Consider the following 72,089-nt stretch of genomic DNA (forward strand, 5'->3'; position numbering starts at 1 on the left):
ATGATAAGCTGCACAAGTAGGTCTGTTGAAGGAAACCTCTATACAGAGAAAGAAAATAAGTAAACAAATCAGTAATCGATTGAAGTGAGTATTTGGTCGAGCAGTTTGAACATTTGCGATCGATGTTGTGTATGTGGCGCTTCAGTGCTTCCCACTGCACGAAAACTACAAGCTGTCGCGTGAGAATCGATTCAGTGATCTCAACATCAACGACGTGGAACGGTAAGCAACAGCAACAGCAATAGTAACGAAGTTAGTGTTTGTGATCATTTGTGGTTGTTGTTGTTGTGGTCTTCAGTCCAGATTCAGGTTTCTTGCAGCTCTCCATGCTACTCTATCCTGTGCAAGCTTCTTCATCTCCCATCTGCAACCTACATCTTTCTGAATCTGTTTAGTGTATTCATCCCTTGGTCACCCTCTACGATTTTTACCCTCCACACTGCCTTCAATACTAAACTGGTAATCCCTTGATGCCACAGGATATGTCCTACCAAGCGATCCCTTCTTCTAGTCAAGTTGTGCCACTAATTTTTCTTCTCCCCAATTCTATTAAATACCTCCTCATTAGTTATGTGATCTACCCATGAACTACATTTCGAAAGCTTCTATTCTCTTCTTGTCTAAACTGTTTATCGTCCAGGTTTCACTTCCATACATGGCTGCATTCCATACAAATACTTTCAGAACGACTTCCTGACACTTAAATCTATACTCAATATTAACAAATTTCTCTTCTTCAGAAACGCTTTCCTTGCCATTGCCAGTATATGTTTTATAGCCTGTTTACTTCGACCATTATGAGTCATTTTGCTCCCCAAATAGCAAAGCTCCTTTACTACTTTACGTGTCTCATTTCCTAATCTGATTCCATCAGGATCACCCGATTTAATTCGACTACATTCCATTATACTCGTTTTGCTTTTGTTGATGCTCATCTTACATCCTCCTTTCAAAACACTGTCCATTCCGTTCAGCTGCTCTTCCAGGTCCTTTGCTGTTTCTGACAGAATTACCATGTCATCGGCGAACCTCAAAGTTTTTATTTCTTCTCCATGGATTTTAATTCCTACTCCTAATTTTTCTTTTGCTTCCTTTACTGCTTGCTCTATATACAGATTAAATAACATCAGGGAGAGGCTACAACCCTGTCTCTCTCCCTTCCCAACCACTGCTTCCCTTTCATGTCGCTCGACTCTTATAACTGCCATCTGGTTTCTGTACAAATTGTAAATAGCCTTTCGCTTCCTGTATTTTACCCCTGCCATCTTCAGAATTTGAAAGAGAGTATTCCAGTCCACATTGTCAAAAGCTTTTCTAAGTCTACAAATGCTAGAAACGCAGCTTTGCTTTTCCTTAAACTATTTTCGAAGATAAGACGTAGGGTGAGTATTGCCTCACGTGTTCCAACATTTCTACGGAATCCAAACTGATCTGCCCCGAGGTCGGCTTCTACCAGTTTTTCCATTCGTCTGTAAAGAATTCGCGTTAGTATTTTGCAGCTGTGACTTATTAAACTGATAGTTCAGTAATTTTCACATCTGTCAACGCCATCTTTCTTTGGGATTGTAATTATTATATTCTTCTTGAAGTCTGAGGGAATTTCGCCTGTCTCATATATCTTGCTCAGCAGATGGTAGAGTTTTGTCAGGGCTGGCTCTCCCGCGGCTATTAGTAGTTGAATCGCGGCACAACACCGAAATAGCGTGAGCTACGGAATCAGACCATGGAGGAAAACAAGTCTACACGAGTGTCATGAATATAGAAATCGCCCTTTCCTTTAGATCGTACAAAAATGATAATTATGTTGTGTATTTTAATTTTGACAAGTACAGATTTTAACCTTGACATCTACAGATTTTAATTAAGTATTTTTAGGGATAAAAGTAAATTACAAAAATCTACTTAATACAGTTTGTGCATATGTAATGTAACAACTGTACCAGACGCCACCTTTCGGTAAGAGTTTTATAATTAATATAAATGACGTGCATTCTGCCAGCCAATTTTATGTGACGCAGCATGTGAAGGTTGCTGTGTGTGGACGGGTTACTCCTGTAACCGAAATTGCAGGTACGTTCTGGTACATTTGATGTTGATCGGTAGGATGAAAAAAGTTTTGCATTTGTACAATAATTAATAAGTAGCGTTATCGTTTCATATCTGACGGTAGTTCTAGAGGAACCGAAACCGGTCTTGTTAATAAACATTTTCGCAATGAAGACGGATGATAAGTAACATTGTTGCCGGCCGCGGTGGTCGTGCTGTTCTAGGCGCTGCAGTCCGGAACCGCGGGACTGCTACGGTCGCAGGTTCGAATCCTGCCTAGGGCATGGATGTGTGTGATGTCCTTAGGTTAGTTAGGTTTAAGTGGTTCTAAGTTCTAGGGGACTGATGACCTAAGATGTTAAGTCCCATAGTACTCAGAGCTATTTGAACCAAGTAACATTGTCTAACTAGTGACTGCGGTATCCCATAAGACATTGTGTCTGTTTTTCCAATGATTACTTTATTGTGTGTTCTGAAGTTATTGTTAGCCGTAGTTAGCAGTGGTTGTGGATACAGATTCGTCTGCCAAGAGCAGACGGGAAGCTGCTGGTCTTCTTCTCTGTTACAGGACGGCCAACTTCAGTCCCTCAGTCTCTCCGCTCTGGACAGATAGGTCTAACCCTTTCAAGCTTCGGGTGTTATCGTCATGTTGGTCTAGGGAGCTGTGCCTTTGACTAGTTCCGGCCTTGGATGGTGGTAGCGCCGGTTTTGTGCAGAACGGGAGCGTTGTCCGATGACGGTCTCCGTCCTGAGGCTCGTGAGTACCTACGTTTGATATTCGTACTTCGAGATGAATTATTTTAGAGCTACCCCACAGAACGAAACTTCACAGGTCCAGACAGAGAGGCGGAAAGCATTAGTTGGCGTTAGGCAGACTTGATGCATTAATAGTTACGTTGATTAGGCGCGAGAGTGTTGTGAATGAATTCTTGTACAGTACTATCTTCGATTGTACCGTTGAATGCTTTGTAGAAAATTCTGTGTCACTGAAACACATGTTTCCCCATGTGTTCTGTAGCGTATCAGAGTCTGATACCGTTCACTAAATTGTGATGCAATTGGATTTAACTAAACTGCTTTCCTCATGATTAACTGATTGCACCCAATTCTCATGTCCTTGTGGCACTTGACTGGGGCCGCTCGATCAAACAGTAGTCACTTGGTGCGCAGACTTACTGAGTCTAAGGAGATCCACCGTGACTTGCGTCCATGTCTATGGATTAAATTGTAGCAATGGTTATATTGTATGAATGTGTGTGAACGTGTCCTAATTTCATCTACATCTACGCCTACGTGATTACTCTGCTGTTCACAATAAAGTGCCTGGCACAGGATGCAATGAGCCACCTTCAAGCTGTCTCTGTATTGTTCCACTCTCGAACGGCACGTGGGGAAAACGAGCACTTAAATTTTTCTGTGTGAGTCCTGATTTCTCTTATTTTATCGTGATGATAGGTGGGTGGCAGCAGAATGTTTTCGCAATCGGAGGAGAAAACTAGTGATTGAAATTTCATGAGAAGATCCCGTCGCAGCGAAAAACGCCTTTGTTTTAATGATTGCCACTCCAATTCACGTATCAAGTCTGTGACACTATCCCCCCCCCCCCCCCCCCCCTATTTCACCTTAATACAAAACGAGCTGCCATTCTTTGTACTTTTCCTATGTCATCCGTCAGACCCACCTGATGCGAATTCCACACTGCACAGCAGTACTCCAGAATAGGTAGACCTGTTGCACCTTCTAAGTGCTCTGCAAATGAATCGCAGTCTTTGGTTTGCCCTACCCACAATATCATCTATGTAATCCTTCCACTTTAGGTTATTTGTAATTGTAATCCCTAAGTATTTAGCTGAATTTACAGCCTTCAGATTTGTGTGACTTACCGCGTAATCGAAATTTAGCTGATTTTTTTTTTATACTCATGTGAATAACTTCACACTTTTCTTTATTCAGGGTCAGTTGCCACTTTTCGCACCATACAGATATCTTATCTAAATCATTTTGAAAGTCGTTTTGATGATCTGATGACTTTACAGGACTGTAAATGAGAGCATCATCTGCAAACAATCTAAGACGGCTACTCAGATTGTATCCTATGTCGTTAATATAGATCAGGAACAATAGAGAGCCTATAACACTTCCTTGGGGAACGCCGGATATTACTTCTGTTTTACTCATGACTTTGCTTTATTCCAACTGGACTTCAATAAATGTTAGTTGTGCTTAACGCTAGTAGTGAGCAGGTATCAGCTCGTAAACCAAACATATACTCCTCATTTACGTCTGAACTTAAAAATAAATCACGTCAATTGTAGTCTTTCGTCGCCCAACTATTTATGCAGTCCCATTTATGCAGTATTTCATGTTTCTTAGGTTCAGTAATTGATCTTGCTTGGAGAAAGAAGAGTTATTAACCTCACTGTATTAAGAATACAACCAACAGCCAGATTAGCTGACAAATTCCAGTTCGCTCTAGAAAATCTAGGAAGAGCAATACTGCTGGCGACACTGTTGCTTCTCGTTGAGGTTTACAATCTGAGTTGGCTTAACCACGCTCAGAAAAGTTTCTGTGAGCCTGTATGGAGTTCGAGAAGTAACACTTACCAGTTCAGGGAGAAGTAAAGGTGCTTAGACGAACTGGGGCTTTACAATACTTGTGGTTGCTGATGCTTCAGATTTTCCGTATTTAACCTCAGAGAAGCCTGGAGATAGTAGAAGGTGTCTGATAGATTATATAAAGGTAAGAGAGAGATTTAGAACCAGAATTTAAATTGTAAGACATTTCCAGGGGCAGATGTGGACTCTGACCACAATCTAATGGTTATGAACTGTAGATTAAAAATGAAGAAACTGCAAAAAGGTGGCAATTTAAGAAGATGGGACCTGAATTAATTGAAAGAACCAGAGGTTGTAGAAAGTTTCAGGAAGAGCATAAGGGAACAATTGACAGGAATGGGGGAAAGAAACATAGTAGAAGAAGAATGGGTAGCTCTGAGGGATGAAGTAGTGAAGGCAGCAGAGGATCAAGTAGGTAAAAAGACGAGGGCTAGTAGAAATCCTTGTGTGACAAAAGAAATATTGAATTTAATTGATGAAAGGAGAAAATATAAAAATGCAATAAATGAAGCAGGCAAAAAGGAATACAAACGTCTCAAAAATGAGATCGACAGGAAGTGCAAAATGGCTAAGAAGGGATGGCTAGAGGACAAATGTAAGGATGTAGAGGCTTACCTCACTATGGGTAAGATAGATACTGCCTACAGGAAAATTAAAGAGACCTTTGGAGATAAGAGACCACTTGTATGAACATCAAGAGCTCAGATGGAAACCCAGTTCTAAGCAAAGAAGGGAAAGCAGAAGAGTGGAAGGAGTATATAGAAGGTCTATACAAGGGCGATGCTCTTGAGGACAATATTGTGGAAATGGAAGGCGAGGTAGATGAAGATGAAATGGGAGATATGACACTGCGTGAAGAGTATGACAGAGCACTGAAAGACCTGAGTCGAAACAAGGCCCCGGGAGTAGACAACATTTCAGCCAACCAATTTTATGTGACGCAACATGTGATGGTTGCAGTGTGTGGACGGGTTACTCCTGTAACCGATATTTCCGGTACGTTCGGGTACATTTGATGTTGATCGGTAGGATGAAAAAAGTTTTACATTTGTACAATAGTGAATTAGTATCATTATCGTTTCACATGTGAAGGTGGTTCTATAGGAACCGAAACCGGTCATGTGAATAAATATTTTTGCAATCAAGACGGATTAAAAGTAACAAACTAATGATTCATTCTCAAGCCATACATACGCACTAACACTCAGGGAATATGTATCTTCAGGATTTAATCATAACACGAAATTTCAACTTGATCATTGGGTAACATTCACAAACGGCAACCTACACTGGCGTCAAACATGTACAGTGTTATCTAATGCGTCTTGCTCAGCCTCCTTGAGCTCGTGGTCTAGGGGCTAGCGTTGCTGCCTCTTGATCGCGGGGTCCCGGTTTCGATTCCCTGCCAGGTTGGGGATTTTCTCTGCCCAGGAGTGGGTGTTTGTGTTGTTCTCATCATTTAATCATCGTCATCATTCGTGAGAGTGACTATATTGTATTGTGATACGAAAATGGTGTAAAAATTGGAACTTTGTACGGGCGCTGATGACCTTGCAGTTGAGCACCCCACTAACCAACAACCTCCTTCTCATCATCATCCCCGAAGGAGTGCAGGAAAAATTCAGTGAAATAAGACAGGGAAGGTGTCCGTGAAACACCGTCACTGGCAATAGGTTTATGGAGCGACCCCATTGAGTCGTTTCAGTATGGCTGAATGACTTCTTGGCGTCCTTGCAATGATAAAATTAAAAAAAAAATAATAGCGACTATTTCTTAAAGAAGAGCACGGGAGACTTGCCTCATGCGTGTCAAAGATGCGGTACTATTCCGTGGCAAAATAATCTCGCTCTTTCATAGCTGTTAAGCTGAAAAACAAACGCAGACGGCAGTTGATTTCTACTGTGGAGTAGGACAGATATTAGGGCTTGTGCAACAGTACTGGAACGCCCGTTGGACTCCACGTATATCTTGTGGACGGCAGTTTTCCTCTAAAGGGCATCATCTCCTCGGCCTTCGATGCCCTTTGACCCCGAGCCCTCGACGCCGACGCCGGGCGTCGCGACGCTTCAACGTGACCGCACATCACGTGCCGACGCTCGCTAGACGCCTGTGCTTTATTTCGAAACTTATCTCTGCTTAGCCGGTTAAAGTTGAGACGCCGGCTCACAGTTACCAAGCGGATGTATTATAACTTCAGGGTGCTTTAACGCCACGCTTGGTAATACAGATATGATGACACGCAGGTGCTGTCGAAGTATGGGGAAAATTAAGTAATTTGCGAAATACGAGTAACAAGAGCCGCAAGGTGTTACGGTAAACCTAAAAGTAAAGTAACAGCACTTAAATTACCCTGAATGTGTTGAGCGTATGATTATGAAGCTTACAGCATACTTCGACTGCAGGTATGCAGTTACTGCCTGGGTGCGAGACAGCGTGGCGCTTGTGTAGTGCTTCGCGGCCGACAGCTTATCTCTTGGATTAAGTGGAGTCTCGGCAGCCAGCCAGCTAGCGAAGTGGATGTCGTTGCTCTCTGGTCTCATACTCGTCCTGCCCCCGATCATTCCGACAAATTTCAGGATTAAATGTACTGATGTGTAAAACTGTGTACGTCACCAAGCTCATATAGTTACCTGGATGTAGTGGTATGTACGGATATGAAACGGAAATAACGGAAAAATTTACTTAGCAGATCACAGTATGGACACGAGAAGAGTTGCTCATGAGAGAATCCTATGTATACCTTCACTCATAAAATAGTACAACAACAACTACTACTACTACTACGTGATCTGACCCAGCGGGCCGGCCGCGGTGGTCTCGATGTTCTAGGCGCTCAGTCCGGAACCGCGCGACTGCTACGGTCGCAGGTTCGAATCCTGCCTCGGGCATGGATGTGTGTGATGTCCTTAGGTTAGTTAGGTTTAATTAGTTCTAGGTTCTAGACGACTGATGACCACAGATGTTAAGTCGCATAGTGCTCAGAGCCATTTTTGACCCAGTGGACCGCGCGCATCTACAAGTTTCCTCCTCCACTGTATTGTGTCCATTGCTGCTATCCGCCACCTGTCCACATCTATTGACAGTTGGTTTAAATCTTCATGGAGTCCATCCCTCCAAGGCTTCTTAGGTCTCCCTGGCGGTCTCTTTCCTGTAGGTGTGAAATCCAGGAGCTTCCGAGGCCATCTGTGATCCTCCAGCCGGGCCACATGACCGGCCAACTGCATTCGTTTGACTTTGACAGTTCCTGCTACGTTGGTCTGCTGGTATAGTTCGTCATGCTCTTGGTTGTATCTGATCCTCCATTCCTCTGTATCTGCATCCAGAAACGGACAGAAGATCTTCCGAATCACTTTTCTTTCAAAAACAAGGAGCTTATGGAAGTCCTGTTTCCGGATACTCCATGCACAAACCCTAAATAATAAATTCTCGCAAGCTGGTATTTTTTGGACTTTTCCAAGGCGTTTGATTGTGTAGATCATATTACTCTCTTAGAAAAAAATTAATTTTTGTGGAATTGATGGCTTTACACACACCTGGTTTGAATCACACTTAACAAGCAGAAACCACAAAGGGAATGCTACAGTGTTCAATTTTCTGTCCATTCCTATTCGTTATATAATACGTGAATGACTTCCACTTAACCTTCAACAGATGGTATTGGTACTTTATGCAGACGATACCACTGTTCTATAAAGCCCATTAGAGAGAAAGCAACAGAAGAGATGTAAATGATATTTTCCAAATAATTATAAAGTGGGTTCTCGGAAAAAGAACTCTTTCTAAAAGGTGAAAAAAAACCACACTACATTTAACTCCATGCAACAAATAGCGTCATACCAATAAATGATGTAGCACGTGAGCAGCAGTCAGTAAACAGAGTAAAACGTTCCAAATTCTTGTGTGTAAATTTTGATGAAAACTAGAACTCGAAGAAGGCTTTTACTGAGCATCACCAACAATTAACCTCAGGTACTTTTGCTCTTCGTGTGACTGGTAATCTCGGAAGCAAACGAATTAACTTTCTGAGATGTTTTGCATATTAGCACTCAATAGTGTCTTACGGAATAATTTTGTGGGGTGGCTCATCACTTACAATGTACTGATTGCACAAAATCGAGCATCCGGAGACGTCACGTAAGTGCCTTTTCAAGGAGCTACGCATTTTAACAGCACCGCCACAGTAATATATTCGCTAACAAATTCGTCATAAATAAGCCATCGCAATTTAAGAAGAACAGTGATGTCCATACCTACAACACTGGAGAGAAGAACGACCTCTGTTACCTATTATTAAAGCTGTCAGTGGCGCAGAAATGAGTTCAGTATGCAGTAAAAAAAATCCTTGATCATTTGCTTAATAACATAAAATGTGTGACAGGTATCGAAGCAAGTTTTAAATCTAACTTAAAATCATTTCACCTGGACAACTACTTCTATTCCACTGACGAATTTCTACTTAAAACCTGGTATCGAGTAAAAAAAATATCCTTGTTTTCAAGGATGCACGAGCAGGACTAAAATAATGATATGTTCATTAGTGTTAATACTAGTCATTTAGAATTGTTCTGTAAACTGACTCGTTCCGCACCATTTTGATAAAAAATCGTTGAAATGATCTATGGAACGTGTACCTAACTAACTAACTGTTGAACTAACTAACTGATCATAGAGACTCATACGTAGGTCAGGCAGTTGACAAACTTTGGTTCATTAGCAGGAAACAGGGTAATCTAGAGGGGAGATTGTTCACAAATGTGTGGGACACTTATCTGTGCCTGTGCCCCTTATCTGTACATCGTCGGCATGGTTAGTAACAGATTTGGCATGGTTAACCTATGGGGTGGCCGGAAGCCCTTACTATTGCCACCCCACCCACGAATGACAAAGTTGACAACAGTAAAATCATTGTGCAGTTAAGAGACAGCGTGGTACCATTAGATGCTACAATAAGTTACATACAGTGTAATAGCTAACACAGAACGCTAAAATTCTGTATAAGAGACTTCTAAAATATAATAATATTTGCAGGAAATCTGAAGGAAATAATGTCACAGATATAAAAAATATTTTAAATATTGAGATATTTTAAGCAATAAACAGCAGAGAAAATGGATCCCTTATTTACGTAGTACTCTGAAAGTGCACTTATCGGTGGCGTAGATTAATGGTTCAAATGGCTCTGAGCACTATGGTACTTAACATCTATGGTCATCAGTTCCCTAGAACTTAGAGCTACATTAACCTAACTAACCTATCACACAACACCCAATCATCACGAGGCAGAGAAAACCCCTGACCCCGCTGGGAATCGAACCCGGAAATCCGAGCGGGAAGCGAGAACGCGACCGCATTGACCACGAGCTACGGACCGTAGATTCATATTTATTTATTCGTAATCCGCGAAATGTCTGTAGGGCCAAATATCTTGTTAATTTATTGCCTTCTTTCAGCGTGCATAAAAAGATATGAGTAAGCAACTGTTGCTCTAATTGAAGTAAAAGAGAATAAAAATATATGAGCCAAATTTCAGTGAGGTATGTTTGTCAGTGAGGGCATGAAGTAAGTGTAATCTATGAAGGAAATTAAGGGTAAGGGATAGGCTTCTTAAAATTTGTTTAACCGGTGGAAAAAAAGTCGTAAATTATGGGCAGGCTCGATTTTATACAACGTGCATAATCAAAAGAATACACGTAAAACGTTATTCTGAATGATAAAAGTTTTTTGTCTTACAAGAAAAAATCGTTCAAAAGTAAAAAGAGCTAGGAGAGAAACATGTGGGAAGAAAAAAGGAAGTAAAATGTATGTAAAATATAAAGCAAATATACGCTTGCTTAAAACACGTAATAGGTAAAAAGACAAGTGATAAAATAGTCTCATATATGTAGTAAGAAACTAATTGACAACCAATAAACGAGAAGAACTGGGAGTTTTAGAGCAATTTTTTATAAAAAAAATGGAAGAAAAACGGTACTGTAAAATCTAATTGCTCATTAAGAAGACGCAGTACATGTATATAGAGTTCAGGTTCCTTTAAAGTATTATGTAAAATACCTTTGTGGACAGTGTGAAGAATTTTGAGGCTCTTAGCGGTATTTCCCTTGGAAGTGAATCCTGGCAAACTATAAGAGTAGAACGAAGTTAACACCGGGAATGGTTTCTTATAATGCTGTAGACACACTTTTTAAATTTTATGTTGTAAATAATCAGATAATTTACACAAGCAATACCTTTCGTCTGTATGTAGCATATTTTAAACCCTTGCAGTAAGTTACAGGAACGCATAACTAACTTCAAGACAACGAATTCGCTTTAAGATATCTTTACAAGTTGTATGACCGTCCCTTTCCTCTCTAAACGACAGTGCTAAGATGTAACTAACATTCTAGTTCAAACCATGACGCTACAATCATGATGTTGGAAGCATGACGGTTTATCATGTGCTCATTGTCTTCTGTTGCTGACGGCAATCAGTTTCACTGGCCTAGTTCATAAATCTGAAACCTCAAGTCCTAGTATACTGGCATAAATGTTCAATTGTGTGTACAGGTTTTCAAATCTTAAAAGTGAACAACATACGCGTCTCGGTTTGGAGCCTACTTCTACGTTGGATTCTGAGACTTAAAATTCGACGAAGGAGTGCCCTACGCCCACCGTGTTTTGGAACTACCGATAAGTGGACATTATGCCAGCCACAGTCCGTATTTCGTAAGACGTTGTAAACACATATTTCGTTGGTCGTAACAGATAAACACGCCACACCCACCGGCAATCAGTTTACTACTCGTATGAGCGTCATCCCTAGAAAGACGATGTTTTTCTTATATCTGACTGACGACATTTTCGACCTTCATGAGTACACTCACTAGTCAGTATTTTGTAGTCGAATCGTGCATAAGATTATAAAACGCAAGACTCTGGGCTTTTTAAAAATACTGTATTTATCTGCAGTACAACGGTTGCCATGACGAAACACAAAACCTTCCGAAACACTTAGGCATGTTACAGTTAGCTCTCTTTCATGCTACATAACAATCACACAAAGAAACACTACTGAACATGCCTTGATGGTCCAAGGTACCCACCGGCCATCGTGTCACACCCGACTGGTCGCTGTGCCGTACTCACCCCTTACGCATCACCGGATGCGGATATGGAGGGTCATGTGGTCAGCACACAATTCTCCCGGCCATTCTCAGTTTTCGGAACCGGGACCGCCACTTCTCAGTTAGGTAGCTCCTCAATTGCCCTTACAAGGGCTGAGAGCACCCCGTTTGCCAACAGCACCCAGCAGTCCCGGATGGTGGCCCATCCAAGTGTTAGCCAAGCCCGACAGCGCTTAACTTCTGTGATCTGACGGGAACCGATGTTACCACTGCATCAAAGCCGTTGGCCGTACTGCATAACACAAAAACTACATATCTTAACATTCTCCGTATTGGTTATAGGGCTGACGCGATATCTTGAGGGCAAGTCCAATAACGTGGCAGTGTTTCAGATCTCATGATAAGAAGCCAGGGATGGAACGAACTGCCACCTTGGCGTGATTTTAAACTTGAAAGAATGCAGGAAATTTCGACCTTCAGATTACATTTTTAAAAAGCTTTCTCCTTAACTTTGAGACTAGATCAAACAGCGCAACACACTCAGCTGTCCATCTGTCTTCGTTAGTAAGGCCTGCATAGTTCACCTCCCAGAAGAACTCACAACCTTCCAAGAGTAAGGAGTCCTGAAGACAATGGAGCAGGTGAGCGCCATCCCAGTGGAAACAAAGTCATCTGTTCAGACTTTCTTAGTGCACTGCAATCTTTAGAATAAATCTATCCTGTACAGAAAAAGTATTCAAACTGTCTAAGACGCATTACAGCAGATCTAAAAGCAAGGCAAAGAGAGACTGGAGACTGGGTATACATTTTTTTTTTTCTCATCAGCCTTCAGACTGGTCACCTCTCCAGTGCCGACCTCTGTATCGCACAGCAGCACTTCCATCCAGTCTCCCCAATTATTTCTTGGGTATACCTCAGTATCTGTCTTCCTCTAGAGTTTTTAGCATCTACAGCTCCCTCTAGTACCCCGCCAGTTGTCCCTATTGTAATACATGTCCAACCATTCTGTTCCTTCTTCACGTCAGTGTTGTCCACATGTTCCTCTCCTAGCCGATCACGGAGGTCTGTCCAGACACTCTGTGATAGTAGTAGGACTGAAACAGATACTGACACAGTTAAGGCCGAAGTACTAAACGTCTTTTTCGGAAGCTGTTTCACAGAGCAGTTTTTTCTCCAAACCGTCGCACGAACCACGGAATGACAGATACCGAAATGTGTGACCAAGGGATAGGAAAGGAACTAAAATCACTCAGCACCACAGGAAAGGCCAATGGAACTGATAGGGATACTATTACGAGTCTACACAGAGTATGGGAAACAACTTGTCCCTCTTCTAGCAGCAATGTACCGTAGTGCTCGAGAGGAGCGAAGTGTTGCTAAGGATTGTAAAAATGAACAGTTCATTGCCATTTCCAAGAAACATCTTAGAACAGACGCACTGTGTCTGACGTCGATCTGTTGTAGAACTTTGGAATATGTTTCAAGCTTGCGTTTTAAGATATTTCTGGGGACAGAAATTCTCGTTTGTAAGAACCAAAATGGGTTCTAAAAACAATGATCGCGTGAAACTCAGATCCTCCTGTTCGTCTGCAAGGCACAGAAAATAGTGGGTTCAGTGACCCTTTAAGATACCGTGTTCCTTGTGTCCGAGTAGCATTCGATGCAGTCCCGTGCTGCCGCCAAATGAATAAAATACGAGCGTATGGAATATTAGGCCAACTGCGTGACGGGACTGAAGAGCTTCTAGCAAACACAACACGACACGTCATTTTAATCGAAGAGACGTCTTCAGACGTGGAAGTAACTTTGCGACTTTGCGTGTACTCCAGGAGAATGTTAGAATATCATTATTTTCACGTTATATTAAATGAGCTATGTGATGTCGGGAGTTCCATTAGTCTCTTCGCGGATAGTGCTGTTGTGTACAGATATGTCGCGATGTTAGAAAACTGTAGCGAAATGCAGGAAGACCTGTAGAGGATCGACGCATGGTGCACATGGTGGAAACTGGTCCTCAGCATGAACAAAAGCAACGTATTACCAATACACAGACAGAAAGACTCATTACTGTATGGTTACAAAATTGCAGAACAATCATTCCGTACGCATACTTCCATAAAATACACTACTGGCCTTTAAAATCGCTACACCAAGAAAAAATGTAGATGATAAACGGGAATTCATTGGACAATTATATTATATTAGAATTGACATGTGATTAGATTTTCACGCAATTTGGGTGCACAGATCCTGAGAAATCAGTACCCAGAACAACCACCTCTGGCGGTAACAACAGTCTTGACACGCCTGGGCATTGAGTCAAACACAGCTTGGATGGCGTGTACATGCACAGCTGCCCTTGCAGCTTCAACACGATACCACAGTTCATGAAGAGTAGTGACTGGCATGACGAGCTAGTTGCTCGACCACCATTGACCAGAAGATTTCAATTGGTGAGACATCTGGAGAATGTGCTGACCAGGGCAGCAGTCGAACATTTTCTGTATCCAGAAAGGCCCGTACAGGACCTGCAACTTGCGGTTGTGCATTATCCTGCTGAGATGTAGGGTTTCGCAGGGATCGCATCAGGGTAGAGCCACGGATCGTAACACATCTGAAATGTAACGTCCACTGTTCAAAGTGCCGTCAATGCGAACAAGAGGTGATCGTGACATGTAACCAATGGCACCCCATACCATCACGCCGGGTGATACGCCAGTATGGCGATGACGAATACAAGCTTTCAATGTGCGTTCACTGCGATATCGCCAAACACGGGTGCGACCATCATGATTCTGTAAACAGAACCTGTATTTATCCGAAAAAATGACGTTTTGCCGTTCGTGTACCCAGGTTCGTCGTTGAGTACACCATTGCAGGCGCCCCTGTCTGTGATGCAGCATCAAGGGTAACCGCAGCCATGGTCTCCGAGCTGATAGCCCATGCTGCTGAAAATGTCGTCGAACTGTTCGTGCAGTTGGTTGTTCTCTTGCAAACGTCCCCATCTGTGGATCCAGGGATAGTGACGTGGCTGCACGAACCGTTACAGCCATGCGGGTAAGATGCCTGTCATCTCGACTGCTAGTGATACGAGGCCGTTGGGATCCAGCATGGCCTTCCACATCACCCTTCTGAATCCACCGATTCTATATTCTGCTAACAGTCATTGGATCTCGATCAACGCGAGCATCCATGTCGCGATACGATAAATCGCAATCGCGATAGGCTGCAATCCGACCTTTATCGAAGTCGGGAACGTGTTGGTACGCATTTCTCCTCCTTAAACGAGGTATCACAATAACGTTTCACCAGGCAACGCCGGTCAGCTGCCGTTTGTGTATGAGAAATCGGTTGGAAACTTTCCTCATGTCAGCACGTTGTAGGTGTCGCCACCTTGTGTGAATGCTCTGAAAAGCTAGTCATTTGCATATCACAGCATCTTCTTCCTGTCAGTTAAATTTCGCGTCTGTAGCACATATCTCCGTGGTGTAGCAATTTTAATGGCCAGTGGTGTTTAAATTGAATGTATACATGGCAAAGGACATATCTGTCCACACATTATGAATAAAAATAACATGTCTCCTTGGTGAATCGTTGGGCCTATTACGCTTGCAAGCGCAAAAATCGTTCAAACCACGAGATGCGAGTGTTGATATCGAGAAAGGGAGCGGATGGCCACGTTTTTAAACAGCATCGTCATCACCACTACCATCACTATCAATACAGTAAATGGCATTTGGGATCTTCGCATGTCTAAACGCTTACTGAGAAACATCTTCTAATCGAGATACTTTTATTGAATTTTTCAGTCCCGGCTTACACAGATGATATCATTACCTGTTTTGACTTCTTAGCAAGTCATCATCAGATGTAGTCATTAAAAAGCAAGAAAAATAGGGATAGTAAAATACTAGACGCGCAGAACAGAATAACGTGGCCATTGCCTTCAACTATTAGTTGACCCGGGTGCGATGTAACGCTTGCCTCTAAGCGCTGATCGGATTTTGAAATTTCATTGCTAGTGCAAATAGAATGCATCCAAAAGTACTGCGATTCTTGTATATGCGTTTCACTGGCATTTTTATAATAACCAGGGGTAACTTGGCTTGAAGCTGAGAGGAATTAAATGCAAGGTTATTTTGCTTGTTTATATCAAGTGTGACAGCTTAGATACGCCAATTGTTATGTTATACGAGAGCAGTGGAGAGACGCCACTGTGTTTTTAGGTTTTGTCCTGCTGTTGATGGTATTATTGATTCTATTTTTTGATAAGGTATGGAGCGGCGTAATTGATAAATGGATACCTACTAAGCAAAAGTGAAAGTGTCTCGAAAAACTTGGAATTTTTTGCTATGACATGTAGGAACATTCACACATTTTTTGGGTGGATATTCTTCGTAGTACTTTCTGGTGCCATGTGTTTAGCGTTTGTTCATCCTTAGCGAAACAAAAATATTAATCAGATATGCGCATTATCCATGTCGCACGTACAGTGTAGCAACACGGACTATATGACATACACTGACTTATATAATACGGAACCGCTACACCAACTTCGACGACAAACAAATTTCGTTATCAGAGCAATACAATAAGAACCAAAGAAACATATCAAGAACTATATGAAAACATGGTACAAATTAAGATGAACCTTTAACGGTAACACTATATTTAATCAAAAATCGTATTACGTTTTCGTAGCGTGCCTGCTTTAAATCAAACGTGATGGCTTGGGTGCGTGTATAATGTCGAGGTAATGATTCATGCTGACGTAAAGAAATCTCCTCTGTGGGCGAAAATTGCTCGAAATGTGTGTACATTACACAGTTTGACTGATAGCACACCACCACACTACAGTAATTGTCTAGTACTTGTCTGACAAATGTATGTCCACGCAGTCACACAGTTCTCCCTACGATATTAAGTCCTTACTGCACTTTGTCTATCAATTTTTACGTACGTAAAGCGCCCGTTATGATAACTGTAATTACACCTTTGTAGTACTTACTATGGAAAATAACGTGACCTACTTTAACGTATATTGGTTTGCGTCCGTACCAGGGAAAATGATTTGACATTACTGTCACGAATAAATAATTGTGTAAAACAGGGTAGTAAGTAAAACATTAAAGTTTAGTTCTTGGCGTAATACGTAAACTAACAGTGTCGACGGTCGCAGGTTCGAATCCTGCCTCGGGCATGGATGTGTGTGATGTCCTTAGGTTAGTTAGGTTTAAATAGTTCTAAGTTCTAGGGGACTGATGACCGGAGATGTTAAGCCCTACGCCGGCCGGAGTGGCTGTGCGGCTCTAGGCGCTACAGTATGGAACCGCGAGACCGCTACGGTCGCAGGTTCGAATCCTGCCTCGGGCATGGATGTGTGTGATGTCCTTAGGTTAGTTAGGTTTAAGTAGTTCTAAGTTCTAGAGGACTGATGACCTCAGCAGTTAAGTCCCATAGTGCTCAGAGCCATTTGAACAATCTTTTGTTAAGCCCTACAGTGCTCAGAGCCATTTGAACCATACTACGGTAGAATCGATGGCAGTGGCGAATCAAGAAGGGCGCAAATGACTTCCCGTCATGAGCTTCAGGGTCCGGGGCCGTCGGATGCCCATCAGCCTGAGTCATATGATACGGAGATGGCAGGAAACGGTCGTGAAGACTGATATGCAGAGCACTCCGGCGTGGGTTGCAGTAGCCCTGATAGTATTTCTTCATTTCGTAGACGTGTCTTTTCAGTATGCAACACAATAATCACGGTAACTCATTCTGAATGACTGAGCCGTCGAATAATGAAACATTTCCGGGAGTAAACACGGCAAGTCTGGACCTCTCCGCGCGTCGCTGCCACCAGACTTGTACGTCGCAGCGTTCATCGAGTCGCGTGTTCGTCTGGCCGGTGGTGACTAAACAATCGAGGCCCTCCAGAGCTACTTTGTGGCGTTCACATAGCCTCCTGTGTAGGAATTAGTCATTTTTTGTGGAGCAACGTGTTTTACCAAATTTAATTCAGCTGTACCGCAGTTTTACACTGTTTCTTGCGGAAAAAGTTACTTGCGATTGGATGAGATTCGGGTCGACCCCCTCCTCCCCCCTAAACACCTTATGTAGTAATGGACGTCCCCTTAGTAGTACACTGGAGTGTCCTAGTGGACCGTTCAAGGTCGTAGGAGAGGAAGAGCAACGTTAGCGAAACAAACATGAAAACAAGTTCTGCAATATTGTACAGTGGGATTCGTAACTGTGCCAGAGGTCGCAGCAATCGAGGGAGTGTGTCGAGCTCGCGCGAACGTCACGAGACGGGCTGACGACATCACGTGAGGACGCCGCAGTGCGATAGATAACGGCGTCCACTATATATTGGGCCGGCCCAGTGGCCAGGACACAGCGTCGCGACGTCTCGAGAGCTCGTGGCATCACATCGACCAGCACCATGGCGTCTGCCAAAGTCATGGTGAATATCTGCTGGCGCCACTGCTGCTACTGCTGCCGCTGTCCGCTGCCAGTTCATTAACGGAACTTGTTGTTGTTGTTGTTGTCTTCAGTCCTGAGACTGGTTTGATGCAGCTCTCCATGCTACTCTATCCTGTGCAAGCTGCTTCATCTCCCAGGACCTACTGCAACCTACATCCTTCTGAATCTGCTTAGTGTGCTCATCTCTCGGTCTCCCTCTACGATTTTTACCCTCCACGCTGCCCTCCAATGCTAAATTTGTGATCCCTTGATGCCTCAAACTATGTCCTACCAACCGATCCCTTCTTCTAGTCAAGTTGTGCCACAAACTTCTCTTCTCCCCAATCCTATTCAATACCTCCTCATTAGTTACGTGATCTATCCACCTTATCTTCAGTATTCTTCTGTAGCACCACATTTCGAAAGCTTCTATTCTCTTCTTGTCCAAACTAGTTATCGTCCATGTTTCACTTCCATACATGGCTACACTCCAAACAAATACTTTCAGAAACGACTTCCTGATACATAAATCTATATTCGATGTTAACAAATTTCTCTTCTTCAGAAACGCTTTCCTTGCCATTGCCAGTCTACATTTTATATCCTCTCTACTTCGACTATCATCAGTTATTTTACTTCCTAAATAGCAAAACTCCTTTACTACTTTAAGAGTCTCATTTCCTAATCTAATTCCCTCAGCATCACCCGATTTAATTTGACTACATTCCATTATCCTCGTTTTGCTTTTGTTAATGTTCATTTTATATCCTCCTTTCAAGACACTGTCCATTCCGTTCAACTGCTCTTCCAAGTCCTTTGCCGTCTCTGACAGAATTACAATGTCATCGGCGAACCTCAAAGTTTTTACTTCGTCTCCATGAATTTTAATACCTACTCCAAATTTTTCTTTTGTTTCCTTTACTGCTTGCTCAATATACACATTGAATAACATCGGCGAGAGGCTACAACCCTGTCTCACTCCTTTCCCAACCACTGCTTCCCTTTCATGCCCCTCGACTCTTATTACTGCCATCTGGTTTCTGTACAAATTATAAATAGCCTTTCGCTCCCTGTATTTTACCCCTGCCACCTTTAGAATTTGAAAAAGAGTATTCCAGTCAACATTGTCAAAAGCTTTCTCTAAGTCTGCAAATGCTAGAAACGTAGGTTTGCCTTTTCTTAATCTTTCTTCTAAGATAAGTCGTAAGATCAGTATTGCCTCATGTGTTCCAACATTTCGACGGAATCCAAACTGATCTTCCCCGAGGTCTACATCTACCAGTTTTTCAATTCGTCTGTAAAGAATTCGCGTTAGTATTTTGCAGCCGTGGCTTATTAAACTGATAGTTCGGTAATTTTCACATCTGTCAGCACCTGCTTTCTTTGGGATTGGAATTATTATATTCTTCTTGAAGTCTGAGGGTATTTCGCCTGTCTCATACATCTTGCTCACCAGCTGGTAGAGTTTTGTCATGACTGGCTCTCCCAAGGCCGTCAGTAGTTCTAATGGAATGTTGTCTACTCCGGGGGCCTTGTTTCGACTCAGGTCTTTCAGTGCTCTGTCAAACTCTTCACGCAGTATCGTATCTCCCATTTCGTCTTCATCTACATCCTCTTCTATTTCCATAATGTTGTCCTGAAGTACATCGCCCTTGTATAAATCTTCTATATACTCCTTCCACCTTTCTGCCTTCCGTTCTTTGCTTAGAACTGGGCTGCCATCTGAGCTCTTGATATTCATACACGTGGTTCTCTTCTCTCCAAAGGTCTCTTTAATTTTCCTGTAGGCAGTATCTATCTTACCCCTAGTGAGATAAGCTTCTACATCCTTACATTTGTTCTCTAGCCATCCCTGTTTAGCCATTTTGCACTTCCTGTCGATCTCATTTTTGAGACGTTTGTATTCCTTTTTGCCTGCTTCATTTACTGCATTTTTATATTTTCTCCTTTCATCAATTAAATTCAATATTTCTTCTGTTACCCAAGGATTTCTAGCAGCCCTCGTCTTTGTACCTACTTTATCCTCTGCTGCCTTCACTACTACATCCCTCAGAGCTACCCATTCTTCTTCTACTGTATTTCTTTCCCCTATTCCTGTCAATTGTTCCCTTATGCTCTCTCTGAAACTCTGTACAACCTCTGGTTCTTTCAGTTTATCCAGGTCCCATCTCCTTAATTTCCCACATTTTTGCAGTTTCTTCAGTTTTAATCTACAGGTCATAACCAATAGATTGTGGTCAGAGTCCACATCTGCCCCTGGAAATGTCTTACAACTTAAAACCTGGTTCCTAAATCTCTGTCTTATCATTATATAATCTATCTGATACCTTTTAGTATCTCCAGGGTTCTTCCACGTATACAACCTTCTTTCATGATTCTTAAACCAAGTGTTAGCTATGATTAAGTTGTGCTCTGTGCAAAATTCTACTAGGCGGCTTCCTCTTTCATTTCTTAGCCCCAATCCATATTCACCTACTATGTTTCCTTCTCTCCCTTTTCCTTATGACGGCTTCAAATATCTGCTGGCCGGGGATTCGAACCCAGACCCTTAGCAGGCAACTCTCTTACGGACCAAACTATCAAGTGTTGCTCCGTCAGAAAGAGCACTGCCTAAGAAAGTCGAGGGGCCGAGTTCGAACGCCCATCAGCACTCAGTTTTAATCTGTTAAGGAAGTTTCATAACACTGCGCTGCTGACTGACATATTCATTCCTCTTCTTTCTCAGCGTTATTTCTGCCATGTAGGGTGGTCGCCCAACATTCTTCATCTTGTCTTAGGCAACAGGGATGACAGCAGAGCGGAATAATTTAGACTTGAGATGGTCCGGGGTCTTATTATCACACGGGACACTAGTCCGTCGTTTAAGAAATACATTGCTGACACGGTTTATGATTTCGTCAACGAGGGAGACGTCGGTTGTGATTTTTGAACCAATATAGTTGGCGATATTTGTCTCTGACAGATCTTTACTGTCGATCTTGAAGGTATGGTTTGTAAAATATAATAAACCTTCGCGGTTGGAAATGTTACGCTTTTCAGAAGCGAGCCAAAGTGTGAATCAGATCTTTACAGAAGCTGAAACCACTTTCGATAATTTCCTCTGGAGGTAGAGAAGAATCGTTTAGTTTTTCAAATAAATCCATTCCCTCATGTCACAATGGCGCGGAATATGTGAAATAATTAGTGTGGTGTATCCAGTGGCGAAAATTTTCATTTAACGAATGAAGGATTGGTTACTTGGCACAAAAGCACACTTTATTGCCGGAATGAAAGTTTTTCTCTCATTTTTGTTATAGCTACCTGCCGTAAGGCCTCCTGTAAACCTTCACTATCGTCTAACCAAGCACTGTCTTTGTTTCGCGGTTTTTGAGTGCTTTTGTTACTTGAAAACGAGTGAACCATAGAGTTAGAACACACGAAAATTTACGTGTTAATCACCTTTCGTTGTTGCTGAGACACTTTTTCAGGATACAAGCCCTCAGGAGTGGTTGAGAAATGTAGAGAAGCGTTCAACGATGTGGATAGGGACGTCTGTCTGTAAGAATGCTTTTAGAACTTCGTGTCAGAAAACAAGTCTGGGCATAGCAAGTCTACGATTTCAGTAATGAGAATAGTTAAAAAGGGGTTAAGCGTAACGTGTTAGAGTGAACAGTTGACAAGATTTCATGTGAATAATCTACCTGGTCTTAAACGGTCACTAGGCAAGTAGACAGTGTAAAGGTGTGCTTGGCTACTGGATCATGAGATGCTAATAACATCGTTAAGAATTTTCCGGTGCAGTGGTTTGCACGCTCGACGTCCGGTTATCCTTTGTTTCCCAAATCGCTGTAGCCTCTTCTGCTTCTCTAACCCGAGAAGTTATCAGTGTCTAGGGATTCCATCATCAACAGGTAGCTGAATCGTAAATATTCCTTTCTTTGTTGATCGACGGATACTGGCGGTAGACAGAACAGCGAAGAGTGGAGGAATTATAGGTCTTGTCTTTTTCAAAGGCCATACACTCGCGTTCACTTTATATATGGATGGCATGTTCAAAATTCGAACTCACCTTCTACTGAATGCCACTACTTTAATAATCCTACACTGCGCTGAGCAGGTCTGTAAGTTGCAATGTAATAACTTTTTTCCAGAACCGTCCTCTGATCGACCCTTCGGAGATCCTGCGCCCGGAACCCATCCACGCGGGGAAACCGATCGCCCAGTTCAGGGACTACACCATCGACGACACGGACCCCATCAAGGAGCGAGTGCGCAAGCTCTACTACGACATGCACAAGTACCAGACCGTCGACTTCGTCAAGAGTAAGTCCGCTCTGCGCAACCAGAAATGACGCGAATTGTTCCTGATGGCTGGTTGCCGTGCTCTTACTCTTACGCGTATGTCGTCTGTCTTAACAGAACAGCACGCCAAGTGGCTGAAGTTCGACAAGTTCCGCGCGCCCATCATGGACACGCTGGAGCGGCTGAGCGGCATGCTGGACCAGAGTGACCCCGACGTCGACGTGCCCAACATCGTGCACGCCTTCCAGACGGCGGAGCGCATTCGCGAAGACCACCCGGACTGTGACTGGCTCCAGCTGACGGGACTGCTACACGACATGGGCAAGGTGAGCTCAAGCCAACACAACTTACTGGTCTTCGTTAAGAGGAATTATTCTATTCTGGAGGTCCTTTCTACAGATGAAATAATTAATAGATACATTTTGTATGAAGTAAACGACACACTTTCTTTTGTCTTGCTTGGCAAAAGTTTGTTCTCGTAAGACATAAGTTTCATGTTGCAAGTCCATTTTCTAGTACACAGGTATTTCCAAAGATGGTAGCCACTTTTGAATTTGGAAAGGGACTCACGACACAAAATCCATGTCACACGAAGGTGAAGCTTTGTTGAAACAAGGCAAAAGACTATTACATTTGGTTAGTACGATATAGAATATCTCATCAAGTAGTCACATTTGAATGAATTAAAGTGAAAGGATCCGTTCATTGTTACTTAAATAACAATCATAACAGAAAGATTCTTGCAAAAATACTGTCACAACTAATTCCAAAGATGGTTGTCACTTGTGAGCTTAGAAAGGGACTTACAACCCGAAACCCATGTCAAACGAAGGTAAAGTTTTGTTGACAGAAGAAAAAAGTCTGTTACGTTTGGTTAGTACAACAGACTATGTACCACCAAGTACTCACGGTTGAATGAATTAAAATGAAAGGATCCGTTTACTTATTATTTAAATACCAGTCATAACGAAAATTATCTTGCAAAAATACTGGTGGGGCACTGTATATTATTATAAAGGACGTAACAGGTATTAGAGGAAATATTTCCTTTGGTTATTGAGGACGGAACATTGAACAATATTACATTCGTATTTACGTCACTTGTAGACTAAAAATTATAATTATTAGGAGTAGTATGTTTTAGGTTGGTTAGAACCTCCAAGGTATATGTCACAATGGGAAGCCTTAAATGCTTAATTTCCGCTAGGCAGTATGTCAGGTGTTGAACTGTGACAAGTGGACGAAAAACGGGTAGTCTATACGAGCAGGCGTAGTCAATTTGGTTATTATCGTTCAGGAAACGTCAGGTAGTGAATAATGTGGGAAGACTGCTTGACGAAGAGTAAAAACAACCAACAAACTAACGTGTAAAAATATTAAGGTATCACATATAAAAGAACCTGCGGTTATACCCGTTACACCCTGTATAAATCACTATAAAATCTGCGTGACATCTATGCCAACATTCGTATATTTACAGAATGAGATTTTCACTCTGCAGCGGAGTGTGCGCTGATATGCGCGTGCTTGGGTAGCTCAGTTGGTAGAGCACTTGCCTGCGAAAAGCAAAGGTCCCGAGTTCGACTCTCGGCCCGGCAACCAGTTTTAATCTGCCAGGACGTTTCATTCGTATATTTATCTGAACATTAGAGGAAATAATCTGACCTCAAAGACAGACAAAATCCGATTCAAGTAGACTTTTGTCCGAGACGAGATAAAACGTAATGTATTAAACAGGTAACATGAGATGGAATTTTGTTTTCTACTGGATACTTTTTGCATAATCCAAAAGTGCGAGTCTTTTACGTCAAACATGATTCGCACCGCTCAGTAAAACTTAATATGTGTAATTAATGCAATTACAGTGAGGTACTGCTTTAGGAGACATGACTGATGAAGTAAACCTATCGTTCCAGATAATGGCGTTCTACGACGAGCCGCAGTGGGCCGTTACTGGAGACACTTTCCCTGTTGGCTGCGCTTGGGCCGACTCCATTGTCTACAGAAACACAACTTTCCACGACAACCCGGACACCTACAACCCCAACTACAAGTAAGAAAACCTTCATGCAAAGGAAGAGGAATTTTGTGATAATTGTGATATTTCTTTGCCGTAGAGAGACAAGTCACATGTTCAAGCAGTATGAAACGCTTGTAGTGCTTAAAAAACGTAGAAAACGTTGTACTGTTACAGTACGAAGTACGGCATGTACACTCCCAACTGCGGCCTGGACAACGTGCTGATGGCCTGGGGACACGACGAGTACGTGTACCGCCTGCTGAAGCACAACGGCTCCAAGCTGCCGGAGATGGGCCACAAGATCATCCGCTTCCATTCCTTCTACCCGTGGCATTCTTCTGGCGACTACATGCACCTCTGCAACGAGGAAGACATGGAAACCCTTAAATGGGTCCTAGAGTTCAAGTAAGTGTGAGGAAGAAACATGTTAATCACATTGTTCACTACGAATTACTTGACGTATACTCCGAAAAAAAAAATAGACTCGGTTTGTTGAATGGTATAACGCAACCATACGAGTATATTATATTGGAAGTTACGTCTTACTGCTGTCAAGAGTGCTACTTTCTCTGGCAAATTCCCTTTGTTTCAAAATCTCGCGTCTTGCTTTCAGCCTAAATGTCCTTTTTAAGCGTTATCAAATTACTTACTGAGCATGAGTTTAAATGTTCTTTCGTAATGTAGCATTCTGAGGGTGAGTGCCACTTTGCATCCAAACACGTTGATGATTGTCACACATTATAACAAAAAATAATTGGTCAGACGAACATCGGAAACTGAGGAACATAATTATACAACAAAGAAATTCACTTCAGTTGCAGGAATTTCTTATTTATTGCACTACCGCTTTCTAAACCTAAAACTTCATCTTCAGGTGCCACAAAGTAACATTAACTTGCGTGTCGTGCTGTCCAGACGGGCGCTCTGGTTGCTGGTCCTTGAGGCTTTTGTTTGGTGTGGTAATGACACCCCCACCTTCACCCCCCACAAGCCCTATGACTGACTGGCCCGACTGCCACAAGTTTATGTTCCCATAATTACTTGGTGGCACCTGAAGACAAAAGTTGAGGCTTCGAAACCGGTCGCGCAATAAATCAGGTTTTACTGGCACTGAAGCGGATTTTCTTATTATATAAATTATAACACCATACTCCGAACTTGAACACACATTATGTTTTGTGGTTGGGGCTTAAAGTACCGTTCTGCGGAACTCATGATCAGTGAAATACCACATCGATCAGTACAACGTGGCAGCTAATAATCTGGAAGTATTTCGACGATAATGCTCAGTTATTGCTTTCTGTTGTTTGAAAATGACCATTTTGGTCTGGTATTCGTCTCTTGTATGCAGGTAAGGCAGCTGCCTTTGTAGAAGTAGTATGTTCATGCTGCAAGCTACTACACATCTTCCTTCAGAGATCGCGCATCAAAATATCTGACTGATATCTTTCATAAAATGATATTTCGGTAGGTGTTCAAGACACAAAACTCCCTTCACACGGTTTATTACCTTCTGTGACAGTATATTTACAGAATCTAATTAAAATACTTTAGAACAGCATTTTTAAAATTAATCTTTTCCTTTGCAGCAAATACGACCTTTACTCGAAGAGCGACGAGATGCCCGACATTGAGAAGCTGAAGCCATACTACCAGAGCCTCATCGACAAGTACGTGCCTGGCGTCCTCAGCTGGTAGACAGCAAACACCCAGGCCTGTCGCAGACCCATAATTCACCATGAAACAACTAATTTATTCGTTTGTGCTAATTATTAAACGCACTTTCATCACTGCCGAAAAACAGATTGCTGAAAGACAGCGTTCTGTGCATTTCATGCTTTCATAGTGACAGTTTTGCTCAAGTGACGTATTTATTATTGTCACCTCTAAGGAATTTGTACAATTAACCTTTAAGTGTAAATTTACGTGGACTATTATGCTCCATAGTTTTAAGTGTTTTGGGCAAATGTTCTAATTGTTACAGCTCACACAAGACATCATCATACTGCTAGTAGCTATTAAACGTAATGAATTTCTATTTGTCCAATGGAAGTACGAAATAGTTCTATTGTAAATGAAGACTGTTAATCTAATATAATGTTAAGTGTCATATTTTGATAATTTTTTGTAAATAAAATAAACGATAATAAAGTTATTGTTGTTTTAAATCTGACTTATTTACCTTTACTTTTTCCTTGTGAAGTCAAACTAACAGAAGGTAGTGATTCTTTTGTCATAATTTTAATAATTCTGAAGACAGGCTTACAATGAACTTACAATCATCGAGAGAAAGTAATTGTCTACGACCAAAGTTTGGGGGGAGGGGACAATATGCCTGCTTGATACACTAGAAATAGTTTAAAAGAAAATGCAATGCACAGTTATAGATACTGGCACCAGTAAGAATAGAAAGAAGTTTGAATTAATAATGGTTAAAGAACGCTTAAGTATATTTTCTTTCGCTAATCGTCCTCTTGGGTAGGAACAAGGTGTGTTAACATCTAGCTCTTAAGCTATCAGTAATAAGGGAAATAACAATTTTTGGGAAGCTCAGCTGTGTTTAACGCATGATGCATAATCTTCCAGATAGGAAATAATTATTTCCAATTTTGTAAATACGCTATTGTATGTCACGTTCTTCCGTGTTGAATTGCATTACATACGTGTGGTAAAATCAGTTTTGTTTTGCCTTGTAAGTCGAAAAATCGTTTGTTTCAGATGGCAGACTTGCTGACAGACGATTGAACTCTAAACTGAGTATTAACGAACCATATATCACCTGAAACTGTGCGTTTTGAAGTTGTGAAGTAATATCCTCGGCTATTGGGAAGATGGGTATTATTGTACATAAGGTTATATGCTGTAGTGAGTTTAAAAATGAATTCAGTTTGGGAAGAATATCAATAGTTGAACGTTCCGTTGATGACGCTGTAATTACAGATGGGCCTCAGGTTCCAACTGGACAAAGGAACCATCATATAATTCGCTTAATAGATTTGGGGAAACGACAGAAATCTGGAAGTGAATGACCGAAAGCGTATTTGCCTACCAAGGTAGCGCTTTCACTTAAATTTCTCGACATCTGCGTTGGAGGATGCATTTTGACATTACTATAACATTTCACCTCCAATAAGGAAGGGCATTTGTTAATAGAATTAACACTATGATGAAACTACACAAGCAGTTATAAAAGACGATCTTTCAACAAATCGGGAAAAAGTTTTGTATAGTACATTGGCGCTGCAAAATACTCCTTACAACAGTTTATCTTTCGGCATATCGCTAATAAAGTTTGTCTTCACAACACTTGTGACCTGGTACCCTGATCTCAACTTGTATTGTACCTTGTGGTTTACAACCCTGTCTTGCGTACTACATAGCAGCGAGACCCTTCTTTCTTTTCATTTTCTTACATACGCTTGGTTTCGTTGTTAAAAGTCTATTGCACTCTACAGTGACAGTTGGATAAGATTGCTCCTCTCCAGCTTCCGCTAACAAGTCAAATGTATTAGATACTGCAAACACATAACGTCGGGCAATTGCTTATTATTTTGACACAGGTCCCTTGTTCTTTTCCACTTCCGCCTGAAGCTCGCAAATTTTTGTCTCGTTCTCAGCGATTCCCTCTCTCTCTTGCCCCAATGGAATTCCAAACCAAAATCCTCTTATACTACTTCCTGTCTGTCTTCCCTATGGCAACATCTACACTTAACCCGCTTTGTAACACAGGAAAAGAGTAAGGCTATTCTACTTTTTAAGCACAACTTTAAATTAGAACTAAGTCACTAAATTAGGTTTGCAGTTAAGCTACAGGTGTATGATACAACGTACTAAGTCAGTTATGTCCGCGTAATACAAGAACTCAGCAACTGATTAATTTAAGTATGAGTTAATTAAGCTAATCACCATAAAATGTAAGTTAAAATCACTACTTATCGCGAGCATTACCTGATTTTAGACAATGTTTACTACTGGCACAGCACGACTTACTACACAACACGAAATTTTACATTATAATTTAAGCGCAACACGTCGGATGACAAAATTCTCAAGCGGTCAGATGAAGAGAATGTAAACAAACTTATGTAACCTATGAAAATCGTCAATTTTCCACTAGTAACATAGACGCCTCTACAGACAGGCCCTAATGCTGCGAAACAAATTTGAACTGCCAGATTCACGTATCATGTGCAGTTAAACGAAATAACAATACGAGCTTCGACCATAGTTTCAATTATCGTTTATGTCCAGGCATACATATCAGTTACATTAAGTGGCTAACGACAGTGTACACTACTGGCCATTAAAATTGCTACACCACGAAGATGACGGCCTACAGACGCGGAATTTAGCCGAGAGGAAGAAGATGCTGTGATATGCAAATGACTAGCTTTCCAGAGCATTCACACAAGGTTGGCGCCGGTGGCGACACCTATAACGTGCTGACATGAGGAATGCTTCCAACCGATTTCTCATACACAAACAGTAGTTGGCCGGCGTTGCCTGGTGAAACGTTGTTGTGATGTCTCGTTTAGGGAGGAGAAATGCGTACCATCTCGTTTCCGACTTTGATAAAGGTCGGATTGTAGCCTGTCGCGATTGCGGTTTATCGTATCGCGACATTGCTGCTCGAGTTGGTCGAAATCCAATGACTGTTAGCAGAATATGGAATCAGTTGGTTCTGGATGGTAATAGGGAACGCCGTGCTGGATCCCAACGGCGTCGTATCATTAGCAGTCGAAATGACAGGCATCTTATCCGCATGGATCTTGCAGCCACGTCTCGATCCCCGAGTCAACAGATGAGGACGTTTGCAAGACAACAATCATATGCACGAAGAGTTCGACGACGTTTGCAGCAGCATGGAATATCAGCTCTGAGACCATGGCTGCGGTTGCCCTTGACGCTGCACTACAGACAGGAGCGTCTGCGATGGTGTACTCAACGACGAGCCTGGGGCATGAATGGCAAAACGTCATTTTTCGGATGAATCCAGGTTCTGTTTACAGCATCAGGATAGTCTCATCCGTGTTTGACGACATGGCGGTGAACGCACATTGGAAGCGTGTATTCGTCGTCGCCATAGTGGCGTATCACCCCGCGCGATGGTAAGGGGTGCCATAGGTTACACGTCGCGGTCATCTCTTGATCGGATTGACGGCACTTTGAACAGTGGACGTTACATTTCAGTTGTGTTACGACCCGTGGCCCGACCCTTCATTCAGTCCCTGCGAAACCCTACATTTCAGCAGGATAATGCACGACCGCAAATTGCAGGTCCTGTACGGGCTTTTCTGGATACAGAAAATGTTCGACTGCTGCCCTGGCCAGCACATTCTCCACATCTCTCACCAATTGAAAACATCTGGTCAATGGTGGCCGAGCACCTGGCTCGTCACAATACGCCAGTCACTACTCTTGATGAGCTGTGGTATCGTGTCGAAGCTGCATGGGCAACTGTACCTGTACACGCCATCCAAGCTCTGTTTGACCCAATCCCCAGGCGTATCAAGGCCGTTATTATGGTCAGAGGTGGCTATTCTGGGGACTGATTTCTCAGGATGTATGTACCCAAATTGCTTGAAAATGTAATCAATGTCAGTTCTAGTATAATATATTTGTCCAATGAATACTCATTTATCATCTGCATTTCTTCTGGTTGTAGCAGTTGCAATGGCCAGTAGTGTAATTTCGTTTGTGGCGTAGTGGAGTGCACTGGGATCCTTGATAATGTTGATTTACGTTAATGCCTGTACCGTTACGCATATTTAAGCAAACTAATCGGCTGCCTGGTATCGGTATGAGGTAAGATGAATTTGAAAGCTAGTGGGCCCAGGGCACAGGGTGCACCACAGGAGATCCTGCTACATTACCGTTACGGGCGAGTCCAGGTACAAAGACGTGCACCGTCGCCGGAAATGTCTGACTCATAAAGCTGGAAATTTGGACAGCTGTTGATAGCATGGCTTCTGTGCAGGAGATGCACCAAAAACAGTGGAGTGTCAGGCAAGCTGAAAGATGGCTTCTTACAGCATTCTGAGAATCTATAACAATTTACAAGTATTCAAGCAAAGCTGAGGACATCTGCGAGTTTAAGAAAGCGAGGCACATGCATGGCACAACGGTATGTCAATGTGTGTAAAACTACAGAAGTTATATTTCACAGCGAATATACATTTTTACAGTGAACCTTTGAATTAACAACTTGTAAACGGTTCAGGCCACTTCAATACATGATATCTCAGATGATAACATTGCACTATAACTGTCATCCCTGAAAGTCACTCTCCAGTATCTGTTTTATTTATCAAGTTATCAATTTATAACATCTTTTACGTCTTTTTTGTTATTCAAATGTTTGTCAGAACATCATACAATTCACAAATACACAGCTACTGAGTGCAGCGTGAATACCTAACATTTTGTCACACTGGTGTGTTTATTCAGTTAACAGTTTACTACACTCGCCGGGAAAGCCTGAAGAGTTACAACAGTTTATTATTTTGCCAGTGACTTTATTTAAATATTAATTAAAATTGATATTACTAAATCATGGCAGTTTGAAAGGTGCTTAATGGCATGTGTTAACTGACACCACCTTTGTAAAAAAGTGACAAATGACGCTTCTGTAACGCCATGCTAAATAATTATTTAAACAATATTTAACGCCAGTCTTCTGATATTTATCATGAGTGTACTTGTTCAAGAATTCTGGCTTATTTATTTAGCTGGATTATTTGTTTATGGGAAAAACTATGTCTGTATTTATTGTGAATGGACTGAATGTGTAGAATATTTATTTATTTAAATATTATTGTAATAGTTTAGTCTAATAAGTGTACATGTTGAGTGAAATTATGTCTGTAGGAGGTAGGAACGATTTATTTTTGGTGGGGACGCCCTTCAGGCAATGAAAAAGCACACAGACGCAGAACATCACTGGAGTCAAGTGGAGACTGGGACATTTCTAATGAACAGATCAAGGGAACGATTGTGGACACATGGTTGTTTGTTCTGGAAGGAGGCAGACCTGCATGTGGTGTCACGTGGTTTTTGATGCAGTGGGGAATAGACGGGGGGCAGTGAAAGGCCAATACCATACTTCTGAAGAACTTCATATTTCGAGAGATCTGTTTGTGCTCCAAAGTAGGAATCTTAACTTTTCTTCTTATATTACAGAACTGATGGTAGTCACAGTATGAGTTGCAATTCTTTCTATTGCATGCGTTAACTTGTAAATCATCATACTGAACTCTGAACTGTTTGGGCTGGTGAATATTTCGTGTATTGCGATTACAGAATGGACTTAGGTTTTAAGCACCTTTGATGACTATTTAGTTTGGGGATTTTCCTACACTCTCGCAACGCTCTTGAAGTACCTTTACTGTATTTTCTTTCGGTATTTTAACTGAATATAGTAGGATAACTTCCGTTTATTTGTGATATCCTTTCTTGAATAAATATCGTTAAACGTACTTGCCTGTACTGTAAATCAGTTACAGGTGCTAGAATAGAACGCTTGTTATTCAATTATTCGTTTTTAACTTTTATTTTGTATTTCTTTGCATTTTATTAACTCGCAGTTCTAGCCAATGCATAGACTTTTTGTCTGCAGGATCACAGCTAAGGCTTATTACATGCTGCTAATTAGCTACAGGGCATGAAAGTAAAAGTGCGCGGCTCGAACCTATGACAACACCGAGAGCCGTGCATAGCCCAGACACAAATGGTTCCATTAACCGCAGGTAAAGTGGCAACTGGTTTGCTCGTATGGAATGTTGTTTAGATGAGCAAGTCAGAATTAACTGTCGGGTGCTGTAGCACACCTTGGCATAAAATAGAAACGTCAGACTCTTTCAATTGACACGGTTATGTACAACGAAGCACTACTTGTAAAAAAAACCTTACTAATATTCAGTCGGTTCTAGATAAGATTAAAAAGAGTGGCTAGGAGTGGTAATTGGGTGTAAATGTTTGAAATTAGGAGATTGGGTACCTAACAAAACACGAAAACTTAATCTGCTGTGACTACAATATCAGTGAGTTACGACTGTATGCGCCGATGTTATATACTGTGAGTGTCTTTCTATAAACATTTATAGGATATAAAGTGGAGTGGCCACAGAAACTCAATTGTAGGCAAAGCAGGTGGTAAACTTCGTCTCACTGTCTGAACGCTAGGAAATGCTAGCAACATTACCAGGAAGATAGCTTACATGTACTCTTTCTAGAGTACTGTTCAAGTTTCTGGGACCAAAGAAAATAAGTAAAACGTGAAATAAATGTGTACAGTGACGAATAACACGAATGATAACATGTTTGTTTCACTCTGAGGAAAGCTTCATCAAAGCGCTTGAAAAATCTCAAGTGGTTGAAAGCCAGTTGTCCCAGAAAGTGTTCTTACAACGTTTCAAGAAGTGGTGGTAAGCGAGGAATTCGGGAGTGTACTGCAGTCTTATTCGTATCTCTCCCGTAGGACCGAGAAGACAAGATTATACTAATTAAAATGCTCCAAGAGCGAATGGGACGAAAACGATCCTAAAATTTAGCCCAATAAAAGGTATCCTCTGTCACGTACTTCACAGTGGTTTTCAGAATATGGATAGGGATGTACATGTAGCTGAACCGCTACAGATGTAATTAACTATTTAAATAAAAGGGAATTTTTGATATCCCACGGTTTTAAATTGGCCTGCATAGTACAAAATACACTACTGGCCATTAAAATTGCTACACCATGAAGATGGCATGCTACAGACGCGAAGAAGATGCTGTATTATGCAAATGATTAGCTTTTCAGAGCATTCACACAAGGTTCGCTGACATGAGGAAAGTTTCCAACACATTTCTCATACACAAACAGCAGTTGACCGGCGTTGCCTGGTGAAACGTTGTTGTGATGTCTCGTGTAAGGAGGAGAAATGCGTACCATCACGTTTCCGACTTTGATAAAGATCGGATTATAAACTATCGCGATTGCGGTTTATCGTATCGCGACATTGCTGCTCGCGTTGGTCAAGATCAAATGACTGTAAGCAGAATATGGAATCGGTGGGTTCAGGAGGGTAACACGGAACGCCGTGCTGGAAACCAACGGCCTCGTATCATTTGCAGTCGAAATGACAGGCATCTTATCCGCATCGGTGAACGGATCGTACAGCCACGTCTCGATCCTTGAGTCAACAGATGGGGACATTTGCAAGACAACAACCATCTGCACGAACAGTTGGACGACGTTTGAAGCAGCATGGACTATCAGCTCGGAGACCATGGCTGCGGTTACCCTTGATGCTGCCTCACATACATGAGCGCCTGCGATGGTGTACTCAACGACGAAGCTGGGTGCACGAATGGCAAAACGTCATTTTTCGGGTGAATCCAGTTCCTGTTTACAGCATCATGATGGTCGCATCCGTGTTTGGCGACATCGCGGTGAACGCACATTGGAAGCGTGTATTCGTCATCGCCATACTGGCGTATCATCCGGCGTGATGGTATGGGGTGCCATTGGTTACACGTCTCGGTCACCTCTTGTTCCCATTGACGGCACTTCGAACAGTGGACGTTACATTTCAGATGTGTTACGACCCGTGGTTCTACCCTCCGTTAGATCCCTGCGAAACCCTACATTTCAGCAGGATAGTGCACGACCGCATGTTGCAGGTCCTGTACGAGGCTTTCTGGATACAGGAAATGTTCGACTGCTGCCCTGGCCAGCATATTCTCCAGATCTCTCACCAACTGAAGACGTCTGTCAGTGGTGGCAGAGCAACTGGCTCGTCACAATAGGCCAGTCACTACTCTTGATGAACTGTGGTATTGTGTTGAAGCTGCATGGGTGGCAGTACCTGTACACTCTGTTTGGCTCAATGGCCAGGCGTATCAAGGCCGTTATTGCGGCCAGAGGTGGTTGTTCTGGTTACTGATTTCTCAGGATCCATGCACCCAAATTGCGTGAAAATGTAATCATATGTCAGTTCTAGTATAATATATTTGTCCAATGAACACTCGTTTATCATCTGCATTTCTTCTTGGTGTAGCAATTTTAATGGCCAGTAGTGCAATTTCTCCTAGCCCCATACGGATCCCTCACCCCATACAGATAGTCCTGAAAATTTCAGATGGTGAATTTGTGATAGGTATGAAAGTACTTACAAAATTTGAAACGAAAAGCGCGGAACGTGCCCAATAGTTAATAGTAAAGAAGTAAGCTATTCATGCATCAGTTAGTAAGTAGTGCAATAGCAAGGATGTGAATTATTCATACATCAATTATGTACTGAATGCGAGTCACGTTTTTAATAGCTGTTAAGAACAGTGTCACATTTTTTCGGCACCATCTGTGTGGAGTTAGGAATCTGCATGCGCCTAGGAGAAATTCTTTTAAGTTATTAGTTTGAGTTCAAAACGTGATATATGAAAAATTCAATTCATTTTTATTTAAATAATTGTTTTCTGCTTTCTAGGTTCGTGTGAGTAAAACTTTTCAATCGATTTCAAACATTTTGATGAAAGATTTATGGCAAAGTTCAAGTTTATTTAATTCACTTGACTCAACCAATATATTGCTTCCTTCTGCGGAAATCTCTAGAAAAGATCACGAAGGTAAAAACTAGAGAGATTCGAGCTCTTACAGAGGCTTACCAGCAAATGTTCTTCCCGCAAGCGATCGCGATGTGAACAGGAAAAGGAGGAAATGGGAGTGATAAAAAAAGTTATTCTTCACCAAACGGCAGAGAAACAAGCGAGGTGATATTGCGTTGTCGTCCAGTTCTAGGCTACATTTAAAACTTCAAGCCTCTACGTTCATTGGCAATATAACTCAAAATAAACGACAAAGACAAGAAAGCGATATCCATCTAATCTTCCCCTTTCTCTTTGCTGCCAAAGCGTACGTACAGGAAAACAATTCAGTAATGTTCGAGTACAGTTAACAATGTTCTGTACGGCACGATCACATTCATTCACTAACTAGGTCTTAAACTGAAAAGCGAAATGAAATGGAATGATTAGGATTGTAGTAGAGAAACGAATGGTCGACTTCGATATATTAGGAGAATTTTAGGAAAGTATTACACTAAAAAGAGACACGAAATGGAACCAGTAGGATTATGCTAGAGAAAACGAATGGTTTACATCGATATTATGGGAGAATTTTGGGAAAGTGTAGTTCGTCTGTAAAGGAGAACGAGTATGTAAAACTAATGCGACGCATTCTTCTGTACCGCTCCAGTGTTTGGGATCCCCATGAGATCGGATTAAAGAAAGAATTCGAAGCAGTACAAGGGCGTGCTGCTGCTTTTCTCACCAGAAGCTCGATTAACACGCAAGTATTATGGGAAAGCCTCGTGAGCTCAAATAGGAGTCCCTGGAGGGAAGACGACCTCGTTTTCGTGAAACACTCGAGAAAACGCTGAGAACCATTATCCAAGCGCTTTACCACAGACCACACAGACTGCCGGAAACTATATCTTATTTTATCGTATTAAAGATGGTTGGACAACGTTGAAGCCGATTTTCTCAAGAATTTACAAGAGGTGCACGGAACTGTTTGGGGAAATTTATATATCAGATCTGAACATCACATATCATAAATATAAAAAATTACAAAAAATCCTTTTGCGACTTGGTCTCCTTTTTTGGGATAATAGAAATAAATGACACCTTGACGTGTAATCATCCTGCTACACAATCATTTTTAGGAAGATAGGAAAGCTGATTTACAGCCTCAATTAAAAGAATGTCTGATACAAACGCTGGGTGTCCGCCAAATGGAATCAGTGTAAAAGTTACAGTCGCGCGCACTTCACGAAAATGATTACTCGGCGGACGTCACGGGCCTAAATCCTTGAGCCCTGTTGACCCGACGCCCTCGACGCCGCCTCCAGGCGTCGCGACGCCTTAATGTGACCGCCGGGCACGTGTCGACGCTCTTAAGTGTAGCACTCTCTGCCTGGAATGCGCCTTCTGGGAATAACTGCAGCACCAGATACCGTGCTGCTAAATAGTATGAGCTAGTGAACATACGAGGGGCATTCAATAGGTAATGATACACGTTTGTTTTCTGTGCCAGTTTCTGGTGAAAAAACGTGGAATTTGTTCTCGAACGAAATTTTCTCTTTAGAGCGGACTGTGAGCTGATATGAAACTTCTTGGCAGATTAAAACTGTGTGCCGGACAGAACCTCGAAATCGGGACCTTTTCCTTTCACGGGAAAGCGCTCTACCAACTGAGCTACCCAAGCACGACTGACGTCCCGTCTTCACAGCTTTAATTCTGCCAGTACCTCGTCTCCTACCTTCCAAACTTCACAGAAGATCTCGTGCGAACCTTGCAGAACTAGCACTCCTGGAAGAAAGAATATTGCGGGGACACGGCTTAGCCACAGCCTGGGGAATGTTTCTAGAATCAACGCACATATCAGCTCACACTCCGCTGTAGAGTGAAAATTTCACTCTAGAAACATCCCCCAGACTGTAGCTAAGCCATGCCTCCGCAATATCCTTTCTTTCAGGAGTGAAAGTTCTGCAAGGTTATCAGGAGAGCTTCTGTGAAGAGATGAGGTACTGGTAGAATTGGAGCTGTGAGGACGGGTCGTGAGTCTTGCTTGGGTAGCTTAGATGGTAGAGCACTTGCCCGCGAAAGGCAATGGGTCCCGAGTTCGAGTCTCGGTCCGGTACACAGTTTTAATCCGCCTGGTGGTTTCATATCAGCGGAATTTGTTGGCGGATAACGTGGAGTATTCCATTTTCAGCCCCTCTAGTTTCGTGACGTTCCGCTAGGTGGAGACGCTGTGGGCAGCCATGAAAGTGGAGTCTGTAACGGAGGTACGCACGAAGCAGAGAGCTGTCAGTGAGTTTCTTTTGACGGAAAACTATAGCATCACGGATATTCATATGAGATTTCAGAATGTCTGCAGAGACTTGGCAGCGAATAAAAGCTTGGTGAGTAGTTGGCGAGGCGTCTGTTACCATCGCGTCAAGGGCGCGCTAACCTGTCCGTTCCATCGCGCGCCAGCCGACCGCACACAGGTGCGACCCCTGCAGTGCTGGAACGGGCGGACACTCTCATTGGAGGTGGTCAACGAATCACAATCAAACATCTCGCAGCACAACTGAACGTCTCTGTTGATAGTGCTCGCAAAACTTTGTTAGACTGATCTTTATCATCCACCCTAGAGCCCGCGTCTGATACCTTACGACTTCCATTTGTTTGGCCCAATAAAGGATGCACTCCACCGGAAGCAATGTGTAGATTATGCAGTAAGACGTTGGATCTGATGTCGACCAGCAGAGTAGTACCATGCGGGCATACAGGCCTCCTGATACGGTGTAGTAAGGCCGTTGCTTCGAACGAAGATTGTGTTGAAAAATAAGATTTTGTAGCCAAAAGAGTAGGAAATAATTTGGTGTATTGGAATAATTTGTGTTGCATTAATTACTGAAAACCCCTCCTAGAATTAGCTTAAAATATTAAATAATAATCTGTTACTTATCTTTGCGACACCTAAAACGTATACTGCGTTCTTGGCACAAGTGTCGTAACGAAAGACGTGGAATGTAGTGTAAATGATTTAGTGAAGAGACTAGTGGATAAACTTACAGGGGTTGGATAAATTACGGAAACGCCGTGAGAAATGAAAGCTTGAGCATAAATACAGAAGCAAGCTACGCTAGCATGTTGTGCTGTTGTATTTAACAACGAACACCTGCGCAAATTTCTCAGTTCCTTGTAGGTATCAGTCCGTTCAGAACAGTGTTCGGTGTAATTGTGAATGCATTATCTCGGAGCTAAGTCAAGTCAAACGTAAGCAAATTGTTAGCACTCGTATGGCGGGCGCTTCCGTAACCAAAATAGCCGAAATGTTTCGGGAGGCACTGTATTGAAGATCTATATAGTGTACAAGGAAAATGGAAAATCATCCGCTGAGTCACAACGCGGACAAATGCGTGTGTTGAGTGATGGTGACAGACGGTCATTGAAGAGGACTGTGACAAAAAAAAGATGACTACAGCCGCAAAAAGTCACTGCAGGAGTGAATGCCGCACTAGCGAAGCCTCTCAGCACCTAAACAACACGAAGGCAACTCCAGAAGCAAAGCGAGCTGGAATTCCGAAACCACTCATCAATGATGCAAATGCCCGTAAGAGGAGAACGTGGTGCCGAAACCATAAAACCTGCACTAAGAATCAATGAAAGAATGTCATTTTGTCAGATGCATCTTATTTCACACTGTTTCAAACGTCTGGCCGAGTTCACGTCTCAAGAGTGAAACGTGGCGGCGGTTCTATGATGATTTGTGCTGCCATATCGTGGTATTCCATGGATCCCTTGGGTACCCTGCAAGGTCGCATTTGTGCCACGTTTTTATCACCATTTTGCCTGATCGTGGTACACCGTCTGTTCCCAAACAGCGATGTGTTGACATAGATCCCATCGTCCAGAAATGGTTTGCTGAACACGGTTATGAATCGTCATCACCCTCCATGTCCGGCCCTGGTAGCTGAGTGGCCAGCACGACGGAATGTCATACTTAACAGTCCGGGTTCGATTCCCGGCTGAGTCAGAGATTTTCGACGCTCAGGGACCGGTGTTGTGTTCTTATCATCATCATTCCATCCCCATGGATACGAAAGTCGGTGAAGTGGCGTCAACTCGAAAGACTTGCACCAGGCGATCGGTCTACCCGACGGGAGGCCCTAGCCACATGGCATTTCCATTTCCATCCTCCTCCATTATCGTTAGCTGAGCTTGACACTATTTTGCAGGAAGAATATTATAAGCATCCCCCGAAAATCGTACCCGTCCTGTATGTATCCATTCCGAGACGACTAGAAGCTGTTTTGAGTGCCAACAGTTTCCTAACACCGTAATAGGCATGGTAATGTGTTCTGTTTATGATGTTTTTATATTTTTGTCTGCCCTCTGCAATTGCCACCAAAGTGTCCTAAAAAACGAAAGTTTACAATCACATAGAGATCAAATAATCAATGAATTAGGGCCAAACATAGATTACAAGCTCTCACATTCATTAACCCGTGCAGAAACCATGTCTCTGAAGAAACCCAGTGCTAGCTTTACTGTAAAAACTATCTCCAATTAAACGTGAAATATTGTTTTCGTTGTACAGTCTTAAGGCGTCAATTTTGAGGAAAGTCTGTGCTTTTAAAATTATTATTAGCCTATAAAAGTGAAGTCAGAACAATCTGACGACTCAGTTTTGCGAACTTGGTGCACTATATTGTTCATGTGTCTCCAAATACTAATTCTACTATTCGTGAGTTACGTGGTTAAAAAAGAAACAGCAAACGGGGAAACGATTTGCGTCTTGATAAAACTATGACCACTGCTCACGAAAACAGTTCGTCATTCTAGAGGTTTTACTTTAAATAGATTTCCAGCAGAACGGAAGGCAAAGTTATGAACAATATACCATCAAAGCTCAGATGAAAGGCGTTTCTGTAGCCCAGTGCTCATATTGTGCACATTAGTTCCTCAGTTTACAGTTTTTCAGTGCACTATGTTATTTGTAGGCATATGACTGTAAATATGTTTGAGTTTCTATTAATTATATAGTCTTTCAACCTTTTGTGGGGGATGTCACGAGAAGCAGATGCGTAAAGAATTGGAGTTATTTGTAAAGTTGTTTTGAAGTAACTAAGTGTTCTGCTTCTTAAATTCTCGATGGACAGGCTGGGCAATTTGCACGCCGTGTGTTATGTTGCTTACTATAGTTTCTAGCCGTTATACTCATCTTACTTAACACGTTAAAGCTTCAACGTAAGATTACACTTAGTAATGAGTGGGTTATGAGAGTATTAAAAGTTTTTTAAGGTGGCCCCTAACTATAGGAAATACTGAAAAATCATTTTTTTGCACTTAGAAGCCGCTAAATAGGCAAAGTACAAAGCAGACTGTCCATCATGCACGGTATTAGGGTTTACGAGTGTAGATGAACACTACATATCAAGAAAACTACCTCATCCACAGAGCACCAATACACAATAAATAACCGCATGATTCACACATAAACACTGGAAACCATGAACTATATGAAATCATTGAACTCATCATCTGCTCTCTCGCTCTCTCTCTCTCTCTCTCTCTCTCTCTCTCTCTCTGCGGCGCGGTATTGGCCGAGCGGTCTGGGGCGCTGCAGTCCCGGCGGGGGTTCGAATCCGAGTCCTCCCTCGGGCATGGGTGTGTGTGTTTGTCCTTAGGATGATTTAGGTTTAAGTAGTATGCAACCTTAGGGGCTGATGACCTTAGCAGTTAAGTCCCATAAAATTTAACACCCCATTTCTCTCTCTCTCTTTCCCTCTCTTGTAACTTCCTCGCTCTCGCTCTAATTCGACTCAAACTTCCCTGGTGGCATCTTCTCTGCCTTATTATTACCGCTCTCCTCTATCCTCCCCCTCTAATTACATCATTCAAATCCAAGAATACCCCATCTACCTACTCAGAAAAGTAGATAAATATTGACATAAATAAAACACCGTCTATCAAAAGATGACGTATAGACAAAGTAAAAACCGAATGACATAGATACATTGGTAACACTACAGACATAAAATACAATGACATGCATTCAGTCAGGGGCACGAAATAAACGTTAGTGGAATATTTAGTTGTTTTTTACACTAAGCAGTGTGTTGTGCTACCAGTCATAGTGAACTGGTCGAAAACAGCGGTACCACATGCAGGAACTTCCGTAAAATGTGTATGCAAATGACACTCCTGAATGTAAGGAAAAATAAATCTGAAATGCATTAAGTTTTCAATTGCTTATGTAGCGGACTGTTTTGGTCCTAGAATCAAATCCAAAACTATAAGTATTTTTGACTACAGGAATCTGAAGCAGCTTTGAGCGAATAAAACGAAACGTACTAAATGCGTATGGTAAAATAAATACATTGCAATAAGAACCGTACACCAATTACGGATACCATAGCCGCAAAAATGGAGAAACTAATACAAAGGTCCATAGTTGTCAGTTTTTCATCCTTTAAAAAATGAAAAATTACAGTATCTACCGGAAATATTGGAGGTAGGGCCATAAAGATAGGATGAGATTGGTACAGTACGGAAAGAAATGGAAGAAGGCAGTACGTATGGTTGACGACATAAACAAACCAACTACAAGCTTAACACAACCTTCTCAAGCGTGTCTTCTGCTGATTAATACAACACTAGCGTTGATAAGAGAATCTTCTGGATTTCGATGTGTCTAACACAAACACTGTTCGTCTTAAGCTCTTATGACGACTTGTAGCTGGAGCAGATGTTATTAAATCTTACTAACGCGAAGCTCTGTACTCGTACTAGTGAGAAAGAAGTTTAAGCAATGTTTCTTCAAACGGGAAACAGTTGAAAGAATTTTATTATGTGCTTAAATTTAAAAACTCAAACAGCCGCTCAGAACTAGCATACAAACGATTTATCTTTGTTTACGAGTGGTTGGGTCCTAAGCGTTCTTGTAAATGATTGGCAACTAAAAATCGTCTAAAATTCAGGTAAATTCAGGTAAAACCTTAATCGTATATGAATAAAAGAAGCCGCTCAATTACGTAGCTAATTCACTTAGATAATTTATGAACCATGGACCTTGCCGTTGGTGGGGAGGCTTGCGTGCCTCAGCGATACAGATGGCCGTACCGTAGGTGCAACCACAACGGAGGGGTATCTGCTGAGAGGCCAGACAAACATGTGGTTCCTGAAGAGGGGCAGCAGCCTTTTCAGTAGTTGCAGAGTCAAAAGTCTGGATGATTGACTGTTCTGGCCTTGCAACATTAACCAAAACGGCCTTGCTGTGCTGGTACTGCGAACGGCTGAAAGCAAGGGGAAACTACAGCCGTAATTTTTCCCGAGGACATGCAGCTTTACTGTATGATTAAATGATGATGGAGTCCTCTTGGGTAAAATATTCCGGAGGCAAAATAGTCCCCCATTCGGATCTCCGGGCGGGGACTACTCAGGAGGACGTCGTTATCAGGAGAATGAAAACTGGCACTCTACGGATCGGAGCGTGGAATGTCACATCCCTTAATCGGGCAGGTAGGTTAGAAAATTTAAAAAAGGAAATGGATAGGTTAAAGTTAGACATAGTGGGAATTAGTGAAGTTCGGTGGCAGGAGGACCAAGACTTTTGGTCAGGTGAATACAGGGTTATAAACACAAAATCAAATAGGGGTAATGCAGGAGTCGGTTTAATAATGAATAGGAAATTAGGAATAGGGTAAGCTGCTGCAAACAGCATAGTGAACGCATTATTTTGGCCAAGATAGACACAAAGCCCACACCTACTACAGTAGTACAAGTTTATATGCCAACTAGGTCTGCAGATGATGAAGAAATTGATGAAATGTACGATGAGATAGAAGAAATTATTCAGGTAGTGAAGGGAGACGAAAATTTAATAGTCATGGGTGACTGGAATTCGTCAATAGGAAAAGGTAGAGAAGGAAACATAGTAGGTGATTATTGATTGGGGCTAAGAAATGAAAGAGGAAGCCGTCTGGTAGAATTTTTCACAGAGCATAACTTAATCATAGCTAACACTTGGTTCAAGAATCATAAAAGAAGGTTGTATACATGGAAGAATCCTGGAGATACTAAAAGGTATCAGATGGATTATATAATGGTTAAGACAGAGATTTAGGAATCACATCTTAAATTGTAGGACATTTCCAGGGGCAGATGTGGACTCTGACCACATTCTACTGGTTATGACCTGTAGGTTAAAACTGAAGAAACTGCAAAAAGGTGGGAATTTAAGGACATTGGATCTGGATAAGTTGAAAGAACCAGAGGTTGTACAGAGTTTCAAGGAGAGCATAAGGGAACAATTGACAGGAATGGGGGAAAGAAACACAGTAGAAGAAGAATGGGTAGCTTTGAGGGATGAAGTAGTGCAGGCAGCAGAGGATCAAGTAGGTAAAAAGACGAGGGCTGCTGGAAATCCTTGGGTAACAGAAGAAATATTGAATTTAATTGATGAAAGGAGAAAATATAAAAATGCAGTAAATGATGCGGGAAAAAAGGAATACACACATCTCAAAAATGAGATCGACAGGAAGTGCAAAATGTCTAAGCAGGGATGGCTAGAGGACAAATGTAAGGATGTAGAAGGTTATCTCACTAGGGGTCAGATAGATACCTCCTACAGGAAAATAAAGAGACCTTTGGAGAGAAGAGAAGCACGTGTATGAATATCAAGAGCTCAGATGGCAACCCAGTTCTAAGCAAAGAAGGGAATGCAGAAAGGTGGAAGGAGTATATAGAGGGTCTATACAAGGGCGATGTACTTGAGGACAATATTATGGAAATGGAAGAGGACGTAGATGAAGACGAAATGGGAGATAAGATACTGCGTGAAGAGTTTGACAGAGCACTGAAAGACCTGAGTCGAAACAAGGCCCCAGGAGTAGACAACATTCCATTAGAACTACTGACGGCCTTGGGAGAGCCAGTCATGACAAAACCAGCTGGTGAGCAAGATGTATGAGACAGGCGAAATACCATCAGACTTCAAAGAGAATATAATAATTCCAGTACCAAAGAAAGCAGGTGCTGACAGATGTGAAAATTACCGAACTATCAGTTTAATAAGTCACAGCTGCAAAATACTAACGCGAATTCTTTACAGACGAATGGAAAAACTGGTAGAAGCTGACCTCGGGGAGGATCAGATTGGATTCCGTAGAAATGTTGGAACACGTGAGGCAATACTGACCTTACGACTTAGAAGAAAGATTAAGAAAAGGCAAACCTACGTTTCTAGCATTTGTAGACTTAGAGAAAGCTTTTGACAATGTTGACTGGAATACTCTCTTTCAAATTCTGGAGGCGGCAGGGGTAAAATACAGTGAGCGAAAGGCTATTTACAATTTGTACAGAAACCGGATGACAGTCATAAGAGTCGAGGGGCATGAAAGGGAAGCAGTGGTTGGGAAAGGAGTGAGACAGGTTTGTAGCCTTTCCCCGATGTTATTCAATCTGTATATTGAGCAAACAGTAAAGGAAACAAAAGAAAAATTCGGGGTAGGTATTAAAATCCATGGAGACGAAGTAAAAACTTTGAGGTTCGCCGATGACATTGTAATTCTGTCAGAGACGGCAAAGGACTTGGAAGAGCAGTTGAACGGAATGGACAGCGTCTTGAAAGGAGGATATAAGATGAACATCAACAAAAGCAAAACGAGGATAATGGAATGTAGTCAAATTAAATCGGGTGATGCTGAAGGAATTAGATTAGGAAATGAGACACTTAAAGTAGAAAAGGAGTTTTGCTATTTAGGAAGTAAAATAACTGATGATGTTCGAAATAGAGAGGATATAAAATGTAGGCTGGTAATGGCAAGGCAAGCGTTTCTGAAGAAGAGAAATTTGTTAACATCGAATATAGATTTATGTATCAGGAAGTCGTTTCTGAAAGTATCTGTTTGGAGCGTAGCCATGTATGGAAGTGAAACATGGACGATAACTAGTTTGGACAAGAAGAGAATAGAAGCTTTCGAAATGTGGTGCTACAGAAAAATGCTGAAGATAAGGTGAATAGATCACGTTACTAATGAGGAGGTATTGAATAGGATTGGGGAGAAGAGAAGTTTGTGGCACAACTTGACTAGAAGAAGGGATCGGTTGGTAGGACATGTTTTGAGGCATCAAGGGATCACAAATTTAGCATTGGAGGGCAGCGTGGAGGATAAAAATCGCACAGGGAGACCAAGAGATGAATACACTAAGCAGATTCAGAAGGATGTAGGTTGCAGTAGGTACTGGGAGATGAAGCTTGCACAGGATAGAGTAGCATGGAGAGCTGCATCAAACAAGTCTCAGGACTGAAGACAACAACAACAACAACAACAATTTATCCTTGCATCTTGAGCGTGGCAGTAACTGAATTATTTGTACTAATGGGACGCAGAAACGGACAGGTGCGTGTTTATTTCGTTTTAACGCGTATGCAGTTTCACAGTCAGAATAGAAGTAAAAGGAATTTGAAATTTCATTGCTAGTATAGGCGGACTATGTTCGAAAGTACTGCGGTTTTTGTATATACGTTTCATTGGCATTTTTATAATTTGTGTTTGAGTGACACCGGGGTTCAACTTGGCTTAAAGCATTGAAGAGTTAAATGCAGTTTAGATACGATAACTCTTTTGTTACTTGAAAAGAAGGGAGAGACACGGCGATTTTTTAGGATTTGTACTGCAGTCATTAGAATTATCGAGTCTCTGCTTTAAGAATGACATTTCGAAATCCATCAGCATTACGAATAAGCGACAGTGTCCTGGAAAACATCCAGTTTATAGCTATAACCTTCAGCAGATAAGCGTTTAATGAACATTCAAATGTTTGCAGGGACGATATTCTCCCGCATTACTTCCTGGTGCTGTGTGTCAGATCTTTCTTCATGCTTAGTAAAACAAGTATATAAGTCGCACATACTCGTTATCAACATCGTAGTTACACGGAACCGCCACGATTGTTTACATTTACATTGATTGTAAGCAGCGTAAAACATGAATCAGAGAAAAGTTCAAAAATGGTTCAAATGGCTTGTGAGCACTATGGGACTTAACTGCTGTGGTCATCAGTCCCCTAGAACTTAGAACTACTTAAAACTAACTAACCTAAGGACATCACACACATCCATGCCCGAGGCAGGATTCGAACCTGAGACCGTAGCGGTCGCGCGGTTCCAGACTGTAGCGCCTACAACCGCTCGGCCACCCCGGCCGGCTCAGAGAAAAGTATCAAGAATCGTACGCAAATATATTGCAAATAATGGAGAACCTTTAACAGTTACGGTAACAAAAAAGACTTCAAAAAGAAAAACCATAACAACTGCGTCGAGTTGGAGAGCGCTTTAATACCGGCCAGCCTGTGACCGGAACTCTCGGTCAATACCGGATGGTAGTAGTTTCACGCCTCCAGTCTTCTGAGGTGTTGCCATCGAAATAAGCAATTACAACTGTTGCCTCTGTGAAAAATGAATCATCCCCAGTTTTCCTTAATGAAAAATTTACTGCTGCAACTGAAATCATGATTCTGTTACGTGTAATCTGTACATTAAAATGTACTGCTTTTTCAAAAAACTAGAAAATCTGAAAAAGGAAATGGAAAGGCTCAATCTAGATATAGTAGGGGTCAGTGAAGTGAAGTGGAAGGAAGACAAGGATTTCTGGTCAGATGAGTATCGGGTAATATCAACAGCAGCGGAAAATGGTATAACAGCTGTAGGATTCGTTATGAATAGGAAGGTAGGGCAGAGGGTGTGTTACTGTGAACAGTTCAGTGACCGGGTTGTTCTAATCAGAATCGACAGCAGACCAACACCTACAACTATAGTTCAGGTATACATGCCGACGTCGTAAGCTGAAGATGAACAGATAGAGAAAGCGTATGAGGATATTGAAAGGGTAATGCAGTATGTAAAGGGGGACGAAAATCTAATAGTCATGGGCGACTGGAATGCAGTTGTATGGGAAGGAGTAGAAGAAAAGGTTACAGGAGAACATGGGCTTGGGACAAGGAATAAAAGAGGAGAAAGACTAATTGAGTTCTGTAACAAGTTACAGCTAGTAATAGCGAATATCCTGTTCAAGAATCACAAGAGGAGGAGGTATACTTGGAAAAGGTCGGGAGATACGGGAAGATTTCAATTAGATTACATCATGGTCAGACAGACATTCCGAAATCAGATACTGGATTGTAAGGCGTACCCAGGAGCAGATATAGACTCAGATCACAATATAGTAGTGATGAAGAGTAGGCTGAAGTTCAAGACATTAGTCAGGAAGAATCAATACGCAAAGAAGTGGGATATGGAAGTTCTAAGGAATGACGAGATACGTTTTAAGTTCTCTAACGCTATAGATACAGCAATAAGGAATAGCGCAGTAGGCAGTACAGTTGAAGAGGAATGAACATCTCTAAAAAGGGCCATCACAGAAGATGGGAAGGAAAACATAGGTACAAAGAAGGTAGTTGCGAAGAAACCATGGGTAACAGAAGAAATACTTGAGTTGATTGATGAAAGGAGGAAGTACAAACATGTTCCGGGAAAATTAGGAATACAGAAATACAAGTCACTGAGGAATGAAATAAATAGGAAGTGCAGGGAAGCTAAGACGAAATGGCTGCAGGAAAAATGTGAAGACATCGAAAAAGATATGATTGTCGGATGGACAGACTCAGCATACAGGAAAGACAAAACAACCTTTGGTGACATTAAAAGCAACGGTGGTAACATTAAGAGTGCAACGGGAATTCCACTGTTAAATGGAGAGAGCAGATAGGTGGAAAGAATACATTGAAAGCCTCTATGAGGATGAAGATTTGTCTGATGTGATAGAAGAAGAAACAGGAGTCGATTTGGAAGAGATTGGGAACCCAGTATTAGAATCGGAATTTAAAAGAGCTTTGGAGGACTTGCGGTCAAATAAGGCAGAAGGGATAGATAACATTCCATCAGAATTTCTAAAATCATTAGGGGAAGTGGCAACAAAACGACTATTCACGTTGGTGTGTAGAATATATGAGTCTGGCGACATACCATCTGACTTTCGGAAAAGCATTATCCACACAATTCCGAAGACGGCAAGAGCTGACAAGTGAGAGAATTATCGCACAATCAGCTTAACAGCTCATGCATCGAAGCTGCTTACAAGAATAAAATACAGAAGAATGGAAAAGATAATTGAGAATGCGCTAGGTGACGATCAGTTTGGCTTTAGGAAAAGTAAAGGCATGAGAGAGGCAATTCAGACTTTACGGCTAATAATGGAAGCAAGGCTAGAGAAAAATCAAGAAAAAGCGTTCGACAATATAAAATGGTGCAAGCTGTTCGAGACTCTGAAAAAAGTAGGGGTAAGCTATAGGGAGAGACGGGTCATATACAATATGTACAACAACCAAGAGGGAATTATAAGAGTGGACGATCAAGAACAAAGTGCTCGTATTAAGAAGGGTGTAAGACAAGGCTATAGCCTGTCGCCCCTACTCTTCAATCTGTACATCGAGGAATCAATGATGGAAATAGAAAAATGGTTCAGGAGTGGAATTAAAATACAAGGTGAAAGGATATCAATGATACGATTCGCTGATGACATTGCTATCCTGAGTGAAAGTAAAGAAGAATTAAATGATCTGCTGAACGGAATGAACAGTATAATGAGTACACAGTATGGTCTGAGAATAAATCGAGGAAAGACGAAGGTAATGAGAAGTAGTAGAAATGAGAACAGTGAGAAACTTAACGTCAGGATTGATGGTCACGAAGTCAGTGAAGTTAAGGAATTTTGCTACCTTGGCAGTAAAATAACCAATGACGGACGGAGCAAGGAGGACATCAAAAGCAGACTCGCTATGGCAAAAAAGGCATTTCTGGCCAAGAGAAGTCTACTAGTATCAAATACCGGCCTTAATTTGAGGAAGAAATTTCTGTGGATGTACGTCTGGAGTGCAGCATTGTATGGTAGTGAAACATGGACTGTGGGAAAACCGGAACAGAAGAGAACGAAGCATTTGAGATGTGGTGCTATAGACGAATGTTGAAAATTAGGTGGACTGATAAGGTAAGGAATGAGGAGGTTCTACGCAGAATCGGAGAGGAAAGGAATATGTGGAAAACACTGATAAGGAGAAGGGACAGGATGATAGGACATCTGCTTAGACGTGAGGGAATGACTTCCATGGTACTAGAGGGAGCTGTAGAGAGCAAAAACTGTAGAGGAAGACAGAGATTGGAATGTGTCAAGCAAATAATTGAGGACGCAGGTTGCAAGTGCTACTCTGAGATGAAGAGGATAGCACAGGAAAGGAATTCGTGGCGGGCCGCATCAAACCGGTCAGTAGACTGATGATCAAGAAAAAAAAAATAACGTTCTCACGCATCACTGAAACTTAAATCGGGTATCCTCTGAATAACGTGTAATCTATATAATAAAAGGTTTTTCAGTTTCCTGGCTACCTAGTTTAAGATAAGCGTAATGACTTGGATCTGTGAATACTCTGGATGTATTGCCTCAGACTTTATAGGTGAAAATTTGTCGAAATATGCATGCATTCAATTAATTCATTCGCATCTAATTTGCCCACTACCATGTTTATCTAGCACTGGTTCTAATGGTTCACACCGCTTTGAGCACTATGGGACTTAACATCTGAGGTCATCAGTCCCCTAGAACTTAGAACTACTTCAACCTAACTATCCTAAGGACATCACATACATCCATGACCGAGGCAGTATGTGAACCTACGACAGTAGCTGTCGCGCGGTTCTAGGCGCTCGGCCACACCGGCCGGCTTATCTAGCACTTGTCTCATATACAGGATGTTACAAAAAGGTACGGCCAAACTTTCGGGAAGCATTCCTTACACACAAATAAAGAAATATGTTGTGTGGACATGTGTCCGGAAACGCTTAATTTCCATGTTAGAGCTCATTTTAGTTTCGTTCTTCCACCTTCGCTCAATGGAGCACGTTATCATGATTTCATACGGGATACTCTACCTGTGCTGCCAGATCATGTGCCTTTACAAGTACGACACAACATGTGGTTCATGCACTATGGAGCTCCTGCACATTTCAGTCGAAGTGTTCCTACGCTTCTCAACAACAGATTTGGTGACCGATAGATTGATAGAGGCGGAACAATTCCATGGCCTCCACGCTCTCGTGACCTCAATCCTCTTGACATTAATTTATGGTGGCATTTGGAAGCTCTTGTCTACGCAACCCCGGTACTAAATGTAGAGACTCTTCGTGCTCGTATTGTGGACGGCTGTGATACAATACGCCATTCTACAGGGCTGCATCAGCGCATCAGGGATTCCATGCGACGGAGGGTGGATGCCTGTATCCTAGCTAACGGAGGACATTTTGAACATTTCCTGTAACAAAGTGTTTGAAGTCACGCTGGTACGTTCTGTTGCTGTGTGTTTCCATTCCATGATTAATGTGATTTGAAGAGAAAAATAAAATGAGCTCTAACATGGAAGGTAAGTGTTTCCGGACACATATCCACATAACATATTTTCTTTCTTTGTGTGTGAGGAAAGGTTCCTGAAAGTTTGGCCCTACCTTTTTGTAACATCCTGTATACATGGCCACAGAGTCACACAAATTTTCCCTGCGATTGCCTATTACACTTCTTCTTAGTAGTATGATAACTGTAGTTACAACTTTGTAGTATTTACAAAGAAAATGAATTGTCCTAGATTACCGCATTTTGATTTGCATACATACGTGAGACAATTATTTGGCATTGCTGTAACTAATAAATAAATGTGTAAAACAGAGTAAATAAATGCAATATTACAGTTTCATACTTAGCATAATACTTAAACAGTGTTGACCGTAAGTTACATGGCACTTTCGGTTTGACTTTGTGACATACGCAGTTCGATATGCACGCTCCAGATATCCCAACTCTACGGTTAGCTAAACATATTAAAAAAGGAGAATACCTAATAGATCGAAACAACAAAATCAGCAGAAAAAATACGAAGTGCTTGGAACGCGAATCTAGGCTCACTGTCACACGTGTGCCCAGCAGGGTGATATCACTTTACGCCTCGTGCTTAGTGCACTGGAGTGTCCTAGTGGACCGTCCAAGGCCGTAGGAGAGAAAGAGCAACGTAATGGAAACAAACATGAAAACACGTTCCGCTACATTGTACTGGGGGCTTCGTAACTGTGTCAGAGGTCGCAGTAAGTGAGGGAGTGCGTCGAGCCTCCGCGAACCTTACGACGTCACGACGCCGGCTGACGACATCAAGTACGAACGCCGCTGTGCGACAGATAACGGCGTCCCCTATATATTGGGCCGGTCCAGTGAACCACGACACAGCGTCGCGACGTCTCGACAGCTCGTGGCATCACATCGACCAGCACCATGGCGTCTGCCAAAGTCATGGTGAATATCTGCTGGCGCCACTGCTGCGACTGCTGCCGCTGTCCGCTGCCACTGTTATGACGGCTTGAAATATGTGCTGGCCGGGGATTCGAACCCAGACTCTTAGCACGCAACTCTCTGACTCACTCAACTATCTAGGGTTGTATGGGGCATCGTTGCCTCAATCTCCCAACAGGTCGTTTACCGTCGAGTTTCAGCGTAAACCAGTTGTTCTCAGTTGTTTACCGTTCTTCTCGAAGTATGTGTCCATTTCAGTCTAGACATCATTCTCTTAGTTTCTCAAAGATGGGGACCACATGCGAATTTGATCATTGGTCATACGATCCCGAACTGTCAGGCCTGGGACCCACAGAGTAGTTTCAGCTTTCATCACAGCAAGTCGTTGTTCTATTTTTTTTTTTTTTTTTTTTTTTTTTTTTTTGTTGCGAGCCAACATTGCGCACCGTACCAGGCAACTAGACGGTTTGCAGAGCGGTATATTTCCTACTTTAATTGGTCTGGATCTTCTTGCCCGCCATTTGACCCATGCAGTGCTTACACGGTTTACGATTTCGAGAACGAGTGGGCCGTCGGCAGTGATTTTCGAGTCAAGATACTTGAAGACATTTGTCTTGTCAGATGTGTGCTATCGATCTTGATGGTGTGGTTCGTAAACCATTTATTTTCGCGGCTGGACAAGCAAAACTTATTCAGATAGTCTGGGCTGTGTGTTCCGTGGTAGAATCACCTTTTGGAGAACCTCACTTTCGAACCATCTGGAGCCGCGAGACCGCTACGGTCGCAGGTTCGAATCCAGCCTCAGGCATGGATGTGTGTGATGCCCTTAGGTTAGTTAGGTTTAAAGAATTCTATGTTCTTGGGGACTGATGACCGGAGCAGTTGAGTCCCATAGTGCTCAGAGCCACTTGAACCATTCTTTTTCCAACCCTGTCCGCCGAGTACATTTTCAAGGGAGATTGTACCTAAGATGAAGATCCGATTGACACCTTGATCCATTGATGGCATAGAAGAGACCCAAGGTGTAAATCGGATCTTCATAGAAGCATATGGGGAAGAATGATTAGGTTGCTACAAGACATCCATTCGGCCATGGCACAAGAGGAGGGAAGTATACAGCTCATAGAGTGGCATATCAAGCGACGAAAATTTACGTTTTAGGAATCGAAGCACAGTAGTAGAATGAACAGTTGAGAAGACTTCATCTGAATATGAAACTTCCTGGCAGATTAAAACTGTGTGCCGGACCGAGACTCGAACTCGGTACTTTGCGTTTCTCGGACAAGTACTCGCGAAAGGCAAAGGTCCGGAGTTCGAGTCTCGGTCCGGCACACAGTTTTATTCTGCCAGGAAGTTTCGTATTCAGATGAAGTCTTCTCAACTGTTCACTCTACTACTGTGCTTCCCCTAACGCGAACTGTTATCATTATTGAAACTGTAGACTTGCTTCCCAACTCAGAAGTTCTACGCATATTCTTACTCAAAAATATTTCTATGCAGATCGCTTCAACATCTCCCTATATTTCTCAACAATTACTGCGTACTCAACTTCTGAAAAAGGACTTGACGAACAACAAAAGATAAGAATGCCTAAATATTATTGTGCTTTAAGTCACTGACTCGCACATTTTCTTAAGTAACAAGAATAGTCATACATCGTAAAAGTAGCACAGTGTTTGGCTGGACGAGATTGAATGTATACAGGACATCGTGCACCAAGTAGCTACTGCAACAATGCCAAAAATATTTCGTTTAGGCTACAATGTGTGTCTTTCTCCAACCCTTAGGATATCCATGACTAGTGGTTTCATCGTCGACGGATCGTTGAATCTTGGTCTTCCTTCCTTCCTTCACCAACAGGTACAGGCTGTAGTCCTATATAAAGGACAGTAGAGGAATTCTAGGCATTCCGTTATTGGATGGACACTCTGTCGCCTTCACCCTAAATACAGACTGCCTGCTCGAAATTTGAAGCCGAAAGCTCCAGAAAGCAACTATTTTACTAATCATGCGCTATGCTACATAGGTGTGGTAGCTGTAATCTATTAACTTTTTTCCAGAACCGTCCTCTGATCGACCCTTCGGAGATCCTGCGCCCGGAACCCATCCACGCGGGGAAACCGATCGCCCAGTTCAGGGACTACACCATCGACGACACGGACCCCATCAAGGAGCGAGTGCGCAAGCTCTACTACGACATGCACAAGTACCAGACCGTCGACTTCGTCAAGAGTAAGTCCGCTCTGCGCAACCAGAAATGACGCGAATTGTTCCTGATGGCTGGTTGCCGTGCTCTTACTCTTACGGGTATGTCGTCTGTCTTAACAGAACAGCACGCCAAGTGGCTGAAGTTCGACAAGTTCCGCGCGCCCATCATGGACACGCTGGAGCGGCTGAGCGGCATGCTGGACCAGAGTGACCCCGACGTCGACGTGCCCAACATCGTGCACGCCTTCCAGACGGCGGAGCGCATCCGCGAGGACCACCCGGACTGTGACTGGCTCCAGCTGACGGGACTGCTGCACGACATGGGCAAGGTGAGCTCACGCCAACACAACTAAGACGAGTTGTTGTATCCTGGCGTTTCTTCCCGCAGATGAAGGGATTAACAGATACATTCTGCATAAACGAAACGAAACGGTATTTTGCCTTGCTTCATAAAATTTTGTTTCCGTAAGACAGGTTTCTGGTTGTAATCCCATTTCCCAGTACACAACTAATTCCAAAGGTGGCAACCAATTGTGATCGTGAAATGGGACTCAGGACCCGAAACCCATGTCGTATCAAGCCAAAGCTTTGTGAAAAAGAGAAGTATGTTTTTCATTTAGTTTATGCGATACACAATGTCTCACGAAGGATCTAAAGTTGAACGAATTAAAATGAAAGGACCTGTTTTCTTAATAATTTAATGCCAATTACAACGGAAGCGTTCTAGCGAAAATACTTGTTGGAACGCTATTACCGGATTCTCTTCTAAGAATCGTCAGGTGCATTTTCTCTGGTGTTTCGGTATAATTTACAACTTCGTTTTTCAATGTGTAGCTGGACTCAGTTTAAACAAAGAATGCTCATGACGTCTTCTATGCAAGGCCCCGTGTCGATGGAAAACGTCGGTTTGCTTCCCATTATGCTGGCCGCTGTGGCCGTGGGGCTATAGGCGCTTCAGTCTGGAACGGAGCGACCGCTACGGTCGCAGCTTCGAATCCCACCTCGGGATTGTGTTCGTGTGTGTGTGTGTGTGTGTGTGTGTGTGTGTGTGTGTGTGTGTGTGTGTGTGTGTGTGTGTGTCCTTAGGGTAGTTAGGTTTAAGTAGTTCTAAGTTCTAGGGGACTGATGACCTCAGATGTTAAGTGCCTTAGTGCTCAGAGCCATTTGAACCATGTTTTCTTTCCCATTACAAACAAAATGATTTATTAAGTGGAATTTTATGAGTTAATTGAATAGAGAAGTCACAAATTAGTCTAACGCAATATTTCTTTAACCGATTTATGTTAACACGAAGAAAACCCATTACTGCAGCAGCGACATCACGGACCTAGGTCGCGCTGGCCGCCATACAGCAGCGATGCTCGGTCGCTGCTGGTGACGGTGTTTCGCTACCCTTGTCACCTCATATCAGTAAATGGAATACCACGGTAGACTAATTTTGAACTTCTTTGTCGATGTGTTTATAACGGAAAACGAACTACCATTTTCCGTCAATTCTGAACGTCGCATGGAAGACATGATGAGCAGTATCTCTTTGGGCTGACTCCAGCTACACATTGCAAAAATTAAATTGCAAATATCTGCCAAAATACTAGAGAAAATGTACCTGAGCGCTCTTAGGAGTGGCACTTCGTTTAAATCAAAGTGGAATCTTAGTTGATACCTATGGCAGCCGATGGATATTCATACCTCAACGCAAAACATGATCCAATTTCAACAGACGTTTGTTCAAGATCAAATAAAATGTAATGCACTAATCACTATTTCTTTAAATATGGATCTTTTTGGTATCATAGACACAAGCGAACCATTTGCATCAAATCAGATTCGCTCCGTCTAGTAAAGCTAAATAAGGGTAAATACTGTAAGTACTGTTAGATACTGATGTAGGAGACGCGAGTGATGAAGTAAACTGTCGTTCCAGATAATGGCGTTCTACGACGAGCCTCAGTGGGCCGTTACTGGAGACACTTTCCCTGTTGGCTGCGCTTGGGCCGACTCCATTGTCTACAGAAACACAACTTTCCACGACAACCCGGACACCTACAACCCCAAGTACAAGTAAGCAAACCCTCATGCAAAACTAGAGGAATTTTGGGATCATATTGATGTATCTTTTCCGCCGAGAAACTAGTCACTTGTTCACGCAGTATGAAATGCTTATAGTGCATAACAAACTTAGAAAGCATTGTACTGTTACAGTACGAAGTATGGCATGTACACTCCCAACTGCGGCCTGGACAACGTGCTGATGGCCTGGGGACACGACGAGTACGTGTACCGCCTGCTGAAGCACAACGGCTCCAAGCTGCCGGAGATGGGCCACAAGATCATCCGCTTCCACTCCTTCTACCCGTGGCATTCGTCTGGCGACTACATGCATCTCTGCAACGAGGAAGACATGGAAACCCTGAAATGGGTCCTAGAGTTCAAGTAAGTGTGAGGAAGAAACACGTTAATCACATTGATCACTACTAACTGCTTGAAGTATACCCCGAAAGAAAATTAGATATCGTTTCTTGAATGACATAACGCAACCATATATTAAATTGGAAGTTAACGGCTTACTTGTGCCAAGGCTGCTACATTCTCTGGCAAATCCAGTTTGTTTTACCTTCATGCCTGCTGCTTTCAATCCGAAAGACTTTTTCAAATGTTAACAAGAGAAGTTTTCAGCACGAGTTTAAATGTTCATTCGGAAAGTAGTTCTCTCAAGTTAGTACCACTATGCGTCCAAAAACTTAAATGACAGCTACAATTTACTGTAACAGATTCCGAACATGAACAAACGTTATGTTTTGTGACTTGTTATGAAGATGATTGACGATTATTAGTGCGTCTGGATGTATAGCGAAACTTCATATATCCATTCAATTTCGTAGTTTAGGAGAAGAAAGGAAGATTTGATTTATCGCTCCACCGTCTACGAGGTCATTTGAGAAAAATTCGGTAGCACCATTTTCAAAGGAACCACTGTGGCATTTGTGTTATTGTGTTTATGGATTTCACCAGACACCGAAATCCAAATGGGTGGACGGGAGCTTCAAAATCGTTTTTAGAATAGGTAGATCTATATTTTGAAAAGATTTTGTTATTCGCGCTGAGTCATTGATTACTATCATTTGAAAATGACAACTGGGCTGAAATTAGTCACCCGTGTTACAGAAACGAATCTTGCAGATAAAGTAATTGCCTTTGTGGAAATAGTGTCTTCAGCCCTCAAGCTACATCACGTCTTCATTTAGGGATCAGTATCAAATTATCTGAATGCTGTTTCTCATAAACTTGAATTTGGTACGTGTTCAAAATAGGAAACTCCATTCTCACAATTTATTACCTACTGTCATAGTAAATTTACAGAATCTGATTAAAATGCTTTACAACAGCATTTTTAAAATTTATCTTCTACTTTGCAGCAAATACGACCTCTACTCGAAGAGCGACGAGATGCCCGACATTGAGAAGCTGAAGCCCTACTACCAGAGCCTCATCGACAAGTACGTGCCTGGCGTCCTCAGCTGGTAGGCAGAAAACACCCAGGCCTGTCACAGCCCCAACATTCACTGCTAAACAACTAAATTATTCGTTTGTGCGAGAAATGCAACGCATTTTCATCACTGCCTAAAAATAAATTCGCTGAAAGACAGGATTCTGCTCATTTAATGTCATTATCGGGACAATTTTGCTCAAATAACTTATTTACTATGGTTCACTGTAAATAATTTCTACAGTTAACTTTTAAGTATAAATGTATGTTGACAGTTATGCTCATAACTACAAGTGTCTTGGGTGAAGCTTCACATTTTTATAGCTCATACAAAACATCATCATGGTACCAGCAGGTATTAACCATAACGTATTTGTGTTTGTGCCTTTTATTGTAATTGAAGACTGTTAATGTAACATAACGTTAAGTGCTATAGTTTGATAATTTTTTATAAATAAATTAAAATGATATTAGAGCTATTGTTGTTTGTAATTTACTGATTTATTTACCTTTACCTTTTCCTAGTTTGGGAATCATTCAGATATAATGTCATAATTGCCTACCTCCAAAGTTTCTGGTTGGGGGTGGGGTGCAATATGGAAACTAGTCTTCTATGTCTGCTCTGCTTCAACGGTTGAGGAGAAATTATTCATTTTTGGCAAACTGTAAGTAGTGTACAAAGAAAATAAAATGAACACTTCTTGGTAGTAGCACCTGCAAGAGTGGGAAAGTCTTAATTAATTACAGTTAAAAACACTTAATTATATTTTCTTCCAGTAATCGTCCTCTTGATAGGACTAAGACATATTAACGTTTATCTCTTGCGCTATCCGAAATCAGTGAAATGACGATTTTTTGGAAGCTGATTTGTTTGTTCTTTAGAGGCGATGGACCTCGATGTCGGAGAGGGACAGTCATTCATATTGAGCCTCCACCCATTGTGTGGTAAAAAGTAAGGATGAAAGTGTTACCCCCGCGATAGATGGCTTCCTACTGTGTGGAACATCAATGGTTTCAGGACACGTTTGGGGAACTGAAACTTCTAGCATGGGGACTAACATTATGCTTATGTTTACAGGAAACACATTTCTTATGGGCATATACGTTCCTTCGAAATATAACTAGGAAAAGTGGAAAGGGAGCGATTGCTATGTTTATCAATAACACACACCACTCCTTAGCTCTTTCCTTGGCTCTTGACCTACAAGTAATAACATTGCTACTCATGTGGGTCATATGATCACTATCTCCACAATGTACTTATCATCACAGGATGAGATAGACACTGCTCTCTTTGCACAACCTCCCCTCCCGTTTCTCCCAATGGGTGATTTCAATACCCACAATGTACTATTGTGCACGAACTATACTTGCCTCAGGGGACGAGTCTCGGAGAACCTCGAGATGCCTCAGGAACTGCGCATCCTCAACATTGGCAGTCCTACTCATTTCTCGTCTCCTACTCGGTCATCCTCAGTCGTCGACCTCTCTTTCTGCTCTCCAGCCCTTGCAGGCTCAGCACACGCGGAAGCAACTGGCGACCTTCATTCCATTGACCACTTCCCACTGTGGACCCACCTACTGGATGAAGGAACAGAAGCCACCGTAATCGTTGGACGCTGGACGTTGTTCAGCAAGCTGCTGTGTTTGAACACCGCGACGGCGTCCAGGAATGGATGAAAGTCATCATGCTGCTGACTTATCCATGCCAGAGTCTTCAGGTCAGCTTAGGAGGGAACCTGTACCTCGGTGGACTGATGAGGGCCGTTCAGCAATCCGGGGTAGGCGTGCGGCTCTTCGACGGTTTAAATGCCGCAGGCAACCTCACTGATTTTCGAGTAGCGAGAGCCGAGGCTCGACGCCTGATGAAGGAGAGTAAGAAAAGATCATAGCAAGCGTTCCTGCACTCCGTCATCCCTTCCACTTTTCTACAAAAGTGTGGGAAGCCATCAAGAGGCTTTCAGGCAAACGCAGTCATTTACCAGTAACAGCAATGATGAAACAAGGGTGCCTTCAAACGACATCTGGAGACATCGCTCAGACGATGGCAGAGATTTTGCCGCGACTACTGCTGCCAATGCCAGTGGGGATCCGAAGTTTCTCCACTACCGTGCGACTGCGGAGAAGGGAAAGTTCAGTCCTGAGGCTTACAGCTACCCTTTCTCCATATGGGAGCTGGAATCGGCACAGTCTAAGACTCATGATACTACACGTGGTCACGACCAAACCCCGTATTGCATTTTCGACATTTGCCAGCAGCATGAAAGGAAATGCTCCGCGAGCTTTTCATCTGAAATGGCAGACAGGTAACTTTCACAACTCGTAGAGAGAATCAATTCTGATACATCTCCTCAAACCAAAAAAGGACCGCACGTGTTCTCGTAGTTATCGGAGCGTCGCCCTAACGAGCTGTGTAAGAAAGACCTGGTTAACCGTCATCTGGTCTGATCGTTAGAGACCAGGCAACTGTTTAGTCGCTCTCAGTGTACATTTCGGAGATTTCGGTCCACTGTCGGCAACCTGGCACTGGTAGAGGCGGCTAATCAACGGGATTTCGTGGCCACCTCCCCTTTCTGTCTAAGCGCTTTTTTAGGTCCTCAGTTGGTGACGTGCTGTCGGATCGTTTTGAGCAGGAGAATGGTATTCCACAGGCAATGTTTTAAGCGTCACCCTCTTTGCCATTTCCATAAACATTACAACATCTACAGCAAGGAGGCCTGCACATTGCTCCTATTTGCGAACGTGTTTTATGCCTCCTCCATTGTTGCAACAGCGACCCGTCTGTTGCAACTTACAGTGCAAAAGTTGGAAGACTGGGCAGCAGAGAAGCGTTTTTTTAGCTTTCTGCAGAAAAGTTTGTGTATGTTTATATTAATCGTTCTCGTTGTATTTTTAATTTTCCTGACAGGCGTATGATGGACACCATTCTACATTTTAAAGACTCTGTGAGGTTTCTTGGCCTCATTTTAAACTCCAGGCTGTCGTGGTTACCACATCTGATCTGGAAGCCAGAACCCAGAGGAGACTGAATATCATAAAGTGCTTTGGAAATAGGTCTTTGGAAGCAATCAGAGAGTGCCTGCTCCAGTTTATAGAACTTCGGGGCATTCACGGCTGGACTAAGGATGCATAGAGTCAGCGAGGCCTTCTTGCCTGAAGATTATTGACGCTATCCTCCATGACGGGATTTGGCTTCCTACATGTGCCTACAGGACCAGCTCCGTACTGTGCTGTGTGTTGAAGCTGAGGACCTGCCACTCACCATCCGGCGGCAGCTCCTCCTCATGGTGGGCAGCTCTGAATTCGCCTGTATACTACACTGTTGCTCGTCCGCCTTTGGAATGTCTTTTTTCCAACGGACCATGACCAACAATGACGTTTGGGATTACATGTGCAACGTGTGCTGGGGTCAGTGGTGCGGAAAAAGTACGACCCTAGATACAGGGTTTTAACCGAATGCCACCATTGGTACTGCATAAGCCCAGGGCAATTTTAGATACAGCGCAGTACGGGAAAGATTGCACTCATGTTTATGTTTCTAATACTTTATTTTCTGACATATCAGTTGAGCACTACAAATTCTATAGCGGTATTTATGGAGGGGTGAAACAGGTGCCCAAGGTTCGACTGCCTAGAGAATTATGCGATCTTTCGGGCGCTGGAGCAAGTGTGTTTCAAGTGCTAAGTTCCTTTCTGTTCCGATTCCATGAGTGCCCTCACCATCTAAAACGCTTGTACCCAGCAGATGAAGTGGTCTGGAATATCCAGGTCACCCCCCTCCAACAACAACAGCTGAGGAAGAAGGTGTCTTTCTGCTGGGCACCAGGGCACATGGGTATTGCGGGGAACGAAATGGCAGATGTTGCAGCCAAGGAAAAGTATCGTGATCCTCAGTTATTTCAGTGTGCCATCACCCTGCACTCTATCTCCTCGTTGTTGAGGTACAGAGTCATGCGTCGATGGAAAGACGAGTGGCGCCTAGTAAAGCCCAATACGCGGCCTTGGCGCGCCTCCCTTCTTCCACGAAAACGGGCTGGGGTACTGCTTACTCGCGTTCGCATAGGCCACAGCCCTCTGACGCATGGTTTCTTGCTTCGGCGAGGCGATCCTCCCATGTGTTTATGGCGTAAAAACCACTGTGCGTCACATTTTACTAGACTTTGTTTTATTATCGTACCAAAGGGCAGCGGTAGATTTTCTGGCAGATTTCCCCTCCATTGTAAACGACGTTCCAACGACTGTGGCGAGACTTTTAAAGATTTCTGAAATGCTCACGATTTTCCTAAGCGATTATCTTAATGTATTAATAGGATGACAGGCTCACTCACATTTGTAGTAAGTGATCAGCCGGTCGCATTTGCCTGTGCCCGTGTTTTAGGTCTTCCGTCTTTTTCTTCTGTTGTAATTCCTGCTGGAGTATCTTTCATGCTTTCTCCATTGTTCAAAAATGGCTCTGAGCACTATGCGACTTAACTTCTGAGGTCATCAGTCGCCTAGGACTTAGAACTAATTAAACCTAACTAACCTAAGGACATCACACACATCCATGCCCTAGGCAGGATTCGAATCTGCGACCGTAGCGTTTCTCCAGTGTCTTAGGGGGTGTGAGATAAGGGTTATTATATGCGTGAACGCGAGTGAGTGCCTGAGTGTTGTTTTTCAGGATTCATTATCTCTTTGAGACACAATTTTTGGCGATTTAACCTTTCAAAATGTGTCAGGATGCTGATATCCTCGCCACTGAGTGCCCATAAAGTCAAAACATACACTCAAAACACAGTGATGCCTTTGGTTAATATGGGATTCACCTTTTTTCCATACAAATTACCTTCACAATACACTTCACTGCACTGCCTAGCGCCGGCCGCTGTGGCCGTGCGGTTCTAGCGCTTCAGTCCGGAACCGCGTGACTGCTACGGTCGCAGGTTCGATTCCTGCCTCGGGCATGGGTGTGTGTGATGTCCTTAGGTTAGTTAGGTTTAAGTAGTTCTAAGTTCTAGGGGACTGATGACCTCAGCTGTTAAGTCTCATAGTGCTGAGCTCAGAGCCACTGCCTAGCTGAGAAATTCCTCTGATATCAACCACACAACAATGTACGTATTCACTACTGGAATAAGTGTAGGAACTAACTAACAATTAGCGTATACCTCTGAAAATAAATACTAAAATTAAATGTGACGGTCACCAGTCCTGAAGGCATAAAGTCTGTATTTTATTTTTGCAATTAATTAAGTAACATTGCTGGCAGCTTTTCTTTCAATATAGCCGATTTACTTGAATACGAGATGGATGCAATCAGGAGCATTATGATATAGCCTTTAGCTTTCATACTTAAAAAAGCTAGTTCGAAATTAATATTGAAAATCGTTTGCGATAAAGCTGAAAAATGAGTACAAGTCGAATTTAACCTTGACGATGTGAAAGGCCACCGTCTCAAACATATAGTCTCGTTTTTGGTAGGAATTTTCATTATTTGTTTTTTACGTAAACCAAAGCTTAACGTTATCTTTAAAGTTAAAAACACTTTCTGAAATTGTACATTAGTATCAGACAAATTGTTTTTAAAATGGCAAAGGAAAGACGATAACAAATATTTGAAGTTAGTATTAGTACAACGAATTACAAAGAATTATTAAACTCTATTGTTCCAAATAATCAAAGTTCAAATACGTGTACTGATATGACTGTTACACCCCATATAATTCTAAACACGAGAATTCATGAAAGTTCCTGCCTGTAAGTCATCGGCGATGATCAATATTACACAGTTTCTTCGCGTCTCTGTCAATGTAGACAAAGGTAGCTCACCGTGAAAGCTTCTAGAGCCAATGTTCTTCAAGTACCAGTGGCGTAATTACTCTGCCTCCTTTAACGTCCGGAAAAATCTTGTATCTGACATGACTTATAAGTGTGCTCTTACTAACCACACCACTTCCGTTAACCACTTATAAAGTTCCACGCACAACAACTAACAGTTTTAATTGAGCATTTCAAAAAACCAACTACACCACAGCATTGCGTATAAGCCATTCCCACTCTGTTCTGTTCTACGCTCAGCCGCTGTGCTCATGAAGTTAGTGAAATGCACGCGAAAGGAAAAGACACAGTTACAGATCTGAATTGAAAGTGATACAGATTTTTTTTGGGAATAGAACAGTCGTTCACAGTGAAATGAAAAGAGGAAATTATATACATAAATAATACATAAGTCAGTATAAATTTGAAAACTGAATAAATCACGAAATTGACACACATGCTTGGAATGACATTTTATTAGAACCAAACAAATACAAAAGTTCACAAAACGCCTCATCTTATCAGAATTAGCATAACAAAATAAGACAAAGCAAAGATGATGTTTTTTACAGGAAATGCTCAATATGTCACCATCATTACTCAACAATAGCTGTAGTCGAGGAATAATGTTGTGAACAGCACTGTAAAGCACGTCCAGAGTTCTGGTGAGGCATTGGCGTCTGATGTTGTCTTTCAGCATCCCTAGAGATGTCGGTCGATCACGATACACTTGCGAGTTCAGGTAACCCCAAAGCCAATAATCGCACGGACTGAAGTCTGGGGATCTGGGAGGCAAACCATGACGAAAGTAGCGGTTGAGAACACTATCATCAGCAAACGACGCGCGCGAGAGATCCTTAACGTGTCGAGCAATTTTTTTCGAGTAAAACGCCATGTCATTCCAAGCATTTGCGCCAATTTTTACCTATCTATCTACAGTATTCCGTGGTTTATTAAGTTTTCAAATTTATGAGGACTTTTTGATATATATATATATATATATATATATATATATATATATATATATATATATATATATATATATATATATATGGTGGTCCTTTGATAGTGACCGCGCCAAATATCTCACGAAATAAGCGTCAAAAGAAAAACCTACAAAGAAAGAATCTCATGTAGCTTGAAGGGGGAAACCAGATGGCGCTATGGTTGACCCGCTTCATGGCGCTGCCATAGGTCAAACGGATATCAACAGCGTTTTTTTTTAATAGGAACCCCCAGTTTTATTACATATTCGTGTAGAACGTAAAGAAATATGAATGATTTAGTTGGACCACTTTTATCGCTTTGAGATAGATGGCGATATAATAGTCGCAAACGTATAAGTACGTGATATCACGTAACATTCCGCCAGTGCGGACGGTATTTGCTTCGTGATACATTATCCGTGTTAAAATAGACCGTTTACCAAAGGTCAATATCGTGTTGATGTATGGCTATTCTGATCAAAATGCCCAACGCGCGTCTGCTATGTATGCTGCTCAGTAACGACATCATCCAAGTGTCCGGACCGTTCGCCGGATAGTAACATTACTTAAGGAAACAGGAAGTGTTCAGCCACATGTGAAACGTCAGCCACGACCTGCAACAAATGATGATGCCCAGATAGGCCTGCTGTCGCGGCTAATCCGCACTTCAGTAGCAGTCAAATTGCGCGATAATCGGGAATCTCAAACACGTCGGTGTTGAGAATGCTACATCAACATCGATTTCACCCTACCATATTTCTATACACAAGGGATTGCATGTCGACGACTCTGAACGTCGTGTACAGTTCTGCCACTGGGCACAAGAAAAATTACGGGACGATGACACATTTTTTGCACGCATTCTGTTTAGCGACGATGCGTCATTCACCAACAGCGGTAACGTAACAGGCATAATGTGCACTTTTGGGCAACAGAAAATCCACGATGACTGCGATAAGTGGAACATCAGCGACCTAGGCGGGTTAATGTATGGTACGGCATTATGGGAGGAAGGATAATTGGCCCCCATTTTATCGATTGCAATCGAAATGGTGCAATGTCTGCTGATTTCCTACGTAATGTTCTACCGATGTAACTACAAGATCTTTCATTGCATGACAGAATGGCGATGTACTTCCAACATGATGGATGTCCGGGTCATAGGGATCGCGTTCGGTTGAAGCGGTACTGAGTAGTATATTTCATGCCAGGTGGATTTGATACCATGGCCCACACGTTCACCGGATCTGACGTGACCGGATATCTTTCTGTAGGGAAAGTTGAAGGACATTTGCTATTGTTTTCCACCGACAACGCAACATGCGTCAGCGCACTGTCAATGCATGTGGGAACATTACGGAAGGGGAACTACTCGCTGTTGAGAGGAATGTCGTTACACGTATTGCCAAATTCATTGAGGTTGACGGACATCATTTTGAATATTTATTGCATTAATGTGGTATTGACAGTTAATCATGCTGTAACAACATGCGTTCTGAGAAATGATAAATTCACAAAGATACGTGTACCACATTGGAACAACCGAAATAATATGTTCAAACGTAACTACGTTTTGTATTTTAATTTAAAAAATATATCTGTAACCAACTGTTGTCTAAAATGAGCCATATGTTTGTAACTATTACGGTGCCATCTATCACAAAGCGAAAAAAGTGGTCCAACTAAAGCATTCATATTTCCTTACGTACTACGCATATATGTAAAAAATATAGGATTCCCTATTTTAAAAAATGCAGTTGATATCCGTTTGACCTATGGCAGCGCCATCTAGCGTGCCAACCATAGCACCATCTGGTTTCCCCTTTTAAGCTAGACAAGTTTCGTTCTTGGTAGTTTTTTCGTTTGTCGGTGGATCAAAAATGGTTCAAATGGCTCTGAGCACTATGCGACTTAACTTCTGAGGTCATCAGTCGCCTAGAACTTGGAACTAATTACACCTAACTAATCTAAGGACATCACACACATCCATGCCCGAGGCAGCATTCGAACCAGCGACCGTAGCAGCAGCGCGGTTCCGGACTGTTGCGCCTAGAATTGCTTGGCCACAACGACCGACTGTCGGTGGATCACGACAGAAAACATCCTTCAACTTTCCCCTCAGAAAGATATCCGGGGACGTTAGATCCGGTGGGGCCGTGGTGTGGTGCTTTGACGACCAATCCACCTGTCATGAAATATCCTATTCAACACCGCTTCAACCGCACGCCAGCTATGTGCCGGACATCCATCATGTTGGAAGTAGATCGCCATTCTGTCATGCAGTGAAACATCTTGTAGTAACATCGGTAGAACATTACGTATTAAATCAGCATACATTGCACCATTTAGATTGCCATCGATAAAACGGGGGCCAATTATCGTTCCTCCCATAATGCCGCACCATGCATTAACCCACCAAGGTCGCTGATGTTCCACTTGTCACAGACATCGTGGATTTTCCGTTGTCCAATAGTGCATATTATGCCGGTTTACCTTACCACTGTTGGTGAATGACGCATCGTCACTAAACAGACCGCGTGCAAAAAATGTGTCATCGTCCCGTAATTTCTCTTGTACCCAGTGGCAGATCTGTACACGACGTTCAAATTCGTCGCAATGAAATTCCTGGTGCATAGAAATATGATACGGGTGCAGTTGATGATGATGTAGCATTCTCAACACCGACGTGTTTGAGATTCCCGATTATCGCGCAATTTGACTGCTACTGAAGTGCGGATTAGCCGCGACAGCAGCTAAACACCTATCTGGGCATCATCATTTGTTGCAGTTTGAGAACTGGATTTTTATATGCAATAGACGCCTAGTTTTTTATCTGTCACTTACCGCGCCTTCCATCTCTGACAATGTTTATTGATGTGACAAATATGTAGTTGCACCGTGGTTCGGAGTCCACGTTAGAATGTAGGTCTCCCTGTAGCTGGCTGGGTGAGTCAGTTCAGAGTTCATACGTAGGCAACGGCGTACCTCGTGCAACAAGAACACGCCTAGTGTTCAAAACAATCTTCGGATTGATTACTGTTTTCCTTTACTTATGGCATTAGAAATAAGAAGAAGCTGCATTTTTCACAAAAATGACAATTACATGTGTTAATTATCGGGTACTTGTAAGGTGTCAGGCAAATCCAACACCTTCCATGAAAACCCTGACATGATAAGCAAATCCAGTAGTATGTCACATAGCTCCGAATAAATCATGACATTAAATTAACCAAAGTAATACGAGTAACGAGTGAGCAAATGGAATACCACAGACTAACACAAGAATGCCTAAATGCACGTCGTACCTTCCCACCGTGAGACAGACGCAGTTCCGAGGGGAGAAACGAGGACAGAAGCCGAGAGCAGAACCGTGTTAAGCTAGAAGGCCAGACGATAAGGGAAGGTCTGGACACCTACGGCGCCAGCTAGCCAGTAGGGCCACACAACCGGCACGTTTTTGCGTGAGACTTTTTCGCGTCTCAGGTACGTCAAGTACCACCCCCCAGCCCATGTTAAAAGATAGAGCCCTCCAAAAGAACAGTATAGATCTTACGATAACGCTAAAAGGACCACACCAGCTGCAGGTTTTAGCGTGAGACTTTTTAGCGTCTCTGTTACGTTGCAAACTTTAAAAACATTGCCCTCCACCAAAAGTATAACGTTTCTCATTGGATAGGCAGAATCTTTGTAGGCGGAGCTTAAGGTTAACATTGAGACCCTGATTGGTCAGATGAAAACATAGCCAGATAGTTTTTACTAAACTAACTTCGGTAAATTGTAGTAAGGAGAAGTTAGAGGAGAGTTGGTTCAGAGACGGCGAGCTGGATGGCTGCTGCGCCGGCCGCCCTGACGCTGCTTAAACACCGACAAGATAATGAACGCACGCGATGCCGCATTTTTGAGCGCATAAGGTTTCATTCAGAACTGCAGAAGTCTCATCTGTTACACCCCCTTTTTGCGTAATACTAGTGTCGATCGTTAATTAAAACTCATGGTGTTCACATTCGCCACTTGAAGAACAGATCTGAAACACGATGATTTTTCCTTTATATAGTTATTGAGAAGCCACATCAGCCACTGTAATTTACGACAAGTTAGATAAGTAATTAAAGATAATTGAGGGTCACTGTAGACAGTTTGATAGTTTTCTCTTTTGTGAAACTTAAATTAAACGTAGATTATAGATGTAATATGGCATAGGTCATCCTTCGATCGATTGTAGAACTTCGAAACCCATTCAGGGAATATTCGTTCACATTTTTGTTGAACGCAGTTGGTTTTTACCATCCTGTATTGAAACATTTCCTTTTATAAATATTGCAATTTGTAAACCATGTTTTAAGAGTAGAATTAAATTATAAATGGTAAACTTAACTGCTTTTTCTTCGTTATTTTACCAGCTAACTAAAACTAGGAAAGCCTTGAACCCTTTCCACTATATTAAGTTAGTATTAAGATTCTTTTACAGGGAGTGCAGTGGAGCTGACTCAGAGATCATTTAGTATTTGGTTATATCATCGATAGTCTCACTGAACTCGTCTGAATTCTACATGTCATGTGTGGTCTGGCGTCTCCTTACCAGCAACAGGTCCCAGGTTCAAACTAGTTAATTGCCTAAAAAACACGCTCAGAGCGTCGTTGCGCGAAAGTGGTAGGGAGACACGATATAGAACAATCAGACACCACCATGAATGTTTAGATACTGATTATTATTATTACGGGGTTCTTGCCGTTAAGACTGTGAGTGATTAACTTTTTCTCTTCCCAAAATCTCTTGATCCTTTGACTGTGTTCCTATTTCCTTTGCTCTGCCCATATTTTCCCTATTTTCTTCCTTTCTTTTACTTCAAATTTCGTGTTTATAATTTTGATTCTGAATTTCCCTACTGATTCTGAATTTCCCTACTGATTCCTGCATGATTATGTCTTCGTCTATTTCTTAAAACTAAATATTTTTTTTAATTGAAGCGTTTACTACATCGAAAATCTTCTTTGTGAGTCTGCTATTGTTCATATATATATTTAGTCGAGGTATTCTGATTATGTTTCCGAGTCTGTCTAAGAGTTTGTATAATTTTTTGGTTGGTCTCTTTATCCATACATAATTTCTGTGTAACGCTCCAAATTTTTTGGAGTATTTAACGTTATATTTTTTCTGTCTCTGTAATGCCTAACCCTTCTTTTCTAGTCGTTTCTCATGCGTAGAATGTCTCTGGTACTACAACTGTATTGTAGTGCCTCAGTCTGGCATGTCTTGAAATGTTTGTTTTATTGCAGTATATCCGATCCATTTGTACATTTCCTGGTCTTTCTGTATGTTCTTTTTTGGATACCCTGTTTGACCCTCCTGTTAGTATATATTTAGCAGGGTGTTAGAATTTTTCCACTCTCTTCATCTATCCGTATCTTACATGCAAGGCTTGTGTGCTTTTGTTGTTTAATGCCATGTATTGCATTTTCTCGTATGGTACCCGCACATCTATTTGACAGAGACTTCATGTAAGGATTCCCGTGCTTCTTGTGCTTCTTAATCTGCATCTACGAGTAAATCTACACCTGCATCCGTACTCTGCAAATCAAAGTTAACTGACAGGTAGAGGGTTCATCGAATCACCTCCAAAGTAATTATCTGTTATTCTACTCTAGAACAGCGCGCAGAAAAAACGAACATTTATAATTTTCCACGCGAGGTCTGATTTCGCTTATTTTATTACGGTGAGCATTTCTCCCTACATCGGTCGGCTTCAACAAAATATTTTCGCATTTGTAGGAGAAAGTCAGTGATTGAAATTTCGTGAGAAGATTCTGCCGCAACTAGAAATGCGTTTGTTTTAATTATGTCCATCGCAAATCCTATATAATGTCCGTGACGTTTTCTTCCGTAATTCTCAATAATATGAACGCGCTGCCCTTCTTTGAACTTTCTCGATGTACTCCATTAATCCCATCAGGCAAGGATCCCACATCGCACAGCGGTACTTCATAAAAGGCCGGATCGACAAAGTGAGGGCAGTCTCTCTAGTAGATCTGTTGCATCTTTAAATCGTTCATCTAATACAGCGCAGTCTTTGGTTCGCCTTCCCCACGACATTTTTTATCTGTTATTTCCAATTATGAGTAAAAAAATGATTCAAATGGCTCTGAGCACTATGGGACTGAACATCTGAGTTCATCAGTCCCCAAGAACTTAGAACTATTTAAACCTAACTAACCTAAGGACATCACACACATCTATGCCCGAGGCAGGATTCGAACTTGCGACCGTAGCAGTCGCGCCGTTCCAGACTGATGCGCCTAGAACCGCTCGACCACCGCTGCCGGTCAATTATGAGTCATTTGAGATTGCTAGGTATTTAGTTGAATGTACGGCCTTTAGATTTGATTGATTCATCGTGTAACTGAAATTTAACGATTCCTTTCATGCACACGACCTCACACTGTTCATTATTTAGGATCAATTGCCAATTTTTGCACCAAACGGATATCTTATCTAAATTGTTTTGCAATTAGTTTTGATATTCTGCCAACTTGACTAGACAATAAACGACAGCATCATCAGCAAACAATCTATGATGCGTGCTCAGATTATTTCCTAAATCGGTGATAAAGATAAGAAAACAACAGAGGATCTGTAACACTACCTTAAAGAATACCAGAAATCTCTGTTTTACTCGATGACTTTCCGTCAGTTTCTAACAACTATGACCTCCCTAACAGGAAATCAAGAATCCAGTCGCATAACTGAGTCGCTATCCCACAAGCACACCGTTTGATTGCAAGCCGATTGTGAGATACAGTGTCAAAAGAGTTCTGGAAATCTGTTAACACGGAATCAATTTGAAATCCCTTGTCAATAGCGCTGAACTCTTCTTGTGAGTAAAGAGTTGGTTGTGTTTCATGAGAATAATATTTTCTAAACCCGTGTTGGCTGTGTGTCAATAGCCGGCCGGAGTGGCCGTGCGGTTCTAGGCTCTACAGTCTGGAACCGGGTGACCGCCACGGTCGCAGGTTCGAATCGTGCCTCGGGCATGGATGTGTGTTAGGTTTAAGTAGTCCTAAGTTCTAGGGGACTGATGACCACAGATGTTAAGTCCCATAGTGCTTAGAGCCATTTGAACCATTTTTTGTTAAGTGATGTAAGTTACTTAACTACTCTGAAGATATCTACGTTGCTAATGTTGGCAGATGTTCTTGATTAGAATTCTGTAATATTTAATTCGTCTTCCTTGGTGAAGGAATTTCGGAAAGCTGTTTTTTGTAGCTCTGCTTCAGCAGCACTGTTGTCGATAGTATTTCCATAGCTATCACACAGAGAAGGAATTGACTGCATCTTCCAGATGGTATTCTTTACATACGACCAGAATCTCTTTAGATTTTCCGACAGGTTTCTTGTCTACTGTTGCTGAGTATTGCCAGGTCATCTGCAAATGTCAGGTATTTATGATCGTCTTCTTTGGAGATATTCTTCCTAACTGAAACCCTTTTACTTTTTCTTCCCATTGTTTGATAATTTTATTCAAGTCCATGAGGAGCAAAAGCGGTGAGTGATCATCTCCTTGTCTGACACCTGTACGTCTCTCGAATTGGTCTGAGAATTCTCATATAAATTTTACTTTGGATGTGGTATCCGTGAGTGGCAGTTGTATGAGTGTTCTAGTTTTTCTATCTGCTCCATATTCTTGTAGTGTGTTAACGAAAGTCTGTCCGTCTAGGGTGTCGTAGGCCTTCTTACAGTTCACGAAAGTGACTGCAGTGTTGTTCGTTTGACTGACCTCCAAGAGCGTTCGCAGATTCCAGATCTCTTGAACGTAGCTTCTTCCTTTTCTGAAACCTCTGTGGTATTCATCAGACTTTGCATTAGCTGGTTGTTCTAGCCTGTTGAGTAACGGCTTTATATTTTAATGACACTCGTATTCGAACTGACTGAAAAGGAAACAAAAGAGTAATGACCGAAACGAGACTTCTTCCAGCGATTACCTGTCTCAAGCGCTACCTTTTTTCCTGTGTTTATTCTACGGTACATGGAAATGCTCCCAGGACATGCAGCTTTGTTTAAAAGTTTGATTGCACCTGCGGTAGAACACAACCCCTTCCCCCGTGGTTGTCAATCACACTAGCCGCATAGCCACATGGCCCATAGGAAAAATAAACCTTATTTTATCGTATTAAAGT

At 42.2% G+C, this 72,089-nt stretch overlaps 2 protein-coding genes and 1 non-coding gene across 3 annotated transcripts; all 3 read left to right on the forward strand.

Moving 5' to 3' along the window:
• The first annotated feature begins 18,148 nt into the window (after positions 1–18,148).
• On the forward strand, positions 18,149–26,674 carry LOC126277896 (inositol oxygenase-like). The gene is made up of 6 exons (XM_049977451.1): positions 18,149–18,219; positions 22,349–22,520; positions 22,617–22,825; positions 24,416–24,552; positions 24,694–24,924; positions 26,109–26,674. The coding sequence occupies exons 1-6, from the start codon at positions 18,199–18,201 to the stop codon at positions 26,215–26,217; spliced, it is 879 nt and encodes a 292-aa protein (XP_049833408.1). The 5' UTR covers positions 18,149–18,198; the 3' UTR covers positions 26,218–26,674.
• On the forward strand, positions 24,024–24,098 carry Trnar-gcg (transfer RNA arginine (anticodon GCG)). The gene has a single exon. It is a non-coding gene; the product is annotated as a tRNA-Arg (tRNA).
• A 24,698-nt stretch (positions 26,675–51,372) lies between the features above and the next one.
• LOC126277895 (inositol oxygenase-like) lies at positions 51,373–57,610 on the forward strand. The gene is made up of 6 exons (XM_049977450.1): positions 51,373–51,443; positions 53,501–53,672; positions 53,769–53,977; positions 55,573–55,709; positions 55,851–56,081; positions 57,065–57,610. Exons 1-6 carry the CDS (start codon positions 51,423–51,425, stop codon positions 57,171–57,173), a joined length of 879 nt encoding a protein of 292 aa, XP_049833407.1. The 5' UTR covers positions 51,373–51,422; the 3' UTR covers positions 57,174–57,610.
• The last annotated feature ends 14,479 nt before the right edge of the window (positions 57,611–72,089 follow it).

This window comes from Schistocerca gregaria, chromosome 6 (assembly GCF_023897955.1).
Source record: "Schistocerca gregaria isolate iqSchGreg1 chromosome 6, iqSchGreg1.2, whole genome shotgun sequence".
In the NCBI taxonomy this organism is placed as follows: domain Eukaryota; kingdom Metazoa; phylum Arthropoda; class Insecta; order Orthoptera; family Acrididae; genus Schistocerca; species Schistocerca gregaria.

Coding starts and splice junctions, on each gene's coding strand:
- LOC126277895 (XM_049977450.1), top strand. CDS start 51,423: ATGGCGTCTGCCAAAGTCATG. Junction 53,673..53,768: donor GACCGTCGACTTCGTCAAGA/GTAAGTCCGCTC, acceptor CTGTCTTAACAG/AACAGCACGCCAAGTGGCTG. Junction 53,978..55,572: donor TGCTGCACGACATGGGCAAG/GTGAGCTCACGC, acceptor CTGTCGTTCCAG/ATAATGGCGTTCTACGACGA.
- LOC126277896 (XM_049977451.1), top strand. CDS start 18,199: ATGGCGTCTGCCAAAGTCATG. Junction 18,220..22,348: donor TGGCGTCTGCCAAAGTCATG/GTGAATATCTGC, acceptor ACTTTTTTCCAG/AACCGTCCTCTGATCGACCC. Junction 24,553..24,693: donor ACCTACAACCCCAACTACAA/GTAAGAAAACCT, acceptor GTACTGTTACAG/TACGAAGTACGGCATGTACA.